General features: G+C 45.6%; 2 protein-coding genes across 2 annotated transcripts; one reads left to right on the plus strand and one right to left on the minus strand.

Annotated features, from left to right (window-relative positions):
- Window positions 1-714: 714 nt before the first annotated feature.
- LOC140482711 (nucleoside diphosphate kinase 6-like) lies at window positions 715-13,244 on the minus strand. Its single transcript, XM_072580251.1, has 6 exons — window positions 13,193-13,244; window positions 12,298-12,421; window positions 4,138-4,240; window positions 3,566-3,605; window positions 3,292-3,452; window positions 715-1,447 (listed from the first exon to the last, which is right to left on the minus strand). Exons 2-6 carry the CDS (start codon window positions 12,418-12,420, stop codon window positions 1,185-1,187), a joined length of 690 nt encoding a protein of 229 aa, XP_072436352.1. The 5' UTR covers window position 12,421; window positions 13,193-13,244; the 3' UTR covers window positions 715-1,184.
- Window positions 13,245-22,027: 8,783 nt separating this feature from the next.
- LOC140482572 (uncharacterized) lies at window positions 22,028-36,543 on the plus strand. The gene is made up of 3 exons (XM_072580101.1): window positions 22,028-22,233; window positions 27,228-27,727; window positions 35,321-36,543. The coding sequence occupies exons 2-3, from the start codon at window positions 27,244-27,246 to the stop codon at window positions 35,824-35,826; spliced, it is 990 nt and encodes a 329-aa protein (XP_072436202.1). The 5' UTR covers window positions 22,028-22,233; window positions 27,228-27,243; the 3' UTR covers window positions 35,827-36,543.
- The last annotated feature ends 35,546 nt before the right edge of the window (window positions 36,544-72,089 follow it).

The following is a 72,089-nucleotide window of genomic DNA, read 5'->3' on the forward strand; positions in this document are numbered from 1 at the left end:
ACTTAACTGGCTCTCTTGCATTTTGCAACATTCAAGTTTGAAAAGTCTCTAATTCGTATAGGGACAAGAAGCGGGACATTGCACTGAATTCACTAAACAGGATCACGCTCAGATGGTAGCACAAAGCACAGGGTTGGCCTCAAAACACGTACACTATCAACTTCCTGGGGTTGCCCACGTACAGCTCCTGCTGCAATGTTGCATATAAAGGAGCCCAGCATCCTTTCCTGGCTTGGAGTCCAGGCTCACAGCAATGTGCTTGACTCTCAATTGTCCCCTAAAAGGGCAGAGTAAGTCACTCAGCTCAAGGAGGTAAAAACAATGACTGCAGATGCTGGAAATCAGATTCTGGATTAGTGGTGCTGGAAGAGCACATCGGTTCAGGCAGCATCCAAGTAGCTTCGAAATCGACGTTTCGGGCAAAAGCCCTTCATCAGGAAACCTGCTGTGCTCTTCCAGCACCATTAATCCAATGAATACTGGCCTGGCCAACAACACATACATCCTATGAAAGAACGAAAAAAAAAAAATTCCTCAAAAGTGTTCTGGCTTCCTGTCTCCCTGCTCACGATCCATGGCATCAGCAACTGCTTATCAGCACTTGATTGACACATTTATCTCAGGAATATGTGGGAGAAACTAAGCCATGTTTACACAATGTCAGAAATATGGTGGCAGATGTCAACATTAATAACCAGAAACATGTGCTTCCAATTTATACAAATATACAAATCTTTTATTCAAAATAACCAGAACAATCACAGTGAGAGAGTCAGATTGTCACAGTAGCCAGTTTAAAGATAAAAGGTAATAGTCAAGAATGTTCAAGTTCCAAACTCCAGTTTGCCCATGAACACCAATTCTATCAGTGCTGGTTCGTCTGTTGCTATTGCATGGAGTTGCGATTGACAGTGAGAAGCTGGAACTCTATTGTGAAGTGTTCCCTGCTTCGCCTATCCAAATGCAGTCTATCAATTCTCCAACAGAGTCAGAGAGACGCAAACAGACCTCGAGCCCCAGTGAGTGGGGCTCGCTGACTGGGGAACACTGACAGTGAACGCTCAGGTTGTTTGACCACAATGAGCATCAAATGGACCTGAATCACCTGCAGTCAAATCCATGACCCAGAAACAGATGCCCTCATGCCCGGGCTGTAGTCCATGCCCGGGCTGTAGTCCATGCCCTCACAATTGGCCTGTGGTCACTACCCTCTCGATCTGTGCCCTTGAGTCCAGTGTGCAGTCAGTGCCCTCGAAGGCAGCCTGTGGTGAGCTCTCTTGAGTCTGCATTGGTTGCTGCTGGTGTCCCCTGAGCAGGTGCAGTTGTTTCTCAGAATGGTAAAAGTATAATCCTTGGCGATAAGACATCTCCTCCTTATTGATCCACTGCTGCTGCTTAAACTCCGGAAAGAAAAAGGAAATCTCCTTTGCTGCTGATTCTGGGGAGTCTGAAGTTGTAAAAACAAAGAGGTAATGACAATTCATAACAGTCAGCTCTCCAGTGGAGAGACTGAGGGACTACAGAGTGGGTACAATGTTAGAGCAGCTGATTATTCAACATCTGCATATTCACCCAATAGAGGCCATTCAGCCTATCATAGCTGAGCTGTTTCTTTCAAAGTACTATCCAATCAGACCCAAACCTCTGCTAGTTTTCTCACATGTACAATTTATTAGAACAGGCTTATTTCACCTGAATAAAGATGACATGGTCAAATGGAGATTGTTCATTTCTGGCTGTTATTAGAGACAATGCCCTGAGCCTTGGTACAGTACCATTAGCTTGAGATGAAGGAATTTGCCCCGTGTCTTCCACAAGTATAGTCCAAGTCATTTCATTAAACCAATAGAAACGATGGGGAAAGAGAGTGGATGTGGATCCCCAGGGTTTCTCCCTCACTTTCATATCAGGACATTATAGGATAAACCCAGGCACAAAGCCAGGGAGGGACTGAATGAAGCAACGATACCTGGTATGGCCAGGTGCCTGCTCCAAATTCTTGGCCAGTACTGTCCCCATTACTGAAACAGTAACGCAGGGACCATGCAAGGGACTGCAACTGGAGATAGGTGACAATACAAGCAGACAATGGGACATCAGACAGCTGAAAACTGCCTCTATTTGTACATTACTCAATCACAGAATGGGTCTCAGCACAGGAGGTGGTCACTCAGCCTGTTGGGTCAGGGCTGGCTCTCTGAGTAAGGAATTCACCCAGTGTCACTCTCCCATTTCTCACCCACCCCCACCCCCACAGGCCGTCAGCGTCACCCAGTGTCTCTCCCATTGCTCACACCCCCTACCCCCAAAGGCCGTCAGTGTCACCCAGTGTCTCTCCCATTTCTCATACGCTCCCCCACCCCACAGGGGGAGTCAGTGTCACCCAGCGTGTCTCCCATTTCTCACACCTCCCCCCCCCACCCCCATGGGGGGGTCAGTGTCACCCAGTGTCTCTTCCAGTTTCACACTCCCCACTCCCACAAGCCATCAGTGTCACCCAATGTCTTTCCCATTTCTCACCCCCCACCCCCACCCCACAGTATCTCCAGGTTGCCACACGCCTGCTAACTTGAAAATCTACCTCCAATCAGCTTCCTAGGGAACTTTCCCCAGCTCGGTTTAGACACAAAACATCTGGCTTGTACAAGTACCATCTCCACTAAAGCTGATACCTATATCCCAAGAATATAAAACTCTTCCCCCTTCTGCACCATATTTCTGGTCACAATTTTGTGTCTCTTTTCTGTTTATGTGTCGAAATAATACAGGAAGCAATCCAGAGATTATTACTTTTCAGATTACTCATAAACTTCCTGTCTAGCTCTCTAAGCTCTGACTGCAGAGTCATGTGCCTTTGCTGCCCTCCACTGGTGCCAATGTGGTACCACTGACAGATACTTTTGAGTCTCTTGTGGTCACCCACTGTCATATTCACTCTGCACACTGTTAAGCCTCAGCGACCACATCCAGAACGGTGCTAGCCACTAAGTTCTCACCTTCACAGATATGCCACAGTGTGGTGAGCTGCTCTTAACCTGTGAAACCTGCAGCTCAAGTTGCTGCAACTGACAACATTCTTTAAACACATGACTAGTCACGACACAATGCAGCCTGGGGTTCCTAAATGAAACAAGATGTACACTGTTGGATCATCACATTCCTCTGTCGATTAGATAATAAACTTCACTACTAATAAGCTTCACTGCTAGTAATAGAGGGAGTATACCAAGAGCAAGTTAAAATGAACCAATCCTTTTGCTCGAGACAGTGCCTGTGTCCAGGAATACTTACCTGAGCCATGTGTGGTGTTTCTGGTGTCTGTCAGCCCATAGGTGCCACGGATCGATTCCGGAGCAGAGTAGCGTGCTCGGAACACCTTAGTTGGGCCCATCACATAGCGCCAACGCTGGATGGCATCCTCACGAGCCAGGACGTACGCTCTCATTGGACCACTGTCAAACAGAAGAGAAGTGAAACAGCAAGGTTAGAGGAAGAGCAACTCTGTCATCACATGGGTAAAGGAAACAGCATCAAAAGCACACTCTGCTGTGCCTATAGAACCCACCTTGTCATGAACTCCACCACGCGCTGATAGAAAAATCGACCTGTAACAACACAAATCAGAAAAAAATCTGAAGAAATTTTTAAGATTTGATGAGTATTTTTTTCAAAATTGTGAGGGATCTGAACATGAATAGACAGGCAGAAGCTGTTCCCATTGATGAGAGTCAGTGGACACAGATTTAAGAAGGGCAAAGGATGCAATAGTAACATGAGGAGAGTGGTCATACCATGAGTAGTTAGGGTCTGGTAGCAAATTAACTCAAGGCTTTCATAAAGAATTGGGGAATGAGTTGCAGAGAAAATACATGCAATGGAAGAGGCCTAGCCATGCAGCTGTTAGACAGAGCTAGCACATCCACTACGAGCCAAATGGATTACTACCATTTGTATGTATGATTCTATGACAGCGTTTCCAAACCCACATTGTGTAGTCGAGAACATGAATGGCAGCAGATGCATGGGAATGTCAACAATTCCTGAGGCAATTCGCCAGTAACACCTACATAGCACAAACAAACCAAAAGGGAAGATTCCAATGTACTCATCAACATTTACAGGAGCAGGGACTCATACCTGAATGCTCTGCATAAAATGCCTGAGATTCTTCCTGGCCCCATTTTAAATACTTGTGCATCAGGATGATAAAGTTGTTGTCCAATATCTTCTGATGGATAGCCTGAAATCAACAACCAGCAAAAAGGACTTAGTACAGTGACGATTCCAACCACTCAGGGTTGCCTTGAGGGAACAGGGTGAAGGTGAGGATCACAGTCCGACAAAGGAGGGAGGGGCTGCTTCACTGCCCTGACTATTCCCCACGGGAGATGCCTCAACAAAAAGCACGAGAACAGGTCAACAACGGGATGTCTGAGGTCGGCTGACCCAGTCCACATCCAGCATTCACATATACACAGCTCACACCAGGCAGCACGCACAAACTAAGCCTGTCCTCCCCAACAGCCTGAGCCACCCATCCTGTACAAGGGCGTAACTAAACCTTGACCATAGAGCATGTTTCTCATCATCCTGCTCATGACTGGTTCCCGTTTTTATGCAACATGACAGACTCCTACAATTATTTGGAGGCAGCCAAAAGCTTCACAGCATGGGAAAAACCTGGTGATGTATATACTTTGTTATTCATACACAGAAGAAAAGCTATACTTGCAAGGTTGAAGATTACTAACTACATTTAAGATACTAAATGGTACTAACAGAGCAGACAGAGAGAAACTGTTTCTTCTGGAATCAAGAAAAAAGAAGCAACACAAGATTTGATGTTATTGCCATGTGTACAGGAGTACAGTGAAAAGGGCATAATATTACCACACAATGCACCATCTAGGTACAAGATCTTATGAACAAGATATAAAGAAAGAACAAAGTTAAAAGTTAAACATTGTAGAAATTATAGTATAGTGTAAAAATATACAAAATAAGGTTACATTACACATTGCAGACCTTCTTAGCTTTAAATGGAAAATAAAGAAATAAAGCTGAAAGTTCAAACATTACAATCTTCCTTAAGAACTTAGCCACAGTGGGACCACTCTTCAAGGAATTACCTCAAGACTGGAAGTCCATGCTGATACACAAATATCAAGAAGTAGAAGCAGAATGTTGTACCCACTGAGCATGTCCCACCATTTGAGAAGACCATGACTGATCTGATTGTGGCATCAACTTCACTTTGCTAGTCTGCCCACTCATAATCCTTAACTCCCATGTCAATCAGAAATCTAACTCACGCAGCCTCCTATATATTCAATTCATCACTTTGCACTGCTATGTAGGGAACAGGATTGATTCCTAAGACTATTGACCCTGCAAGAGAAGAAAATGCTTCCTAAAGTCAACCTGAAAAGGAAGATGCTATCATTTTAAACTGTGTCCCCACGTTCCATGCTGAACTGAGCAGAAGTCAGCACCAGCCATACCAAATACACCAGAACCACATATGATCACAACTCATTCTTCTGAATTCCAACAGGCTCACTGACAATTCTAGCTCCTTTAGAATAAACCAGAAGCTCTCCAGAATTAACTGAGAAGAGGTATTGCTCATTACACTTTGTTATTCATTCATGTGAAGGGGGGCATCGCTGGCTAGGCCAACTTTTATTGCCCATTCCTAATTGCCCAGAGGGAAGTTAAGAGTTAACCAGTCTGGAGTCACATGTAGGCCAGACCAGGTAAGGATGGCAGTTTCCTTTCCTCTAGGATGTTAGTGAACCCGGTGGGCTTTTCCAACAATCAACAATGGATTCATGGATATCATTGGAGTCTTATTTCCAGATTTTTGTTAAATTCAGATTCCACCACCTGCCTCAGCAGGATTTGTACCCAGATCCCTAGACCTGGGTCTCTGGATTAACACTGAAAATGTGTTGCTGGAAAAGCGCAGCAGGTCAGGCAGCATCCAAGGAGCAGGAGAATCAACGTTTCGGGCATCAGCCCTTCTTCAGGAATGAGGAAAGTGAGTCCAGCAGGCTAAGGTAAAAGGTAGGGAGGAGGGACTTGGGGGAGGGGTGTTGGAAATGCGATAGGTGGAGGGAGGTCAAGGTGAGGGTGATAGGCCGGAGTGGGGGTGGGGGCAGAGAGGTCAGGAAGAAGATTGCAGGTTAGGAAGGTGGTGCTGAGTTCGAGGGATTTGACTGAGACAAGGTGGGGGGAGGGGAAATGAGGAAACTGGAGAAATCTGAGTTCATCCCTTGTGGTTGGAGGGTTCCCAGGCGGAAGATGAGGCGCTCTTCCTCAAGCTGTTGTGTTGCCATGGTCTGGCGATGGAGGAGTCCAAGGACCTGCATGTCCTTGGTGGAGTGGGAGGGGGAGTTGAAATGTTGAGCCACGGGATGGTTGGGTTGGTTGGTCCGGGTGTCCCAGAGGTGTTCTCTGAAACATTCCGCAAGTAGGCACCCTGTCTCCCCAATATAGAGGAGGCTACATCGGGTGCAGCAGATGCAGTAAATGATGTGTGTGGAGGTGCAGGTGAATTTGTGGCGGATATGGAAGTGTCCCTTAGGGCCTTGGAGGGAAGTGAGGGGGGAGGTGTGGGCGCAAGTTTTGCATTTCTTGCGGTTGCAGGGGAAGGTGCCGGGAGTGGAGGTTGGGTTGGTGGGGGGTGTGGACCTGACGAGGGAGTCACGGAGGGAGTGGTCTTTTCGGAACGCTGATAGGGGAGGGGAGGGAAATATGTCCCTGGTGGTGAAAATGGGTGTTTGTGCCAAATTTCAGATTTACAAGAAGACCTTGTAAATCTGTGAATGTCTTTTGCAGCCTAATTCACCATCTGGATATCAGTCTTAAACCAGTGGGTCCGATTATCCTGCAGAAGATAAGCCCTTTAGTACAGCCATCAGTCAAGTGATGCTTCTCTGACCTTCTTCTAATATCCTTTCTCAAGGCCAAAATTATCAATAATTCACCAAATGTGGTCTTACCCAGTCCTTGTACAGCTGCATTCACAGCCCCCCACATCTTTCCTTTTGCTAGAAACATAACTTGCCTTTCTAATCACTTGCAATAGCAGCATACTTGTATCAGGACACCCAGACACTCTGTACCACTAAGCTTTGCAATCTCTCTCCATATAAATCACGTACTACTTTTCTATTCTCCCCACATCAGATAATTTCATACATTTCCATTTTATATTCCATACCCCAAATTTTAGCCCACACACTTAACCTGTCTTTATATTCTCATGACAACTCACATTCCTACACACCTTTAGCATCATCTGCAAATTTAGAAACCATACATTTGGTCCCTTCATCTAACACAGAGGAATGATTATGCCATTCAGCCCCTCAAGCCTGTTCCGCCATTCAATTAGATCATGGCTGATCTGTGGCCGATCTCCACAACTTGCCTTTGATCTATATCCTTTAATATTTTTGCTTAAATATTTAGTCATTTCAGATTTTAAATTGTAAACTGATCTAGCATCCACTGTCAATTGTGGAAGACAATTCCAAACCACACTTTGGTACCTTTTCCTATGTCATTTCAAAGAGCCAGTAGAGCTTCATCAAAGAGCCTCACCCTGCACTGTCAGTCATTCATTTATAAAACTTCAAGCACAGAACAGTTATTTCAAACTATGACAAAACATTCAGCTGCATTAAAACTTCTAATATTGCACATCAGTTCTACAGATTTGCAAAGGATTGTTTCCTTGAATGAGTTTGAACAAGATGCAGCCAGAGTAGATCAACCTTTCAAAGGGTCACCCAATCTAGTTCTATAATCAGGTGCTGCTGCTGAGTTTGGTACCAGTGCATACATCTACCAGCATAACCAGACCTTGCTCTGTGTCCTTTCACCCTAGACTTGCATTGACCTCTCTGATATCCCCCCTCCTGAACATCACATGCAGAATTACCGCCCCCAAAGCAACACAGCTGAAGAGAATTCTTCCTCTGACTTACTTTCATTTGGAGTCACTTCCTGCACTGCCTCAGTTACCTCACTTTGAGTCATTAGAAAGTCTACTTTCCTGAAGCAAGGTACTGATTTGTTGAATGACAGAATCCCAAGAGTCTTTCAACAGATGGACAGCATTCAAAAGAGAGATTCCCATTATACACTGCCCTACTGTTAACTCCGCAATACTAGCCGCCACATCCAGGGCCTTCTCTCTCTTTGCCTTGACATAATGCTGCTTCAGACAGTAGACAATCCCCTGCTCCAAGAGCTGGCTCAGAGACTGGAGGAATACAAAGTGAATGGTCTTCAGCTCAGTGATGCATGGGTGTCCTAAAGACTTATCCAGGAAGATGACAGTTTGCCAGCCCAGAAGCCTGCCATCCCATGATGCATCCATTCACAGCAAACTTACTCACCCAGTGTATAACAAGTAGGTGATGGACTCCCCTGAAGCAGTGAGGGTTCTGTTCCTTTCAAATCACAAGCAAGTCATATTTCATCCATATTGCAGTTGGCCATAACCGAAAGTAATTTCCTGACTCTCTTACAGACCAGGGGATCCTCCTATTGTGAGGCTAACATGTCACCCCCAAAGCATGTGTAGAGAACACCAGTCTTTTCACAGTTACAGACATCCTGGGGTCTCGGGTCTTCCAATATTGAAGGTACCCCCCTGCCAGGTAGACCTGGATGTATCTCCTGCTGGAGTTGAATTTGAATTGAATTGAATTTATTGTCACATGTACCAGGCACAGTGAAAAGCTTTGCCTGGCGAGCAATACAGACAGATCATGTAATTAAATAGCATAGATAGTAAATAATAGGTAAACAGCAGCAAAAACAAAAACAAAAACACAGGTACAGGCGAATGTTAAGAGTTTGTGAGCTCATTTAGTATTCTAACAACAGTAGGGTAGAAACAGTTGCGAAACCGGCTGGTGCGTGTGTTCAGGCTTCTGTACCTTCTCCCCGATGGTAGAGGTTGTAGAAAAACATTGCCAGGGTGGGATGGATCTTTGAGAATGCTGGCGGCCTTTCCTTGACAGCGGGCCTGGTAGATGGATTCCAGAGATGGGAGGCTGGCCTTTGTGATTGTCCGGGCCGAGTTCACCACTCTGTAACTGTCCCCAAATTTGAATGGTACATCCAGACAGAAAGCTCTTGATGGTGCACCTCTAAAGGTTGGCAAGGGTATTCACCGTCATGCCAAATTTCCTCAGCTGCCTGAGGATGAAGAGACATTGTTGGGCCTTTGTAACCAGTGCATCCACATGAACAGTCCAAGAAAGCTTGTTGTGGATGACCATTCCCAGGAGCTTGACACTCTACACTCGTTCCACCCCTGTGCCGTTAATGTGTAGGAGGACATGAGTAACATCCCGCTGAAAGTCAATAATGAGTTCCTTGGTTTTGCTGGCATTGAGCTGGAGTTAAGCGTCTCCTCCTTCGTACGTCAGAATAATGTGTTAGGCTGGGACTTCCATTCCCACAATCAACAAGCCAGCCCCAGAGAAAAACACAGGTGGGCAGACAAAGGAGTGGGCGAAGGTCAGCCTGGGAGAATGAATAACTGCAGATCATTAGTGGCTGACACTGATGTGGTTTCCTTTACATGAGGGAGACAAAACGCAGAGTGGGCAACCACTTTACAGAACACCTATGCTCTAACCGTAAAAATGACCCTGAGCTTCCAGTTGCTTGCCAAATTAAGATACTGTACCACCATTTTCCCTGGCCAACATCTCTGTCTCAGACTTGCTTCAGTGCTCCAACAAAACTCAGTGCAAGCTGGAAGAACAGTATCTCCTTTTCTGTTTGGGGACCCTGCAGCCTTCTGGACTCAATATCAAGTTCACTTAGATTAGGGCCTGAGCACCATCCTGTATCTTTACCCCATCCCCCCTCACCAGGCCTGTTACTACATGGGCTGCTACCATACACTACCCATCGTCAGCCACTAATTGTCCCCATTAGCAGCTACTCATTCTCCAGGCTGATGTTTACCCATTCGTTTGTCTGCCCAACTGTTTTTCTCTCTGTTTCTGGGCTCCATTTCACCAATCATTTACTCTTTCCCCTTCTCCCCACCCTTTCTCTAGCATATACAGAGGAACCTCAATGATCCGAATATTAATTATCCAAAAAATCAGATTACCCGAAGGAGACCTCAGGGCCCCAATGGAAACATTACATCAAAGACATGTTTCCAACAGTGATCGCGTCTTTTGTTTACAGTGAGGGGGTGGGGGACAGTGGTGGATGAGGTTGGGGGGGTGGTGTTGGAGTCGGGGGAGTGGTGTTGGGATCGGGGAGGGCGGTGTTGGGGTTGGTGGCGAGGAGGCGGTGTTGGATGCGTTTGGGGGGCGGGGTTTCACATACTGTGTGCTGCTGCAGTCTCCTGAACAGGGAGCAGATTTTAAAAACTCTGAGCCCCAAAGGAAAGGCATTTAATTGACTAACCGAGTAATCGATTACCCGAACGAAGTAGTACCTACCCATCACGTTTGGATAATCAAGGTTCCCCTATATACCAATCATTCCCAGCTATGGTCAGTTCTGAAGGAGAGTCACTGAATCTGCAAAGTTAATTCTGCTTTCTCTAATGCTGCCAGACTTGCTGAGGTTTCCCATCAATTTCTTATTTTTTCAGTGACTAATCTCAAATATTTTGTCAAACCTGCCTAGAAGCTCGATCTTGGCTCCCAGACTCAAGGATCGCCTCTTTCCGGACATATTAGCTGCTGCAGGTAATGGTTAGCGTCAGCTACAACCTAACACCACAAGAGGTTTAAAGGATCCGAGTGCCCATGCAATAAATTGATCGTAATGAGATACTTAGATTAGATTACTCACTTAGATTAGATCACTTACAGTGTGGAAACAGGCCCTTCGGCCCAACAAGTCCACACCGACCCGCCAAAGTGTAACCCACCCAAACCCATTCTCCTACTTTTACCCCTTCACCTAACACTACAGGCAATTTAGCATGGCCAATTCACCTAACCTGCACATTTTTGGATTGTGGGAGGAAACCAGAGCACCCGGAGGAAACCCACGCAGACACGGGGAGAATGTGCAAACTCCACACAGACAGTCGCCTGAGGCAGGAATTGAACCCGGGTCTCTTGGCATTGCGAGGCAGCAGTGCTAACCACTGAGTTCTGAGGAAGGGTCTCTGAAGCCGAAACATTAATTTTGATTTCTCTTCACAACATCTGCCAGACCTGCTGAGCTTTACCAGCAACTTCTGTCTTTGTGGTTATCTAATCTTTGTTCTGGCATTCAGTGCACTTTTATGAATTGTTGAGAACTGGCAAATTCTGGTCATCAGTAACTTTAAAACAGACTTTAATGCAAATAGCTAAACGCTACTGCTTTACAGACATTTTAAGTGACTTGCCCATTTGAGCAATGGGAGTTGAATCTTATCAGAATGTCCCAAAGTCATAGCATCAGAGTCATACGCTGAAACAGACCCATCAGTCCAACTTGCCATGCCAACCAGGTTTCCCAAACTAAAAATGTCACATAGGGTGTAATCCTTTCCGACTTCCTTGAACTGAATTATAGGCAAATTCACAGATGGATAACATGATGTTGCAGTCTCTAATGATCATTAAGACTCATGCAGTCACGGATGCCCACAGGATGAGTGTGGTTAACAGAAGTTAGAACATAGAACAATACAGCACAGAACAGGCCCTTCGGCCCACGATGTTGTGCCGAACTTCTATCCTAGATTAAGCACCCATCCATGTACCGATCCAAATGCCGCTTAAAGGTCGCCAATGATTCTGACTCTACCACTCCCACGGGCAGCGCATTCCATGCCCCCACCACTCTCTGGGTAAAGAACCCACCCCTGACATCTCCCCTATACCTTCCACCCTTCACCTTAAATTTATGTCCCCTTGTAACACTCTGTTGTACCCGGGGAAAAAGTTTCTGACTGTCTACTCTATCTATTCTCTGATCATCTTATAAACCTCTATCAAGTCACCCCTCATCCTTCGCCGTTCCAACGAGAAAAGGCCGAGAACTCTCAACCTATCCTCGTACGACCTATTCTCCATTCCAGGCAACATCCTGGTAAATCTTCTCTGCACCCTCTCCAAAGCTTCCACATCTTTCCTAAAGTGAGGCGACCAGAACTGCACACAGTACTCCAACTTTGGCCTAACCAAAGTCCTGTACAGCTGCAACATCACTTCACGACTCTTGAATTCAATCCCTCTGCTAATGAACGATAATACTCCATAGGCCTTCTTACAAACTCTATCCACCTGAGTGGATAGTTCTCCCTACCTGCAGGATTAAGGGGTGAGCTACAGCATCAGGTTTTATCAGAGCCAGTGTGAGCTGGAGTAAAGGCCGAGCGTGTCCAATAGGCGCCTGCATTTTCACAAGTCTGAGAAGGTTGAACATCATCCTGATGAATGAAGATAACATATAAGAAGATAAACACGATTGATAAACTCATGGTGATCCTGGAACAGGAGGAAGCCCTTTCTGCCTGCTCCAGTACACAGTTACACCTTTACATCTTTGTCACACATCCCTGGAGATCCAGACAAAGTGAAATCTGTTGATCTCAGTCCCAGACATTTCCAATGACTCCAAGGTTTTGAAGCTCTTTGGACAGGTGGAGTGTTCCTCTTTATCTGTGTATGTGTTGTGGGGGCGGGGGGATGCAGAAGTGGGTTGTGCGTTTGGATCTGTGGGAGGTGTGTGTATTGGGGGGGGGGGGGGGGGGGGTGTGTGGAGGGAACAGGCGTGGGGTATGTGTGGGTGAGGGAGGGGTTGTTGTGGCGGTGGGGGGGGGGGGGTGGTTGCTGATTCCAGCCGTGATTGGCCCGGCCCAACTGTGAAGGTTCTCTTCGCCTTTGGACTCATCTCAGAGACACCCCCCCCCCCCTCTCCCCATCCCCATCCCCATCCCCATCCCCATCCCCCAGACACACTCTCCACCCCCCACCTCCTCCCCCCCTCCCCCCCCCCCCCGCGGCCCAGCAGCCCCTATCTCGGGACAAGTTGGGGTTGATTTGATTTAAATTAAACGGCGCCAGACCCCCCCCCCCCAAAAATAATTCGGGGCCTGACAACACCCTCACGGGCGGCTGTGGGGTGGACAGGCCGGAGGGTTGGGGGATCGGGGCCGGGGGAGGGGGGGGGTGACGGTGATCCCCGCGGAAACACTCACCCGCTGGCGCTGCCGCCGCCATAGAAACCGCCAACCAGAAACAGTCCGTGCGAAATCAGTTCCCCATAACTTCCGGCTCCGCCCGGACTGCCCCTCCCGGGGGAGAGCGATCCCGCGGATTAGTTCCGGGGCACTTTGGGAGGCTGACAGGTTGGTGGGGACTGACTCTGTCAATGGCAGGGTCACTCTTACACCTTCTCCCTTGAGCTCTGATCACAATCTTCACAAACCCCACCATCATAGAGTCATGTAGCACCGAAACAGACGCCTAAGTCCAATCAGTCCCATGTTCCCAAACTAAACTCGCCCCTTCTGCCTCCTCCTGGCCCATATCCCTCCAAACTTTTCCTATTCATGTATTTATCCAAATGTCTTTTCAACATTGTAACTGTATCCACATCCACCACTCCTTCTGGAAGTTTATTCCACATGCAAACCACCCACTGTATTTTAAAAATAAGGTAGTTTTGAAATTCCCCACCATAAGGGGAAAAATAACTCTTGGCTATTCACCTTATCTATGCCCTCATGATTTTATAAACCTCTACAACCTCATCCTCCTATACTCCTGTGAAACAAATCCCAGCCTGTCCAGCCTCTCCTTATAACTCAAACCCTCACATCACTCCTCCCTCTATCACTCCTCCCTCCATCCGCTGATCCAATTTCCTCCCTCTCAGACTATAGCATGAATAGGAGATATACTTAAGAGAGAAATCAGAAGGATGAAAAGGGGACATGAGGTAGCCTGGGCAGATAAGTTGAAGGCATTGAGTGTAAGGATAGACAAGTTATGCTGCAGCTTTATAGAACTTTAGTTGGACCACACTTGGAAAATTGCATTCAGTTATGGTCACCATGCTACCAAGAAGAATGTGGATGCTTTGAAGAGGGTACAGAAAAGGTTTACCAGGATGTTGCCTGGTATGGGGGATTTTAGCTATGGAGAAAGATTGGCTAGACTAGATTTGTTTTCACTGGAACGCTGGAGGTTGAGGGGCATCTTGAAAGAAATTTATAATATTGTGAATGGCATGTATAGAGTGGAAAGTATGAGACTTTGTCCCAGGGTTGAGAGGTCAATCACTGGGGGACACAGGTTCAAGGTGTGAGGGGGGCATTTAAAAGAGACGTATAAGGTAATGTTTTCACATAAAGGGTGTTGAGTTCCTGGAATAAGTTGCCAAACGAGGTGGTGGAAGCGAATACAATAGCAGTATTGAAGAAGCTGGATGAATATGTAAATAGAAAGAGAATAGAGGGATATGGATCCTGTGAGAAAAGGCAGTTTTAGTTTGGAAAGGAAAAATGTGGTGGCACAGGCTTAGAGGGCTGAAGGACCTGTTCCTGTACTGTATTGTTCTTTACTCTTTAGTATTCAAAGAAATTCTATAAATACATTAAGGGCCACAGAGTAATGAGGGAAAGAATATGGCCCCTTAAAGATCAACAAGGTTATCTATATATGGAAGGCAAGAGATAGGTGAGATACTAAACAAGTATTTTCCGTCAGTATTTATTGTGGAGAAAGACATGGAAGCTAGGTGAACTTAGGGAAATAATGATGTCTTGAAAAGAGTCCACGTTGTAGAAGGAGGTGCTGGAGGTCTTAAAACACATAAGGTTGATAAAACCTCAGGACCTGATCACATGTATCTCAGGACATTGTGATAGGCTAGGGAAGAAATTGTGGGGCCCATGTAAAGATTTTTATATCATCTACAATAGTTAGTGAGGTGCTTGAAGCCTGGAAGATGGCTAATGTTGCACCTTAAGAAGAGCTGTAAGAACAAGCCGAGGAACTTTAGACCGGTGTGCCTGACATCAGTCATGGCTAAGTTGGTGGAGGGGATTCTGAGAGACAGAATTTACATGCATTTGGAAAAGTAAGGGCTAATTAGGAATAATCAACATGGCCTTGTCCATGGGAATTATGTCTCACAAACTGAGTTTTTGAAGATGTGACCAAAAAGATAGATGAAGGCAGAGCGGTAGATGTTGTCTACATGGACTTTAGCAAAGTCTTTGATAAGGTTCCTCATGTTAGACTGCTTAGTAAGGTTATATCGCATGGGATCCAGGGAGAACTAGCCAATTGCATGTAAATTTGGCTTGATGGTAGGAGACAGAGGATGGTGGTAGGTAGTTGTTGTTCAGACTGGAGGCCTGTGACCAGCAGTGTGATACAAGGATCGCTGCTTGGTATACTGTTATTCATCATTTATATAAATTATTTGGTTAAAAATATAGGAGGCATAGTTAGTAAGTTTGTAGTTGATGCCAGAATTGGTGTAGTAGAAAGTGAAGAATATTATCTAAGAGTACAATTAGCTGATCTAATGGAGTGAGGAATGGCAGATGGAGTTTAGTTTAGATAAATGTGAGGTGTTGGAGTTTGGTAAGACAAACCAGGTCAGGACTTACACAGTTAATGGTAGGGCCCAGGGGAGTGTTGTTGAACAGAGAGACCTAAGAGCGCAAGCACATAATTCCTTGAAAGTGACGTAACAGGTAGACAGGGTGGAAGAAGGCATTTGGCATGCTTGTCTTCATTGGTCAGAACATTGAGTACAGGAGTTAGGATGTCATATTGTGGTTATGCAAGACATTGGTGAGGCCACATTTGGAGTACTGCATACAATTCTGATCACCCTACTATTGGGAGGATATTACTAAACTGGAAAGGTTGCAGAAAGGATTTACAAGGATATTAACTAGACTACAGAATTTGTATTATAAGGAGAGGCTAGATAAGCTGGGAGTTTTTGATTTGATTTATTATTGTCACATCTACTGAGATCCATTTCCCTGGAACATAGGAAGCTGAGGGATAATCTTATAGAGGTTTATAAAATCATGAGGGGCATGGATAAGGTGAATAGCCAAGGTCTTTTCCGCAGGGTAGGGGAGTCCAAAATCAGAGGACATAGTTTTAAGGTGAGAGGGGAAAGATTTAAGATATGAGGGGCAACATTTTCACACAGAGGCTGGTGGAACGAGCTGCCAGAGGAAGTGGTAGAGGTGAGTACAATTACAACATTTAATAGACATGTAGATGGGCATATGAATAGGAAAAGTTTAGAGCAATATGGGCCAAATGCAGACAAATGGGACTAGTTCAGTTTAGGATTCTTGGTTGGCATGGGCAAGTGTCAAAGGATCTGTTTCCGTGCTGTGTGACTTTATGATTCTATATTCTGGTCACTGCCACCTTCACCTAAATCTCCCTCATCAAGTCTTTCTCATTGCACATCACCAAATCCAGAATTCCCTGTTCCCTAGTGGGCTCAACCATAAGCTGTTCCAAAAACCTATCTTAATCATTCCACAAATTCCTTTTCTTGAGATCTGCTACCAACCTGACTTTCCCAGTCCTCCTGCATATTGAAGTCCCCCATGTTGATTATAATAGTGCCTGTTCTAACTGCCTTTTCTATCTCCTGATTTAATTTCTTTCCCACATCCTGACGACTGCTCAGAGACCAATACACAACTCCCATCAAGGTCTTTTTCTCTTTTGTGATTCCTCAGCTCTACCCATACAGATTCCGTACATTCCAACTCGATATAACTTTGTGCAATTGATTTAATTTCTTACAAAGAGGCTGCCCGCTCTGTCCATCTACCTGCCTTTATAGCCTCTAGGACCCAATATTGAGCTGAAAAATTTCAGAGCTTGATCTCTGTCCTTCATTTTGGTTGCAACTTCTCCAGCCTCTACATGAGTTGTTTTTTTTTTCTTACTGGCTTTGTCTCAGCAAATCCATCTTCTCCCCATCACAGCTAGCATGGCACTTACCTGACATCTCTATGTCTCCTTTATCACCATGACCAGCCCTTGTCTTTTGATCTGGCCTCCTCCAGTATCTGTTCCTCTCGTTCCTCTTCTCCCTCTCTGTCAAAAATATTTAGAAACCACAATTTTCCAACCCCTTCCTGTTCTGAGGAAGAGGCGTATCAGACTCGAGACATTAACTCTATTTCTCTCTCCACAGATGCTGCCAGACCTGCTGAGTTTCTCCAGCATTTTCACTTTCTACTTTAGGTTTCCAGCTTCTGCAGTCTTTTTTATTCTGACCTGCTCTTGTAGCCCCTGTATTGGTATGGCTGGTAACCCCCACGAAGAAAGGGGTTTAAGTGATAGTGATACCATTGATTATCATGGACCACGGTTAGAGACCATTGCCTGGCACTTGAGTGATATTTGTATTTCAAGGTAGATATTTCCTAACCAACCTGATCAGAGATGTTATTACACACCTCTGGGAAAGATAGGGTTTCAACTTAGGCCTCCTGATTCAGAGATAGGGATACTACCACTGCTCCACAAGAACCTCTTAGTTTTACAGGGTATAGCTATTGCTTGAAGTGCTCTGGAATGAATGAAAATCAGACAAATACATATTTCTATTAGTTCTCATGGTCAATAGTAGAGTGAAGAACAACCCACAAGTCACTTTTTTATTAATAGTAGGAAATATTGGGGAGATAATTAAATCTCCATGGGAGAGCTCTCCTTGTGCCTAGTTGGAGTGTGGTATTCTCTGCTGCAATCAATTGCTGAAACAAAGTTTCTGATATCGGACTAACTAGGGATTAGTTTTTTTTTATTGTTGCAAAAATGAGGGATGTAAAAGGATTTGGAGAGGGAGAGGGCAGGCAGCAAAGGATCTGGAGAAATAACTGGCTCTAAATTAATAAACCTATTGGAATCAGGCTCCTCTGCAGCAGTTTAACATTTTAACATTATTCAAAGCATTTTAGTGTGAAATCCTAACCTTGCTGAAGGTGGTCAGAAATCCCTGAAGTAATGTTTTATTTCCAATAAGATAAAATGTTTAAACTAGTGTTTTTCTGTCTCTTCCTACTCACGCTGTGTGTGTCTAACCCCATCACTACCTCCAATATAAAAAAGGGAGGGAGGCCTGCAGATGGTGTAAATCAGAAACAAAATCAAAAAAAAATGCTGGGAATGATCAACAGGTCTGGCAGCATCAGGCAGAAAGAAATCAGAGTTTTGGGTTAAATGACCCTTCCTCAGAACCAGTACATGCTAGTCTCTGTCTCTCTCTCTCTCTTTGTCCCTCTCTCTCTATGTCCCTTTCTCCATCTCTCTCTTTCGGTCTGACAGTCTTCCTCTCTCTCTCTCTCTCTTTCTGCCAGTCTCTGTCTCTCTTGCTTTCTTCCTCTCTCTCTCCTCTTTTCTGTTCTGTTATTCCCAGCAGTTTATTTGTGGTTGTGTCTCTTCTTCCTTCTCACAGCCCAGTTCCTTTGGGTTGAAGAAACAGACTATCTGACTCAGATTTTGCAGCAGGAGGCTGGGACCAGGGTATATTCCCTCAAAACACCACCACCACCGGTCAGACAGACAGAGTGACCCACTCAGGACAGAGAGATCCACTCGGCACCAGGAGAGAATCCACTCGGAACAGAGAGACCCACTCGGGAAGAGGGGATGATCCACTCAGGATAGTGAGACCCATTCTGAACAAGAGAACCAACCCGGGACAGAGAGAGATCAACTCAGGAAAAGGAATACACCCGGGACATGGAGAGAATCCACCTGACACAGGGAGAGATCAACCCGGGACATGGAGAGAATCCACCTGACACAGGGAGAGATCAACCCGGGACATGGAGAGAATCCACCTGACACAGGGAGAGATCAACCCGGGACAGAGGGATCCACCCGCCACAGAGGGATCAACTCCGGACAGGCACCGGAAAAGCGGGTGAGCGAGCGGCTCCGGGATCCACGGTCCCACAGGGAAGGTTCAAGCGCAAGCAGATCACTGATCCCCGAGAGAGACAGCAGATCCCATGGGGTGTGATAGGAGCATTGCGACCACCACGGCCAGAGGCTGGGACTTAGCCTCTAGGGAGGGGCAGGAGGTGGGGGGGCATCACACCGAGTATCAGATACCCTGGTGTGGGGGGGGGGGGGTCATCACACTGAGTGTCAGATCCCTGGGGGGGGGGGGGGGGGGGGGGTGGCATCACACTGAGTGTCAGATACCCGGGGAAGGGAGCCATTACACTGAGTGTCAGGTACCCCTGGGGGAGCATCGCACTGAGTGTCAGATACCCCAGGGTGCAACACACCAAGTGTCAGATATCCCAGGGGGTGGGGGGGGGCATTACACTGAGTATCAGATACCCCGGGGGGAGCATCACACCGAGTGTCAGATACCCCGGGGTGGGGGCAGCTCACTGAGGGTCAGGTACTCCGGGGGGGCTTCACATTGAGTGTCAGATACCCCGGGGAAGGCATTACACTGAGTGTCAGATATCCTGGGGCGGGTGGGGGCAGCTCACTGAGTGTCACATACCCGGGGGGGGGGGGGGGGGGGGGGGCAACATATTGAGAATTTTCTTTTAACTCAAAGGGGTGGTGGGAGCCTAGGGGTGACTGATTCAGAAACTCTTGTAACGTCGAAGCAGTTTTGAGATAGTCACTTGCATTGCCGTAGCCTCCATGGATATGGGCCAAAAGCTGGAAAATGGGATTTGTGCAGTCCAATCTTTGTTGACTTGTGTTGTAAATGTCTGTGACTTAGATTGGTTCTTCAATATGAAACAGGAGGCCACTCAGCCCCTCGACCCTAGTGCATCATTCAATACAATCACACTTTTTATTTTTGTTCAATCTTCTTACACTGTCCCAAACTCTTTAATTCATGAAATACCTAAAAACCCATTGACCTCTGTCTTGAACATACTAAATGACAGAGCAGGCGCAGCTCTCTGGGTCTGAGGATTCCAATGGTTCCGAGCAATTTAAGTGAAGAAAATCCTCAGGGGCTGACCCTTTACCTACCGTGAGATGATGACCACCCTCAGTTCTGTACTCCCCACCCAGGGAAACACATTCCCAACTCTATCCTGTCAGGTTATGGACAGGTTAAGCAAGTGGATAAAAACTTGGCAGATGGATTATAATGTGGGAAATAATGTGGGGGTGGCACGGTGGCTCAGTGGCTAGCACTGTTGCCTCACAGTGCTAGGGACCCGGGTTCAATTCCAGCCTTGTCAGACTGTCCGCGTGGAGTTTGCACATTCTCCCCGTGTCTGCGTGGGTTTCCTCCGGGTGCTCCAGTTTCCTCCCACAATCCAAAGTCGTGCAGTTTAGATGAATTAGCCATGTTCGAGTGCCCATCATGTTCAGGGGATGAGTAGATTAGGTGCATTTGTCAGCAGCAAAGGAGGAGAGGGGAATGGTTCTGGGTGAGTTACTCTTTGGAGGGTGAGTGTGGACTTGTTGGGCCAAATGGCCTGTTTCCACACTGTAGGGATTCTATGATTTTCTATGAAAATGAGAGGTTGTGTACTTTGGCAGGAGGAATGGAGTTGCTGGATGTTATTTAAATGGAGAAAAGCTGCAGATAGCAACAACAAGGAAGGGTTCAGGGTCCTCGTACATGAATCTTGAAAAGCTAGCATCCAAGTTCAGCAGGTAATAGGAAGGCAAGTAGAACGTTGGCCTTTATTTCAAAGGGGATAGGGTGTGAAAAGAGGGAGGTTTTACTAAAACTGTACAAGTCACTAGTCAGACCACAGCTGGAATATTGGGAACAATTTTGAGCCCCTTATCTAAAGAAAGATATACTGCCATTGGAGGTAGTTCAGAGAAGATTCACTAGACTGATACATAACGTGTGTTATGAGGAGAGGTTACGTCAATTTGGACCTGTATTCATTGGCATGTAGAAGAATGAGAGCTGTCCTTATTGAAACATAACAAGATTCTTAAGGGACTTGACAGAGTAGACGTGGAGAGGTTGTTTCCCCTTGTGGGGAAATAATTTTAGACTAAGGGGTCACACATTTAAGTCAGAGATAAGGAGGAATTTCTTTACTCAGAGGGTGGTGAATCTGTGGGATCCTTTACCACAGAGACCTGTCAAGACTGGGTCATTAAGCACATGAGGTAGACTTGAGATAGATTTTTATGGAAGAGGCAAGGAAGTGAAGTTGAATGTTATCGGATCTTCCATGATCTTGTTGAATGGTGGAAGACTTGAGGGGATCAGCAGCCTATTCTGCTCCAATGTTTTATTGTTATTGACTCTTTACTGATGGGAAAACAATCCTTCCAAATCACCCTGTCTTTGTCCCAATAATCCTACACATCTCAGGTCCCCGCTCAACCTTTACTGCTCTAAGGAAAACAACTCCAGCCCAGACAGCATCCTGGTGAATCTCCTCGGCACCCTCTCTAGTCTAATCATATCTTTACAATGTGGTGACTCGATCTGTACACAGTACTCCAGTTGTTGCCCAACCTTCATTTTATACAGTTCCAGCATAACCTCTCCGTTCTTGTATCCTGTCCCCCAGTTAATGCAGGCAAGTTTCCCATGTGCCATTTTGAACATAAATGTGATATTTATTGTTTCTGCCATTGCTTTCTGTTTTGGATGGTTTGGTGCTTGCATCTTGTCTGATCTTCACAGTGAATGCATTTATCATTTGAACCATTTCCTCTCAGAGTTGAGCATTATTTAAAACTTCCTGCCACCGTGAATGGGTTTGGGGAGGTCAGTGTTAATTGTGATTTGGACTCTGGAGAGACAGTGACATTTTTAGATATGAAAGTATTAATGTTCACTTGCAACAAACAAGCAACAGTCTCTTTCCTGTCTAACAAAGCATCTTTCATTCAGATGCTTGCAAGAGATGAAAAGCAGTCTGGTACATAAAGACTGCTTTATGTGGTGACTGAGTCAGAAGCCAAGAAGAATCTTTGTGACAACAGATTTCATGGTACAACACTTAAAGTTCCAGTGATGTGTCACGCAGAGTGCATTTAGACAGAGTTAGTGATGAGGATTACTGGCACACATTTGCGTTCACCACTTCACCTAAGTATTGGCTCCTTTTGGAAAATCCCTTCCGTGTATCAGATGTTGTCTGTGGACATTACTGCTGGCTCAGACTCAGATGCTGGAGTTTCAAACACCGTTCCAGGAATCTAATTCAGATTGAGACCCACTGTCTGTAACTGAGAGAGGGAGTGCTTTGTCGAACGTGCTACCTTTCAGGTGAGATGTTAAACTGAGGGCAGTCTGCCTCCACAGCGATACCTTTATTCATGTTTCCAGGGAGTGATGCATCAGATTGAATCTTTCAGGATAAATTGGCTGGGCTTGTTTCTAATCTCCCGGATTGGGCTATTTACAGCTACCTATAATCAAATCCAGCCAGGAATTGACTGACTGTCATTGTCTTTAAGATTCTGTTTACAGAGGTTACCATGGTGATTCTTCCTTCAACCATTCTAGAACCTGGATGTACAGATTGCCATAGAAACCTGTCTCTTCTGGACATCGACTGTGAAGACTTACTGAGCACTTTCAGCGCAGGGTCAGGTTATAGTTCTTCCACAAAAATAATCCTTATTAAATGTCCTGTTATAAATGTCTTTTCCTTAATGTGATGGACACTCACTCTGGCCCTCTCAGCAACCAGGGCAGTGAATTCACGAAGGTGTGTAAAAATACTTATTAGGGTATTTCAACTACCCCAACATTATTTGGGACAGGCAAAAGTGAGGACTGCAGATGGTGGAAACCAGAGTCTAGATTAGAGTGGTGCTGGAAACGCACAGCAGGTCAGGCAGCATCCAAAGAGCAAGAGAATCGATGCTTCGGGCAAAAGCCCTTCATCAGGAATGGAGGCAGGGAGCCTCCAGGGTGGAGAGATAAATGGGAGGGAGGGGGGGATGGGGCTGGGGAGAAGGTAGCAAAGAGTACAATAGGTGAATGGGGTTGGGATGAAGATGATAGGTCAGAGTGGAGGGTGGAGCAGAAAGGTGGGATGGAGATTGGCAGGTAGGACAGATCATGAGGACGGTGCTGAGCTGGAAGTTAGGAACTGGGGTAAGGTAGGGGGAGGAGAAATGAGGAAACTGGTAAAGTCTACATTGATGCCTTGGGGTTGAAGTGTTTTGAGGCAAAAGATGAGGCGTTCTTCCTCCAGGCGTCGGGTGGTGAGGGAGAGGCGGTGAAGGAGGACCAGGACCTGCATGTTCAGTAGAATGGGAGGGGGAGTTGAAATGTTGGGCCACGGGGCGGTGGGGTTGGTTGGTGTGGTGTCCCGGAGATGTTCCCTAAAGCGCTCTGCAAGGAGGCGCCCAGTCTCCCCAATGTAGAGTAGACCGCATCGGGAACAACGGATACAATAAATGATATTGTTGGATGTGCAATTATTTGGGATAGTCATAGTATAAAGGGGTTAAAGGAGGCAAATTTCCTGAAATACATTGAGGAGAACTTTTAATATCAATGTGTAGAAGTCAGAAGTCACATGGCACCAGGTTATAGTCCAATAGATTTATTTGAAATCACAAGTTTCAGAGTATGAAAAGTCCAATAGGGGAAGGTGCAAGGCAGGACTTAATTTTGGGGAATGAAGCCAGGCAAGATGTTTGAGATTACAGTGAGGAGCATTGGAGGAATAGCAACCGCAACACCATATGTTTTCAGTATGTTATGGAAAAAGATAAAGATGATCTGTGAGAAAAGGTTTTGGATTGGATTTTATTAAAATATGGCAGTATTTGGCAAAAGTAGACTGGGCACCGCTACTTGAGGGTAAATCTACAGCAGAACAGTGGGAGGCAGTCAGAAAGATACTGAGGAGAATACATGCCCAACATGTTCCCTTTAGAGTGAAGTGTAAGAACAAGCCCAGAGAACCCGGATGTGTAGGAATATTCAGGACTGGATAAAAAGGAAAAGAGACAGGTACAGAGGGAGAAAAACAACAGAGGCCCAAGAATATAGGAAGTGCAGGGGGGTTGGGAGAGCTCAGTGGAGCAATTAGGAGAGTAAAAAGGAATGAGGAAATGCTGGGAGGTAAAATGAGGGAGAATCCCAATTAATCTGCATAGGGGAAGAGAATAACCAGGGAAAGAGTAGGATCCATTAGGGATCAAGGGAACAATCTGTTTGCGATGTTGAAGAACATTGATAGAGTGTTAAGTGAGCATTTCACGCCTCTCTTTACCCAGGAGAGGATGGATGCTAGTACAACATTGAGAAGATGGACTGTCAGGATTTTGAGCAGATTAATACAGAAGTGTGGAGGTATTGCTTACTTTGGCAGATTTAAAAGTGGACAAAATCCCCTGATTCAGATGAATTGTATCCAGGCTGCTGCAGGAGACGAGGCAGGAAATTACAAGGGCTTTGATCCTTTTTTTTTAAAGACTCTCCCTGGCCACAGGGGAGGTTCTGGAGAACTAGAGGACAGCTAATGCGATTCCACTTTACAAGAAGGGTAGTAAAGTTGACCAGGAACTATACACCAGTGAGTCCCACATCAGTGGTAGGGAATCTGTTGGAGAAAATAGTGAAGGAGAAAGTTAATCCCCATTTAGAGAGGTAAGGTTTTCAGGGATAGTCAGGCTTTCTTTGTCTAAGGAGGTCATGCCGAACAAATCTGGAATTTTTCCAGTAGGTAACCATGTATGTGAATGAGGGAAGGGCAGTTGATGTAGTTTATTAGGATTTCAGCAATGCCTTTGACAAGGTTACACATGGAGATTGATAAAGAAGGTAAAAGATAACTTGGCAACTTGGATCTAAAATCAGCTTAAAGACAGGTGACAGAGGGTAGTTGTAGAAGGCCATTTGTGTGACTGGAGCACAGTGTGCAGTGGTGTACCACAGGGATCAGCGTGAGGTCCTTATTGTCTGTGATATTCATCAATGACGGAGATGAGAGTGTGCAGGGAGGATATTAAGTTAGTTTGCAGCTAACACAAAGATTGGCCGGGTGGTTGACAGTGAGGAGGAAAGTGTTTGGTTACAGGAGGATATAAGTGGATTGGTCAGACAGATCAATGGCAGATGGAATTTCACCCTGATAAATGTGAGGGGATGCACTTTGGATGAAAGAACAAGACAAGAGGAGTATGTAATGAATGGCAGGACACAATGAAGTTCAGAGGGATCATGGGGAGATTATTCACAGATCCCTGAAGGGGGCAGAACAGGGTAAAAGGGTCATTACAAAGGCAGACAGGATACATTCCTTTATCAGTCGAGGCATAGACTGTCAGAGCAGGGGAGGTGAGGTTGCAGCTGCACAAGACTTTGATCAGGCCACAGCTGGAGGACTGTACGCAGTTCTGCTCCCCACACTATAGGAATGATGGGGGGGTGGGGGGGTGGGGAGAAGAGATTCACTAGGAAGGTGCCTGGGATGGAACATTTCATCGATGAAGCGAAGCTGGGTAAACTCAGGTTGTTTTCTTTGGAGTAGTGAAGGTTGAAGGGGGGCCTGACTGAGGTGTATAAGGTTATGAGGGGCATGGACAGGTGGAGAGAAAGCAGCTGTTCCCCTTAGTTGAAGGGTGAATAGCAAAGGGGCATAATGTTAACTTTAAAGGCAGGAGGTTTAGAGGGAATGTGAGGAAACATTTTCACCCAGACGGTGCTTTGGAAGGAAGTTGAAAAATACTTTAAAAAGTACTTGGGTGAGTTCTTGAAATGTCGTAATATTCAAAGCTATGGGTCTAGTGCAGGAAAGTGGGGCTAATGTAGGTTGATGTGTATTTTTGGTGATACAGACTGTAGAGATTGTAACAAGGTCAGCTAGGTGACCTCACAGAATATGAGTTCCCTGATTGTTAACCTGGTCCAGTCAGGGAGTCCTCACACAGGAGTGTCAGAGGTTCTGTTCACACTGTGAGCTGGCTCTGAGGAAGCCAGACCAGTGTCAAGTGCTAAACACCTGTAAATAAAAGGCAACTTGCTGATAGGATACTGGCCTGACTGGAGTTAATTCACAGACGTGATGGGTTCTGTACTCTATGATTCTAGGATTCACCCAAAGCAATTTATTTTTGTCCAGTCCATCCCACTGCTTTGTTATGATAAACAAGGCACCCTAAAGGCTCCTTAATTCCTGCAAAGCCAGCCCCAACATTTCAAATCTTTCTCTCATTTAGCTGGTTCCTCACATTAAGCATCATCCTATTGACTCTATGCAGCTGCGTGTCTAAAGCTTAGATTTCCTTTCTTTAGCATGAAACCCAGTGCATTGAGACATTACTGAAGTGTAACTTCCCCATCGATGGATCCTCAGAATTGATTGAGTGTAAAATGTAAATCTCACACTGCATTAATTTGCACATTCTCAGATTCCACCACAATGAATCCAGTTTATCTGGGGCAGTGGTAATGATTTTGTGAAAGCCATGAGACAGAGTTGGACATAGCTGAAAGGTTCAACCCCCCCCCCCCCCCCCCCCCCCCCCCCCTAAATCTCAACACTAATCCTACATCAGGAGTCCAGATTGAACATTCTCGTTGGGTCAGGCAGTTAACTCTTGATGTTATTTCGGAGAACACATGAGAACATCGGACATAGGAGTTGCAGGAGGTCAGACAGCTCCTTGACTCTGCTGCAGCATCATTCAAATGATCCTGGCTGGTCTTCAAGGTCTACTCCACTGCCATGTCCCCACATCCCCTGAGTCTCTTAATGTTCATAGATCTTACCTATCTCTGCCTTCAATATCCTCAACATCTCAGCATTCACAGCTTCCTAGGGCAGGGAAATCCAGATTCACAACTGTCTGAGTGAAGACATTTCTCTTCCTCTAAGATTGGAGAGTGGCGATGGCTTGTGCCCAGGACTGTGCCAATGCTACCAGCTCCTGAAAGGTAGACCAGCAGCTGAGGGTTTCCCTAGCTCTGAGTGACACTTATTCATTTCCAAGATCAAGTGCTCATTCTGTGACAAACTACTTACATCAATTTCCTACCTCCTTACATCTACCTCTACTTCCTTCTGATCTCTTTCTACTGTCTCCACCTGCTTTGTATTTAATATCCTATCTTCTTCCCCTGACTAATGTCCTCTTACTGCTGCCATCTTGTATTTCCACCTCCTTCTCTAACATTCTGCCTTCTCCCCTATCTCAGAGACCAAATCCTGCTGCTGCAGCCCTGTCCAATTCCCTCAGCTATGGATCTGAAATGAATCTGTGCTTCATCCAAACTGTTCATTTCCTCTGTTTCCGCAGGTTAACCTTGAACACAATGGAGGATTGTGAGGTGTATGAAAGGGACTGTAAAGAAGCCGTCTCCCCATCTTTTCTCAGAGGGATCTCTTCCATCCTGACCCTCCTTGAACTTGCAGTCAGTGCGGGAACAGGGGATCTCAGCGAGGCCAGCAGCAAACAATTCAAGATTGAGATTGAATCTGCACTACGAGAGATCCTGTCAGCGGAGGAGGCTGCGAGTAGGATTGTTGATGACGTCGACGCAAGTTGTGAGAAGCTGATGGTTCAGCACGGCAAATTGAGCAAGGAGCAGAAGGAACTGCAGAAATGCCTCAAGTGCACGCAGGATCAGTTGGTGGAAGTAGAGGACCAGAGGAAACAGACTGAGGGGCAGCTCCAGGCAGCTGCTGTGTCTCTGAAGCAAATGGAACAGACCCTGAGGGGAGCCAGAGCCAAAAAGGGAGAAAAACAAACGGGGAGAGACATAGGAATTGGCCTGAGTTTTGTTATCCCCTGCATCGGTAAGATGTTTATAAGGAGAATTAAATATTATTTTTACAACGACTCAACATAACACATATAACATAGAGTCATAGAGATGTACAGCATGGAAGCAGACCCTTCAGACCCTTTACTCAGAGAGCCGTGAGTTCATGGAATGCCCTGCCAGTAGCAGTGGTGGACTCTCCCTCTTTGTGGGCATTTGAACAGGCATTGGATAGGCATATGGAGGATAGTGGGCTAGTGTAGGTTAGGTGGGCTTGGATCGGCGCAACATCGAGGGCCAAAAGGCCTGTACTGCGCTGTATTTTTCTATGTTCTATGTTCTGTGTAACCCGTCCATGCCGACCAGATATCCCAACCAAATCTAGTCCCACCTGTCAGCACCCAGCCCATATCCCTCCAAACCCTTCCTATTCATATACCCATCCAAATGCCTGTTAAATGTTGCAATTGTACCAGCCTCCACCAGTTCCTCTGGCAGCTCATTCCATACATGTACCACCCTCTGCATGAAAAAGTTGCCCCTTAGGTCTCTTTCATATCTTTCCCTTCTCACCCTAAACCTATGCCCTCTAGTTCTGGATTCCCCGACCCCAGGGAAAAGACTTTGCCTATTTATCCTATCTATGCCCCTCATATTTTTGTAAACCTCTATAAGGTCCCCAGCCCCAGCCTGTTCAGCCTTTCCCTGTAGCTCAGATCCTCCAACCCTGGCAACATCCTTGTAAATCTTTTCTGAACCCTTTCAAGTTTCACATCTTTCCGCCACCCAGTTCCTGTTCGCTCCTTGGACAATGAAATCCCTTGAGATGTCAGACCTTAATTATTCCAACAGATTCCTCACCACCTTTCACCTTCAATTCTCGAGGGGTTTGAACTCGTATAGAATTCTGCTGCTGTTATCCTAATGCAAACCAAACTCCTCTGATAATTCATCCCCTTACTCACTGGACTACATTAGCTCCCAGTGAAACAACACCTCAATTGTAAAATTCTCAGTCTTCCATTTAAACCCCTCTCTGGGCTCTCACCTCTTATTTCCTGTAACATTGCCCAGTCCCACGACCCTCCATGATCTCTCCATCTGTCAAAGTCTAGCCTCGTGCATTCCCCACTTCAGTCACTCCATCATTCCTGACCATACCTTCAGCTGTCTGGGCCCCATGCTTTGAAATTTCCAGAAGACCATATGCTGTGTGAGGAGTAGGCCATTCATCCCATCAAGTCTACATCACCATTCAATGAGATTATGTCTGCTCTGATAATCCTCAACTCCATTTTTCTGCCTTTTCCCCTTAAACCTCAACACCCTTACTGATTACATATCTTATACTTAGCAACCCAACCTCATTAACCCTCTCTGGTGAAGAGTTCTACACATTCAGTACTCTCTGCCTTAAATGTGCAACCCCTTATTCTGAGGTGATGCCCTCTGATCCTAGACTCTCCCACAAGAAGAACCAAACTTTTCACATCTATCCTGTCAAGCCCCCTCTTGGAATCTTGCATGTTTCAATAAGATTGTCTCTCATTGTTCTAAACTTCAGTGAGTGCAGACACAATCTACTCAACCTCTCCTCATTAGAGAGCCCCTCCACACCGGTATCAACCTGGTGAACCTTCTCTGGACTGTCTCCAATGCCAATATTCTTTCCTTGGATAAGTGGGTCAAAACTGCCCACAATATTCAAGGTGTGGTCAAGTTAGTGCCTTGTATATATTTAGCAAGACTCCCTATTTTTAAAGGCAGAAGTAGGTACTGCAGATGCTGGAGATTAGAGTCAAGATTAGAGTGGTGCTGGAAAAGCACAGCAGGTCAGGCAGCATCCGAGGAGCAGGAAAATCGATGTTTTGGGCAAAAGACCATTCCTAGTGAAGGACTTTTGCCCGAAACGTCAATTTTCCTGCTCCTCAGATGCTGCCTTGACCTGCTGTGCTTTTCCAGCACCACTCTAATCTTGACTCTAATCTCCAGCATCTGCAGTACCTACTTCTGCCTTTAAAAATAGGGAGGTCTTGCTAAATATAGACAAGGCACTAACTTTTCCAGCACCATTCTAATCTTGACTCCCTATTTTTATATTCCATTCTGTTTGAAATACAGGCCAACTCTTTATTTGAGATTAGATTAGATTCCCTACAGTATGGAAACTTGCTCTTCGGCCCAACAAGTCCACACCGACCTTCCGAAGAGTAACCCACCCAGACCCGTTTCCCTCTGACTAATGCACCTAAAACTACGGGCAATTTAGCATGGCCAGTTCACCTGATCTGCACATCTTTGGACTGTGGGAGGAAACAGGAGCATCTGGAGGAAACCCACACAGACACGGGGAGAATGTGCAAACTCCACACAGACAGTCACCCAAGGCTGGAATCGAACCTGGAATCCTGGTGCTGTGAGGCAGCAGTGCTAACCACTGAGCCACTGTGCCTTCCCTATTACCCACAGACCTTGGATGCCAGATTTTTGTGATTCAGGCATGAGGTCCCTCAAATCCCTCTGCTCTGAAACTTTTTTTTTAATAGATTAGATTTCTTACAGTGTGGAAACAGGCCCTTCGGCCCAACAAGTCCACACCGCCCCGCCGAAGCGTAACCCACCTACCCCTACATCTCCATCTACCCCTTACCTAACACTACGGGCAATTTAGCATGGCCAATTCACCTGGCCTACACATCTTTGGACTGTGGGAGGAAACCGGAGCACCCGGAGGAAACCCACGCAGACACGGGGAGAACGTGCAAACTCCATACAGTCAGTCGCCTGAGGCGGGAATTGAACCCAGGTCTCTGGTGCTGTGAGGCAGCAGTGCTAACCACTGTGCCACCGTGCCGCCCTAAACTTTCTGTAGTCTTTCTCCATTTAAGTAATATTCTGCTTCTCTATTCGTCCTGCCAAAGTGCATTGACTCACATTTTCCCATGTTATATTCGATCTTCCAAGTCCTTACCATTTAACCTCAATATCCCTCTGCAGATGCAATGTGTCACCCTCACCAGCATTTCCTCGAGTCTTTCTTATCGCTGTGTAGGTCTCTCTGAGGTCTGAGTGTCACAGTGACCTCTGGAACTGCCAGTCAATCTCACAGTCGGTCTCCTGATGCTGAGGGCTGTGAGTGGGTTATCAGAGCTTCAAGGGGATGTTAGTCTTTGCTGTCCCACCTGTTTTTGTGTCATTTACAAACTTGGCTGCAGTATGTTCACTTTCCTCATCCAAATCATTCATTTGTATTGTAAGTAATTGTAGCCCAGCACTGATCCCAGTGGAACTCCACTAGTTCCAAGTTGTTGTCCTGAAAATATCTTTTTTATCCTATCTCTTTGTCTTCTATTCATTAGCCAATCTTTTATCCAATATATTATCCCCAATACCATGGCATTTATCTTATCATGTAGCTTAATGTGTGGCAACTTGACAACTTATGTTTGGAAATCCAAAGATAATACACCTACTGGTTCACCTTTATCTATACAGTTTGCTACTTTCTCAAAATCCTCCATAAACCTCTCTGCCTCACGATCTCTCACCAGATTGAAGATACTCCTTAAAACCTATAACTAAAAACAGAGCGGAGAGTAACAGGGGACTTTAACTTCCCTAATATTGACTGGGAATACTACAATTCAAGTAGCTTAGATGGGACAGTTCTTGTTCAATGTGTGCAGGGTGGTTTTCTGACACAGTATGTAGACAGGCCAACAAGGGGTGATGCCATATTGGATTTGGTACTGGGGAATAAACCCGATGGGGTGACTGATTTGGAGGTAGGTGAGCACTTTGGCGATAGTGACTATAATTTGGTAATGTTTACAATAGAGCTGAAAATGTGTTGCTGGAAAAGCGCAGCAGATCAGGCAGCATCCAAGGAGCAGGAGAATCGACGTTTCGGGCATGAGCCCTTCTTCAGGAATGAGGAAAGTGTGTCCAGCAGGCTCAGATAAAAGGTAGGGAGGAGGGACTTGGGGGAGGGATGTTGGGAATGCGATAGGTGGAAGGAGGTCAAGGTGAGGGTGATAGGCCGGAGTGGGGGTGGGGGCGGAGAGGTCAGGAAGAAGATTGCAGGTTAGGAAGGTGGTGCTGAGTTCGAGGGATTTGACTGAGACAAGGTGGGGGGAGGGGAAACGAGGAAACTGGAGAAATCTGAGTTCATCCCTTGTGGTTGGAGTGTTCCTAGGCGGAAGATGAGGTGCTCTCCCTCCAGCCGTCGTGTTGCATGGATGGCTGGAGGAAGAACACCTCATCTTCCGCCTAGGAACCCTCCAACCACAAGGGATGAACTCAGATTTCTCCAGTTTCCTCATTTCCCCTCCCCCCACCTTGTCTCAGTCAAATCCCTCGAACTCAGCACCACCTTCCTAACCTGCAATCTTCTTCCTGACCTCTCTGCCCCCACCCCCACTCCAGCCTATCACCCTCACCTTAACCTCCTTCCACCTATCGCATTCCCAACGCCCCTCCCCCAAGTCCCTCCTCCCTACCTTTTATCTTAGCCTGCTTGGCACACTTTCCTCATTGAGGTAAAAACAATGGCTTGCAGATGCTGGAAACCAGATTCTGGATTAGTGGTGCTGGAAGAGCACAGCAGTTCAGGCAGCATTCAAGGAGCTTAGAAATCGATGTTTCGGGCAAAAGCCTTTCATCACTTTCCTCATTCCTGAAGAAGGGCTCATGCCCAAAACGTCAATTCTCCTTCTCCGTGGATGCTGCCTGACCTGCTGCGCTTTTCCAGCAACACATTTTAGGCTCTGATTTCCAGCATCTGCAGTCCTCACTTTCTCCTAATGTTTACAATAGCAGTGGGCAAGGCTAGGTATATACTGTGGGGAAAGAGGTATAACTGGGGGAAAGGCGATTATGATGTGATTAGGCAAGATTTAGGATGCATAGGATGGGGAAGGAAACTGCAGGGGACACACTTGAAATGTGAAGCTTATTCAAGGTCCAGCTACAGCGGGTCCTTGATAAGTATATACCTATCAGGCAGGGAGGTGGTTGTCGAGAGAGGGAGGCATGTTTTACTAAAGAAATTGAAGCTCTTGTCAAGAGGAAGAAGAAGGCTTACATTAGGATGAGATGTGAAGGCTCAGTTAGGGGGCTTGAGCGTGAGCCAGAAAAGATCTAAAGAGAGGGCTAAGAAGAGCCCGGAGGGGGCATGAGAAGTTGTTGGCAGTTAGAATCAAGGAATCCCTAAGGCCTTCTATAGGTATATCAGGAATAAAAGAATGACTAGAGCAAGATTAAGGACAATCAAAGATAGTAGTGGAAAGTTGTGTGAAGAATCTAAGGACATAGGGGAATCGCTTATCAGTATTCACATTGAAAAAAGGCAATGTTAGTGAGAGTATGGAGATACAGGCTACATGATTAGATGGGTTTGTGGTTGACAAAGAGGAAGTTTTAGCAATTTTAGAAGATCTGAAAATAGGTAAGACCCCTGGGCCAGATGGGATTTATCCTCAGATTCTGTGGGAAGCCAGGGAGGAGATAACTGAGCCTTTGGCTTCGATCTTTATGTCATCATTGTCGACAGGAGTAATGTCAGAAGACTGGAGGATAGTAAATGTTGTTCCCTTGTTTAGGAAGGGGAATCAGGACAGTGCTGGTAATTAAAGGCCAGTGAGCTTTACTTCGGTTGTGGGTAAGGTGTCGGAAAAGGTTATAAGAGATAGGATTTATTATCATCTGGAAAGAAATAATTTGATTAGGGATAGTCAACACTGTTTTTTGAAGGGTAGGTCATGCCTCACTAACCTTATTGAGTTCTTTGAGAAGGTGACAAAACAGATGGCTGAAGGTAAAGCGATTGATGTGGTCTATATGTACTTCAGTAAGGCGTTTGATAAGGTTCCACACGGTAGGCTAGTGCACAAAATATGGAGGTTCAGGATTGTAGGTGATTTAGCGGTTTGGATCAGAAATTGGCTAGCTGAAAGAAGATAGAGAGTGGTGGTTAATGGGAAATGTTTATCCTGGAGCTCAGTTACCAGTGGTGAGCTGCAAGGATCTGCTTTGGGGCCACTGCTGTTAGTCATTTTTATAAATGATCTGGATGTAGGCGTAGAAGGATAGGTTAGTAAATTTACGGATGACACTAAGGTAGGCAAAGTTGTGGATAGTGCCGAAGGATGGTGTGGGTTACAGAGGGACATAGATAAGATGCAGAGCTGGGCTGAGAAGTGGCAAATGGAGTTTAATGCAGAAAGGTGTGAGGTAGTTCACTTTGGAAGAAGTAATAGGAATGCAGAGTACTAGGCTATTGGTAAAATTTTTGGCAGTGTTGATGAACAGAGAGATCACAGTGTCCAGGTACATAAATTCCTGAAAGTTGCCACCCAGGTTGATAGGGTTGTTAATAAGGCATATGGTGTGTTGGTGTTTAGTGGTAGGGGAATTGAGTTTCAGAGCCACAAGGTCATGTTTCAGCTGTATAAGACACTAGTAAGGCCACACCTGGAGTATTACATACAGTTCTGGTCATCCCACTATAGGAAGGATGTGGAAGCTTTGGAAAGGGTTCACAGGAAATTTACGAGGATGTTGCCTGGTATGGAGGGAAGGACTTACAAGGAAAGGCTGAGGGAACTAAGGTTGTTTTCGTTGGAGACAAGAAAGTTGAGAGGTGACTTAATCGAGATGTATAAGATAATCAGAGGGTTAGATAGTGTGGACAGTGAGAGTCTTTTTCCTTAGTTGGTGAAGGCTAACATAAGGGAATATAGCTTTAAATTGAGGATGATAGATTTAGGACAGACTCAGAGAGTAGTGGGCGTGTGGAATGGCCTGCCAGCAACAGTAGTAGACTTGCTGATGTTAAGGGCATTTAAATGGGCATTGGACATACAAATGGATACTAATGGAACAGTGTAGGTTAGATGGGCATCAGATTAATTTCACAGGTTGGCACAATATCGAGGGCCAAAGGGCCTGAACTGTGCTGTAACATTCTATGTTCGATGTAAAAGGTGCTCAGAATCCCAGTAGGTTTGGCAGTATCTATGTTGAGAGAAAAAGACTTATTCATGTTGAGCTGATTGATGCTTCTAAAAATGACAGAACCTTTGATCGTATTCCTCCTAATGTTATTTGGTGTCAGGCGTTTCCTGTGAAGCTCTCTCAAATATTTTACAATGTAAAGGGATATACTGTACATAGAGGAAGCCCTGTGGCTCTTGTTCGCAAACTGGTCAGGGTGATCTTCCTGGTGTACTGACTAACATTTAGTCTACAATTGACATCTCAAAAATAGATGTTTTTGGTCATTACCACATGCAATCTCACAATCCATATGGGTTTGAAACACAGGGAAAAGATTACAAACCAGGACAAGATTCTTAAATTTCATGTTGTGTGAGTTTCTTGTGGAATTGTGGAATGATAGGCTTTTGGTGAGACTGATCACCAATGAACAGCTTTGGGGGAATTTCTGAGTTTGGAATGTGTGATACTTCAGAATGTAATACTAGTTTTGAGTAGAAATTTGTTGATTGATTCTCACTGGGGTTAGAAGATGCTGGTTGTGATCAGTAAGAGGAACAGTATTGGGCATTTTACAACAGAGGATTGTCTGTCACTTTAGCCTGAGAGCTGTTTTCGGTTTTCCCTCCAGGGATCCCCATGGCTGTTGCCTTTGAGAAGGAGCGACTGTACAGGAAGTCTGAAGTGGACATAGCTGTGGAGGATCTCTCCCAGGTGAAAGCGAGCATCATAAAGGATGAGGAGGAATTGGAGAAACTCACCCGTCAGTTCCCTGAGCTGGAGAAGAAAAGGGATGAGACAGCAGAGAGTCTGAGTGTGGTGAGGGCAGAGTTACTGAAGTTCAAAAGATCCCGGGCTGCATTGGCCAATGTACAGTGTAAACTCAGGAACTGTTACCAACACCTCTCAGCTCTACACGGGCGAGTGAGTGCGTTGAAAGCTCAGGCACAGCACATGTACAGCATGGCTCCCCTGATCCCATTTGTGAGGGAAACCTGTGCACAAGCTCAGCTAGAAGGTCCAGGCACTGAGCTCGTGCTGACTGGCTCACAGATCCACAAGGTCATCGAGAGTGTAAGAGTCATGCTGCCCAAACTGAAGGAGCCTAACCTTTCAGACATTGCCAGTTATATGTAACCTTCTTTCAAAATGTTTCTTAATCAGAATGAAAAGACATGTGATTATGGAGTAATAACCAGGTAGATCAGCTGCAAATGAGCATAGGAACTGAAGTAGGTCATTGAGTCGCAGAGTACAGCAGGCCATGATGCTTATGCTGACACTTCCAATTGACTGTCCTTCTCACCTTGCTGTTTCTCTCTTTATTTTAAATAAATGTATATAAAACCCATTTCATTGGTTGACCTATACCTTAATTTCCATCGAGCCACCTCCACTCTGGATTGTTTGAGACAACTCATCCCACCAGCCCCCCCAAAAAACACACTGTCTCTCTCTCTCTCTCACACACACTCACACATACACACACACACACACACACATTCGACTCTCTCTCACACACACAGTTCTCTCACACACACAGTTCTCTCACACACAATCCCGCTCTCTCACACACATGCTCACTCTCTCACACACTTGTCGTTAAACACACACCCTCTCACATGCACACTTACACACATACTCTGTCTCTCTCAGACACACACACACAGAGCCAATTTGCAATGGAGAGCAGATTTCTAGTGCTGTATGATGTGGGAATATTTCTGGCTTTTTTTGTTAAAACCATGTTGAATGTGTGTCTGGGGGGGAGTGAGGGAGGAGGGTGTTGGAGATTTGGGATCTCATGAACCAACCTGTTCAAGTCACTGGTTACAGTGATGGATGGATCTGCGATTTGAGGGGCCGGGGATGGGGTGGGGGTGGGGGGTGGAATCAGGAGGAAGGGGTGAGATGGACAATCTGCAGCAGGTTTTGGTGAGGGTGTGGTGATGTTAAAAAGATTGGTCAGGAACACCTCCCAGCTCCACCTTCAGTGAGGTACATTTTTTAAAGTTTGCCTTCAAAGGGACAGGAGGCAAGTGGTCAATAACTGCCCTTCAAGGGCTCTTTTCCCACTTCTCCTCACAACTGCCAGGACTGGCTTCCTCAGGACATCCCAGTCTGACAATGAAGCACTAGACTGGCCACCTCACCCATGCAAAGATCCTGAGGACTGTTCCAGATCTCAGGAATCTCTGTGTTTGTCCAGACAGGCATGATAGAGAGATTGTGTTCAGCACATGTTTCTTCTTCATCATATTGCAGCACTGAAACAGAGATATATAGAAACATATACGCTGGGAATCATAGACACATAGACAGATAGAAGCATACATGTATAGATACATGGATACATAGATACATGGATAAATAGATACATAGAAACATTGAATCATAAACATTGATACATAGAAATATATACAGAGAGAAACTTAGCATCATGGAAAATAAATAACTGGAAACATTGAAACGTAGAAGATAGGGGCAGGAGTAGGCCACTCGATCCCCTCGGGCCTACTCCACCATTCAGTATGATCATGGCTGACCATCAAGATCAATACCCTAAATTGCCATCCTCTCCCCCCCCATCTCTTGACCCCTTTAGCCACAAGAACTATATCTACCTCCTTCTTGAAAACACATATTGTTTTGGCCTCAACCACTTTCTGTGGCAATATATTCCACTGGCTCACCAGGTGAAGAAATTTCTCCTCATTTCAGTCTTAAAAGGGTTTCCCCTAAACCTTTAAACTATGACTCCTAGTTCTGGAGTCCCCCACCATCCTTCCTGCATCTAACCCGATTAATCCTGTTTGCATCTTCCAGGTTTCTGTGAGATCCCCGCGTACTCCTAAACTCCAGTGTATCCAATCCTGATTGACTCAATCTCTCCTCATACATCAGCCCTACCATTCCATGAACCAGTCTGGTAAACCTTTGCTGCACTCCCTCTGTAGCAAGCAAATCCTTCCTCTGGTAAGGAGACCAAAATTGCTCAAAACGTTCCAGATGTGGTCTCACCACCACCCTGCGTAATTGCAGAAAGACATTGCTGCTCTTGCACTTGAATCCTCTCACTATCAAGGCCAAAATACAGTTTGCCTTCTTCACTGCCTGCTGCCCCTACATGCTTACTGTCAGCAAGTGGTGCATGAGGACACCCAGGTCTCAATGAACATTCCCCTCTCTCAATTTATTGCCACTAAAACAATAATCTTCCTTCCAATCTTTGCTACCAAAGTGGATAACTTCACATTTTTCCACAACTTGCTACAAACAAAGAGACCTTCGGATACAGGTGCATAATCCCTTGAAAGTTGACTCATAGGTAGTCAGGATAGTGAGGAAGGCACTTGGTATGCTTTCCTTTATTGGTCAGTGCATTGAGTACAGGAGTTGGGAGGTCATGTTGCAGCTGTACAGGACATTGATTAGGGCACTTTTGAAATACTGTGTACAATTCTAGTCTCCTTGCTATTAGAAAGATGTTGTTAACCTTGAAAGGGTCAGAAAAGATTTACAAAGCTATTACCAGGGTTGGAGCTACAGAAAGAGGTTGAATAGACTGGGACTTTCTTCCCTGGAGCATGACCTAATAGATGTTTATAAAATCATAAAGAGCTTAGATAGGGTGAATAGCTAATGTCTTTACCCCAGTGTGAGTGAGACCAAAACCAGAGGGCAATGGTTTAAGGTGAGGGAGGGGAAAGATTTAAAAGGGACCTAAGGGGCAATGTTTTCATACAGAGGATGGTGTGTGTATGGAACGAGCTGCCAAAGATGGAGGCTGGTACAATTACAGCATTTAAAAGGCTTTTGGATGAGTATATGAATAGGAAAGTTTTAGAAGGATATCGGCCAAATGCTGGCAAATAGGATGAGATTGGAAGACTTTGATTCTACTGTCTGTTTCTGTGCTGTGTAACAAATAACTCTATATACTATGCATTTACCCACTCACTCAGCCCTTTCAAATCACACTGCAATATCTTTACACAGCTCACCCTCCCACCCAGCTTTGTGTCATTTTGAGATATTACATTTAGTTTCCTTCATCTAAATCATTAACATGACTAGCTGGGTCCCAGGACTGATCCCCTCTCGTCATTGCCTGCCATGCTCTTTTCCACTTGGGAAACATGTCCAGTTCTAGGCCTATTCCCTTTGTGTTGTGTGAAGTGTTGGACAGGATATGAAAAAGATTCATGGGAATGCTTCCAAGGTTGAGGAACCTCAGTGACATGGATAACTTGGAAACTGTTTCCCATCTAGTAGAGAAAGTGCAAGGACTTTTGAACGAAGTCTTCAAAATCATGAGGGGTCTGGGCTGAGTAGATCAGGAGAACCTGTTCCAACTGAAGGAAGGATAAAGAATGAGACAGATATAGATTTGTGGTGCTTTGCAACAGCAAAATGAGGAGAAACGTTCCCACAGAGAGTGGTTTGGGGTGTGGGTGGGTGTGTGAGAGTGAGTGACTGAGTGAGTGTGTGGGTGGGTGTGAGTGAATATGTGTGGTGTGTACATGTACGTGAGTGTGTGTGTGTGTGTGAGAGAGAGAGAGTGTGTGTGTGTAGGAGTGTGTTGTCAGAACAAGTATCTGTCAACGAGAATGTGTGTGTGTGAGAGAGATAGAGTGTGAGACTGTATGAATGTGTATAAGAGAGAGTGTGTGAGAGAGAGGGTGTCTGAGTGTCTGTGAGAGAAAAAGAATATGTGTGCATGAAAATGAGAGAGATAGAATGGGAGTCTGTGTATGTGAGAAAGTGTGTTTGTGAGTGTGTGAGACAGAGAGAGATTGTGAGTGTGTGTGAGAGAGAGGTGTGTAAGTGTGCGTGTATGAGTGTGCATGTCTGAGAGACAGTGTGTGTGTTTGTGTGTGACTGTGTGTGTGTGCATCTTTGTGTGCTTGTGTGTGAGAGACAGAGTGTGAGACCATGGTATGAGTATGTGTATAGGGGGATGGGGGGGGGGGGGGGGGGGGCACAATGTGAGGGTACAAATTGAATCGAAGCGTTCCCGAGAGAACGGAATTATTACCCGAAGCAGGAAGAAGGTGCAGTGTTGTGGGGAGAAGGAGAGGGAGTGGCCTGGGGTGGATTGCTCATTCAGAGGGCTGGGGCACAGATAATGGCCCGAATGGCCTCTTTCTGAGCTGTCACAATTGTGTGATTCGGAATGTTCTCTGTAAAACTCGCCTCTGTGACACTGAATGAAGATCAGTCCTGGGAAACTCCTACATTCGACCTCAGCAAATTCCAGTGCCATTGGCTTGCTAAACACACACTGAGGATCTTTCTTCCTCTTCAACCACTGTTGCCCTCAGTGTTGGCTGAGCTGTTTGTTGGTATTCACTGACAGACAGCAACATTCTCGTTTCTCTGCCACGTTGCCAGGCAGCAGTACAATTGGAGTCACCGAGTTAGCACAGATTTCCGTTGTGACTGGTCTGAGCCAGTGGATCTGTACAGTACAGAGTGAGTGAGGAACAAAGGCAGCTCAAATAATTGCAAAGTTCCTACTTCTGAAGGTGCCATGGGAACACAACCAAGAGAGTTCACTCAAAACGCTGCTGCTGTTTTCAGAGGGGGTTCGTGGAGGGGTGCTTATCTGGGTGAAGTGTCAGGAAGGGAAGGGGATATATGGGTGCGGGTTTCAGGGAGGGACGGGGTATATGGGTGAAGGTGTCAGGGAGGGCGGAGTTAACTGGGTGAGGGTGTCAGGGAGGGGGGGTATCTGGGTGAAGGTGTCACAGAGGGAGGAGGTATCTGGGTGAAGTATCGGGGATGGAAGGGGATATGTCGGTGAGGGTGTCAGGGAGGGAAGGGGATATGTCGGTGAGGGTGTCAGGGAGGGAAGGGGATATGTAGGTGCAAGTTTCAGGGAGGGATGGGGTATCTGGGTGAGGTGTCAGGGAGAGAAGAGGTATCTGGGTAAAGGTGTCACAAAGGGAGGAGGTATCTGGGTGAAGTATCAGGGAGGGAAGGGGATATGTGGATGCAGGTTTCAGGGATGGAGGAGGTATCTGGGTGAAGTATCAGGGAGGGAAGGGGATAACTGGGTGAGGCAGTCAGGGAGGGAGGGGGTTTCTGGGTGAGGGAGTCAGGGAGCGAATGGTGTTACTGGGTGAGGTAACAGTGGAGGGGTAACTAGATGAGGGTGTCAAAGAGGGAGGGGGGAATCTGTGGGAGGTGTCAGGGTTGGGTCAGGGTCAGAGTCATAGAAATATACAGCATGGAAACAGACCCTTCGGTCCAACCCGTCTATGCCGACCAGATATCCCAACCCAATCTAGTCCGACCTGCCAGTACCCGGCCCATATCCCTCCAAACCCTTCCTGTTCATATACCCATCCAAATGCCTCTTAAATGTTGTAATTGTACCAGCCCCCACCACATCCTCGGGCAGCTCATTCCATACACGTACCACCCTTTGCGTGAAAAAGTTGCCCCTTTGGTCTCTTTCATATCTTTCCCCTCTCACCATAAAGCTATGCCCTCTAGTTCTGGATTCCCCGACCCCAGGGAAAAGACTTTGTCTATTTATCCTATCTATGCCCCTCATAATTTTGTAAACCTCTATAAGGTTACCCCTCAGCCTCCAATGCTCCAGGGAAAACAGCCCCAGCCTGTTCAGCCTCTCCCTGCAGCTCAGATCCTCCAACCTTGGCAACATCCTTGTAAATCTTTTCTGAACCCTTTCAAGTTTCACAACATCTTTCCGATGGGAAGGAGACCAGAATTGCACACAATATTCCAAACATGGCTAAACCAATGTCCTGTATAGCCGCAACATGACCTCCCAACTCCTGTACTCAATACTCTGATCAATAAAGGAAAGCATACCAAATGCCTTCTTCGCTATCCTATCTACCTGCAACTCCACTTTCAAGGAGTTATAAGCCTGCACTCCAAGGTCTCTTTGTTCAGCAACACTCCCTAGGACCTTTCCATTAAGTGTATAAATCCTGCTAAGATTTGCTTTCCCAAAATGCAGCACCTCGCATTTATCTGAATTAAACTCCATCTGCCACTTCTCAGCCCATTGGCCCATCTGGTCCAAATCCTGTTGTAATCTGAGGTAACCTTCTTTGCTGTCCACTACACCTCCAATTTTGGTGTCATCTGCAAACTTACTAACTGTACCTCTTATGCTTGCATCCAAATCATTTATGTAAATGACAAAAGGTAGAGGGCCCTGCACCGATCCTTGTGGCACTTCATTGGTCACAGGCCTCCAGTCTGAAAAACAACCCTCCACCACCATCCTCTGTCTTCTACCTTCGAGGCAGTTCTGTATTCAAATGGCTAGTTCTCCCTGTATTTCCATGAGATCTAACCTTGCTAATCAGTCTCCCATGGGGAACCTTGCCGAATGCCTTACTGAAGACCATATAGATCACATCTTCTGCTCTGCCCTCATCAATGTTCTTTGTTACTTCTTCAAAAAACTCAATCATGTTTGTGAGACATGATTTCCCATGCACAAAGCCATGTTGACTATCCCGAATCAGTCCTTGCCTTTCCAAATACATGTACATCCTGTCCCTCAGGATTCCCTCCAACAACTTGCCCACCACCAAGGTCAGGCTCACCAGTCTATAGTTCCCTGGCTTGTCCTTACCACCCTTCTTAAACAGTGGCACCACGTTTACCAACCTCCAGTCTTCCAGAACCTCACCTGTGACTATCGATGATACAAATATCTCAGCAAGAGGCCCAGCAATCACTCCTCTAACTTCCCACAGAGTTCTCAGGTACACCTGATCAGGTCCTGGGGATTTATCCACTTTTAACCATTTCAAGACATCCAGCACTTCCTCCTCTGTAATCTGGACGTTTTGCAAGATGTCACCATCAATTTCCCTACAGTCTATATCTTCCAGATCCTTTTCCACAGTAAATACTGCTGCAAAATATTCATTTAGTCTCTCCCCCATTTTCTGTGGCTCCACACAAAGGATGCTTTGCTGATCTTTGAGGGCCCCTATTCTCTCCCTAGTTACCCTTTTGTCCTTAATATATTTGTAAAAACCCTTTGAATTCTCCTTAATTCTATTTGCCAAAGCTATCTCATGTCCCCGTTTTGCCCTCCTGATTTCCCACTTAAGTATACGTGTCTGGGGAAGATGGTCTGGAGTTGAGATGATAGGTGGATTGTGTCTCAAATGGGTAATTATAATTTTTCATCCATTGTAAAATGAAATAATCTCCCGGGTGGTAAATGTGGAATCGTGGCTCCCTGAAGTTCCATGATTGTCTTTGTTGATGGATCACAGACTGAAACACAGACCGGCTGATGTAACATCTCAGAGACTACCCGATGGGCTTTTCTACAAATGTGAGCATTCGCAGCTTCTAAGACAACAGCAACCTGGAAGCAAATACCAGGAAAGTCAAGCAATAAGTGACTCTGTTTTGTAGAACACTGATCTGCCAAAGGTAGTATCATAGCCACCATGTTTTGGATATGATAAGACGGGCTGTGAGACACCATCTTACAGAACTTTCTGGAATGCTCCTGGGAGTCCATCTGCAGAGAAAGAGAGAGAGAGAGTTCTCAGAAGCTACAGAAATCAACCCCACTTCTGCCAGAACAGTCAAGGCAATCTTCAAGTGCTGTAACCACAAGAACAAGGGAGCTCTTTAAGTCTCTTTCTCTCTCTCTCTCTCTCTCTCTCTCTCTCTCTCTCTCTGTGTCTCTCTGTCTCTCTCTCTCAAAGCCCACTTCACTGAGACCTCCTGTACCAACAACCTGCTGCTTATTCAACATCAGAAGCCACCAAAGGAGCTGATTTCTGAGTTCAGGATTTCAATGCCTTGACTTTGAGAATAGAATCTGCATGCAAGGAATAAGTTGCAAGGGTAACATATTGGCCCTACTTTCATCATCTTTATTTTCAGTCTATACGTATTAAATATTTGTATCAATGTTTTGCTGTTAACAGCATCACACTTGGTAAATTTTTGATACTTTCAATAAAATAACCATTTGAACAAAAGCAATGTCACTTGTTAGTTTGAAAATTAAGCATTTCAAAGCTAAAAGGGAGTTAAATGAATGAGTCACATTCATGCACCCTCCAAGGACAGATGAGTAGGGGGTATGGTGACTGGTAAGGTGGGGAGGTGATGGCCGATTGGTATTATCACTAGACATTAATCTAGAGACCCAGATAACATTCTGTGGACCCCAATTCAAAACCTGCCGTCCTCACCTGGTCTGGCCTATATGTGACTCCAGACCCATGGCAATGTGATTGACTCTCAATTGTCCTCTGAAATGGCCTAGCAAGTCACTCAATTGTACCAATTACTAAACAGTCACAAAGAAATGAAACCAGAGGAATCACCTGGCACTGACCTAGGCACCAGAAGAGACAATGGCAGAAACTGCCCTGTCAACACTGCAAAGTCCTCTTCACTAACACCCGGGGGCTAATGCCAACACTGGGAGAGCTGTCTCACAGACAAGCCAAGCTCACAGAATCATACCTTCGAGATAATGTCCCAGACCCCACCATCACCATCCCTAGATATGTTCTGTCCCACTGGCGGGAGAGACCCAGCAGAGGGGGCAGCACAGTGAGATACACTCAGGAGGCATTTGCTCTGGGAGTCCTCAACTCCAGACCTCATGAAGTCTCGTGACTTCAGGTTAGACATGATCAAGGAAACCTCCTGCTGATTACCACGTACATCCCCCTTTGGCTGACGAATCGGTACCCCTCCATGTTGATCAACACTTAGAGGAAGCACTGAGGATGGCAAAGGCAGAAAATGTACTCTGGGTGGGAGATTTCAATGTCCACTATCAAGTGTGGCTCAGCAGCAGCTGAGTGACCTCATTCTTCCCAATCTGTCAGCTGCAAATACATCTGGCCATGGCAGTATGGGTAAGAGTGACCACTGCACAGTTCTTGTGGAGACAATGTCCCAACTTCACTTTGAGAATCCCCTCCGTCGTGCTGTGTGGCACTATCCCCGTGCTAAATGGGACAGACTTCAAACAGAACTAGCAGCTCAAGACTGGACATCCATGAGGTGATGCTGACCATCAATATCAGCAAAATTGTACTCCAGCACAATCTGTAACCTCATGGCCCGGCATATCCCCCATTAAACCATTACCATCAAGCCAGGGGATCAACCCTGGTTCAATGGAGAGTGCAGGAGGACATGCCAGGAGCAGCATCAGGTATACCTGAAGGTGAGATGTCAACCTGGTGAAGCCACCAAGCAGGACTACCTGCCTGCCAAATGGCATAAGCAGCAAGTCATAGACAGAGCTAAGCGATCCAACGTATCAGATCTAAACTCTGCAGTCCTCCCACATCCAGGCGTGAATGGTGGTGGATAATTAAACACCTCACTGGAGGAGGAGGCTCCACAAGTATCCCTATCCTCAATGATGGAAGAGCCCAGCACATCAGCGCAAAAGGTAAGACTGAAGCCTTCGCAGCAATCTTCAGCCAGAGGTGCCAAGTGGATGATCCATCTCAGCCTCCTCCAGTGACTCCCTGCATCACAGTCACCAGTCTTCAGACAATTTGATTCACTCCACGTGATGTCAAGAAATGGTTTGAGACACTGGATACTGCAAAGGCTATGGGCCCTGACAATACTCCAGCAAATGTACTGAAGACATGTGCTCCAGAACTTGCCGCTCCCTTAGCCAAGCTCTTCCAGAACAGGTACAAAACTGCATCTACCCAACAATGTGGAAAATTGTCCAATTATGTCCTGTACCTAAAAAGCAGGACAAATACAACCCAGCCAACAACTGCCCCATCAGTCTACTCTCTATTATCAGTAAAGTGATGGAAGGTGTCATCAATAGGGCTATCAAGCAGCACCTACTCAGCAATAACCTGCTCAATGACACAGTTTGAGTTCTGCCAGGGTCACTTAGCTCCTGACCCCTTTACAGCCTTGGTTCAAACATGGACAAAAGAGCTGAATTCCAGAGGGGAGGTGAGAGTGACAGCCCTTGACATCAAGGCTGTATTTGACAGAGTATGGCATCAAGGAGCATGAACTAAACTGGAATCAATAGGTATCAGGGGGGCAAACACTCCGCTAGATTGGAGTCATACTTGGCACAAAGGAAGATGGTTGTGGTTGTGGAGGGTCAAGCATCTCAGCTCCAGGACATCTCTGCAGGAGTCCCTCAGGGTAGTGCCCTAGGCTCAATAATCTTCAGCTGCCTCATCAATGATCTTCCCTCGGTCATGAGGTCAGGAGTGGGGATGCTCACTGATGATTGCACAGTGCTCAGCACCACTCGTGATTCCTCAGATGCTGAAGCATCCCATGTTCAAATGCAACAAGATCTGGACAATATCCAGGCACGGGCTGACAAGTGACAAATAACATTCACACCACACAAATGCCAGTGAATGACCATCACCAATAAGAGACAACCTAACCATCCCCGCTTTGATATTCAATGGTGTTACCAAAACTGAACCCCAGCATCAGCATTCTGGGAATTATCATCGCCCAGAAACTCAACTGTACTCACCACATATACACAGTGACTACAAGCGCAGGTCAGAGGCTAGGAGTCCTGCAGTGATTAACTCACTCCCTGACTCCCCAAAGCCTATCCACCATCTACAAGGCACAAGTCAGGAGTGGGATGGAATACTCCCTAGTTCCTTGGATGGTGCCACTCCAACAACACTCAAGAAACTTGACACCATCCAGGACAAAGCAGCCCACTTGATTTTGGCATCACATCCACAAGCATCCACTCCCTCCACCAGCGATGCTCAGTAACAGCAGTGTGTACTATCTACACTGCAGAAATTCACCAAAGATCCTCAGACAGCACCTTCAAAACCCACGACCACTTCCATCTGGAATGACAAGAGCAGCAGATACCTGGGAACACCACCCCCTGCAAATTCCCCTCCGAGCCCCTCATCATCCTGACTTGGAAATATATCACTGTTCCTTCACTGTTGCTGGGTCAAAATCCTGGAGTCAACCCATAGCAAGTGGGTTCAAGAAGGATGTTCACTACCACTTTCTCAAGGGGCAACTAGGGAAGGGCAATAAATGCTAGACCCAGCCAGAGACACCCACATCCCACAAAAGGAAAGAAAGGCCTTGGTGGCAGGTGGGTGGGGGAGAGGGTGGCAGGTGGGCGGGGAGGGTGGCAGTGGGTGGGGGAGGGTGATGTTTGGGCGGGGGAGGGTAGCAGAAGGCTGGGGAAGGCTGTCAGGTGGGCGGGGAGGGTGATGTTTGGGCAGGGGAGGGTGGCAGGTGGGCGGGGAGGGTGATGTTTGGGCGGGGGAGGGTGGCAGGTGGGTGGGGTAGGTGATGTTTGGGCGGGGGAGGGTGGCAGGTGGGTGGTGGAGGGTGGCAGATGGGCGGGAAGGGTGATGTGTGGGTGGGGAAGGGTGGCAGGTGGGCAGGGAAGGGTGATGTGAGAGCGGGGAGAGTGGCAGGTGGGTGGGAGAGGGTAATGTGTGAGCAGGGAGATTGGCAGGTGGGCAGGGAGGGTGACGTGTGAGCGGGAAGAGTGGCAGGTGGGCGGGGAGGGTGAAGTGTGGGTGGGGGAGGGTGGCAGGTGGGCGGGCGAGGGTGGCAGATGGGCAGGGGAGGGTGGCAGGTGGGCGGGGAGGGTGATGTGTGGGTGGGGGAGGGTGGCAGTGGGCAGCGGGAGAGTGGAAGGTGGGCGGGGAGGGTGGCAGTGGGCAGGGCAGGATGATGTGTGGGCAGGGGAGGGTGGCAGGTGGGCAGGGGAGGGTGATGTGTGGGCAGGGGAGGGTGGCAGATGGGTGGGAGAGGATGACAGTGGGTGGGGGAAGGGTGGCAGATGGGCATGGAGAGGGTGGCAGTGGGCAGGGAGGGTGGCAGATGGGTGGGGGAGGGTGGCAGGTGGGTGGAAGAGGGTGTTGTGTGGGCAGGGGAGGGTGGCAGATGGGTAGGGGAGGGTGGCAGTGGGCGGGGCAGGGTGATGTGTGGGTAGGGGACTGTGGCAGTGGGCAGGGGAATGTGGCAGGTGGGCACGGGAGGGTAGCAGTCGGCAGGGTGATAGGGTGGTAGGTGGGCAGGTGGGTCAAATATGAAGTGGAGAAGGAGGACTTTGGGAGGGGTAACAGGCGAATGGAGTCGGGTGGATTTAGGTGGTTGAGATTTAAGAGAGGAGTGCTGTTAGTTTGTGTGGGTGGGGGGTGGGGGGGGGTGGGCAAAATTGGGCAGGTGTAGGCAGGGTGAGGAATTCTAGTTATTGTGCAATCAGGAGGTTACCAAGCCATCGAGGGATCCGTGGCAGTGATTGTGGACTTCAACTGTGTTCTTATCCAGGAGTTATACCAAGTTTTCTTCTGTTGGATGTTTACTGGACAACTATCCAGCCAAGTAATTCCACACTGTCTGTAGTCCCCAGCTCTAACTGTCAGTCATTGACTTGTTCTGAGAGCTCTCTGGAGCAGTAGAACTGCCCATTGCCAGCTGAAACCAGCTGCACCCCCAGAGTCTTTGTATTGGAATCTCTGACGGGTTCCCATGGCACATTCAGCCTCTGCTTACACAGACCAGAGCGTCTCAGCAGTAAAACCCCATCTGTCTGCTTTTGTGGTTCACAATTTCCCACTGAATACAGGGTTCCAGACAATAGAGGGAAGCAGAGACCAGGTGAACGTGACAGTCAAAGTGGCCATAAGGGTTGATTTAATGAAATACTGCAGGTTACTGACAATGTCACTGCTGTTGATGAAACATGTAAGACTGAAGCTGGTAACAGCCTTCAGGATGTGGGCCTCACACTGTGACCAGAACCATGCCCCAAACTGATCACAACCACAGTCTCACAGAGAGAGCAGCTTATTGAATCCTCAGTTGCCGAGGCTCCTCTGAATATTGTTAAAACTTAAAACAACACATAGGTTTGCTCAACATCTGCCACGGGGAAGATGTGAGAAGCCATTATTAAAAATGTGATGGTCACGCACAGAAAAATTCAAAGCGATCAGGCAGAGTCAAGGTTCCGTAGAAGGGAGATCATGTTTAACCCAACATAAAAATCCGAAGAACTGCAGATGCTGGAAATCAGAAACAAAAACAAAACTTGCTGGAGAAACTCAGCAGGTCTAGCAACAGCTCTGGGGGAGAGAGAGGCAGAGTAAACATGTCAGACCCAGTGACCCTCGTTCAGAACTGTTTAACCCATCCATTGGCGTTTGGTGAAAGTAACATGTTCTGTGGATGAAGGGGAAGGTAAAGTGAATGGAGAGTATTTACATTTCCAGAATGTACTTAATAATATGCCACATCAAAGGTAATTGTGGAAGATATTGGATTATGTTATAGAGTGTAACACATGGATAGATTAAGGCAGGGAGGTGATTTGACTAATGGGCTTGGTTTTGGAAGTGCCAGAGAGGGCAAAAGAGAGAGGATGGGAAATGGGGAAAAGGATGTGAGGGAAGACAGGAGTGTTGATAGTGAACAAAGAAATGATTGTCTTCCAATGGTCAAGAAAGAGAGAAGCAGGGTTAATAATAGAGAAAAGTTTTCTTTCTCGTCAGCAGCCTCTCACTTATCCACATTAAACATCACCTGCCAAATGCTGGCCCTTTCACCCAAACCTAACTACATCCATTTGAAAATTTCTTAACCCTTCATTGCAATTTACTGTCCAACCTATTTCAGTGCCATCTATAAATTTGGGTCTCAGTCCCAACTCTCAAACTCAGCACCACCTTCCTAACCTGCAATCTTCTTCCTGACCTCTCTGCCCCCACCCCCACTCCGGCCTATCACCCTCACCTTGACCTCGCTCCACCTATCGCATTTCCAACGCCCCTCCCCCAAGTCCCTCCTCCCTACCTTTTATCTTAGCCTGCTGGGCACACTTTCCTCATTCCTGAAGAAGGGCTCATGCCCGAAACATCGATTCTCCTGTTCCTTGGATGCTGCCTGACCTGCTGCGCTTTTCCAGCAACACATTTTCAGCTCTGATCTCCAGCATCTGCAGTCCTCACTTTCTCCGAGAAACTTAACATCCCTGGTTATACAGGGTGGGCAAAAGCTGAGGAGGTGTAGTGGGCTCGGTCAAATAGAGTATCATGACCCTTGAGTGAGATACAGCTTCTGAATTAGAATCTACATGGTAGGAGGTGAGAAACAGGAAAGGAGCAGTGACCTTGTTAAGTCTTTATTATAGAGTTCCAAATAATGGGGAGGAAGTAGAAAGCATTGGTTGGCAGATCATGGAAACCCGCAGGACAGGTAGGATTGTGATAGCTGGTGATGTCAATTACCCTCAGACAGACTGGGGGTAAGGGTAGAGTGTGGGGGTACAAAATGGGGAGAAATCTCTGCAATTGTGCAGGAGAACATTCCGGTCCTACCAGGGAGGGTTCTGAGCTGGGTCTGGTCTGAGGAAATGAGGCAGGCCGAGTGGAGGAAGTCTGAGGGGGGGAGGGAGCATTTGGGAAATAGCAGTCGTGATATAAGAAGGTTCAATATCAAGTTGGAAAAGGATAAAAATCAGTCAAAGATTAAGATGCCAAACTGGGAAAGGGCAGATTTCAAGGGTCTGAAAATGGAACTGGAGCATGTTGGTTGGAAACACGTTTTGGTGGATAAAATAATGGATGAAAAATCAAATATCAAAAGGGTTGCAAGCCAGGTACATACCCATGAGAAATGAATGTGGGGAATCCAAAGGTAATGACTAAGGATATTGATGGGAAAATAAGGAAGAAAATGTGGACAAAATGGAATAATATTAGTGACAGAAATCAAGAAGAGTATCTCAAATGCAGACGAGAGGTTGCAGCTGGAATAAGGAATGCTAAGAGAAAGCGTGAGGAAAGGAGAGCAGGCTGTGCTCAAACAGATAGTTAAATGTCCTTCAAGATTTGTGAAGGACTGAGTGGGACCTACAAGGAACAATGAGGGTAAGCTGCCCACTGAAGCAAAGGATTGGACAGAGGCACTTAATGAATAAAAAATTCGAAAGAACTGTGGTTGCTGGTAATCAAAAACAAAAATAAATTGCTGGAAAAGCTCAGCAGGTCTGACAGCCTCTGTGGAGAGAAATCAGAGTTAATGTTTCAGATCCAGTAACCCCTTTAGCAGCCACCCAGGCTGACCGTTATCCACTCCTTTGTCCAACTGTCCTTCTCTCTCTTTGGGCTCTATCTCCACCTATCATTTACTCCTCACCCCCTCCCCTTACTCTAGCTTCTGAATAGAAACCATCTTTTCCCAAGCTACCATCAGTTCTGAGGAAGGGTCACTGGACCTGAAACGTTATCTCCGACTTCTGTCCACACATGCTGCCAGACCTGCTGAGCTTTTCCAGTAATTTTCACTCAGGTTCTAAATGAATATTTTGCTCCTGTCTTTACCAAATTAGAAGCTGTTGATAATGGCCCAGTTAAAAATGTGGGTGTTGAGCAACTGAGTACTATTGTGATAGATGAAGAAGAGGTGATAGCACTCCAGGTACAGAAGTTGGTGGAACGGGCTCAGATGGGACACATCCTAGATTGCGGAGATAGGCAAGGAGTAAACTGCAGAGGTATTGATGGAAATTTTCCATGCCTCCTTGAACACAGGATTAGTCCCAGAGGACTGGAAGATTGCAAATGTGACACTGTTGTTTCGAAAGCAAAAGTTAATCCAGGAAACTACAGACCTGTCAGCTTGACATCAATAGCAGGAAAACTGATGGCGGTTGTAATATACACTTAGAGAAAAATATGTTAATACTGGACAGTCAACATGGATTTGTCAAGGGCAGGTCATGTCTGACAGATTTCATTGCGTTCTTTGATGGGGTGATACAGTGGGCAAGGGTACTGTTATCAATGTTGCATATTTGAATTTTCAGAAAGCTTTTGATACGATGTTATATGGCAGGTTGTTTAGCAGATTAGACATGTTTGGAATTGATGGGTCCTTGGCAGCATGGAATAGAAGTTGGCTAATAGGTAGGAAACAGAGGGTCAATATTGATGTGCATTTTTCACATTGGAGACAAGTTTGTTGAGAACAAAGCCTCACAATTTGCAGCTGATCCTGAGCGAAGGAGGAGAGTGAATTGTGAGGATGTTGCCCAGTGACTTCACAGAGATATTGACAATTTGGCCCAATGGGTGGGCACCTGGCAGATCAACTTCAATGCAGAGAAATGGATGGGAATGCATTTTGGCTGGAGAGACAATTCAGGCATAATGGGGGGAGGGGGGGGGGGGGGGTGGCGCGGTACAGGAGCAGATTCATGTGCATGATTCTCTGAAGGTGACAAGGCAAGTTGAAACAATTGTTAAGAAGGTTTGTAGGATCCTTGGGTTTATAATTAGAGGCAAAGATTATAAAAGCAAGCAAGTAATGCTACACCTCGCCAAATCATTGGTCACACCTTGTGTAAGGAAGGATGTCAAAGCCCTGGAGAGAGTTCAAAAGAAATTTACTACAATGATACCTGGAATGAGGGATTTTAGATACAATGAAAGATTAGAGCAATTAAGCTTCTCCTCCTTGAAACAGAGAAAATTAAGAGGTGATCTGTCAGTGTTTCAGCTTGTCCCTATGGGCTTCCACTGACCTCACTCTCAAACCCTCCCAATGCTTCTCATCCTCTGCATTAGCAAGAGGGAGCCTGGCTGGATTCTGACTGTATAAGACCTCTTTCACAGGATGTGGGCATCTCCTGCCGAACCAGGATTTATTTCTGTGAGAAACGAAGCTCACGCACTTCAATAATTTCAGTCCGAGACAAGATCTGAATCAGTATTGTCATTTATTTCGCTCTTGCAAGAGGGTGTGATGTCTACTGTGTACAAAGGCAGTCACACACACACACACTGAATTCAACTAGTACACAATATTTATGTAATTTGTTTCTCTTCTCTCCTCCCATTGCTCCTCCCCTGTTTACATCTCCCATTTCTCTAAGACCGGTGCCCATTACTCCTGTTTATCTCTTGCCTTATCCGGCCTTGTCTGTGACAAAATGCTTATTTCTGGCCTCACAAGGCCGTTTGACCTCATCCTGCTGGGGTCCATTGTTAGGTATATCCTCCTTCACTACCATCTGATTCCCTCACTTGTTATGATCTTATGACCTCATGCCTTCTTGATTGTGGTTTGTTCTTGTTTGTGCAGAAGCGGGAAATAGATCCTTATAATTACTCCCCACCTTATCTATTTATCTGTAACATCTACCATTGTTTGCAGGCACATTTCATTCTTGTATGCACATTTTAGCTAATGCAAAAACAATTATGTATTTCCTTCACATAGTTTTCATTCTTGTTGACTCAGCTCTTGGCTGAAACAATTACACACTGGTGTGAGTTCATTTACCTTGCATAAGTAATTATGATTGCAGAAGTAACACTGCTTTACCTATATCCCACATTTCCCCTCCCTACTGGCCCCTTAAACCCAGGGAGTCAATGACGAAAGCTTTGCCAATCCACTGAGTACAATGATTAAACACACAGCTGTGATTCACGATAAACAATAGATATTTATTCTGTTAAAGTGTAATATTCTCTCGATTACAATCAGTCATTGCTGCTGGTTTCTTGTTTGGGAGGTCCAGGGTGAGACTACCTGAATCTCTCTGACTGGTCACACCATGTTCTGGAATGTTCTCGAATTTCCTTCGTTTCTACGCCTCCTCACTCAGCTGGTGAATAGGCAGTGTGAGCTACAAACAACAGAACTAATGGTTACCCTGAGCAACACGCAAACTACAGCAGTACATTGACTTGGGACGTTAGCTGTTTCCTAACTCGATTACACTCTCTATCTCCCTCATTCCTATTTGCTCACTCACACCATCTTTCTCCAGTGTCTCTTACAATTGCTCCCAATTACTATCCACCTATCTATTTATCTGTTGTCAGTTCGTTGGTCTATCCATCTGTTTATCTATCTTTCCATCCATCTACCTGTCTGATTTCCTATCTGTGTATTAATCTATCTGTCCGTCTGTCTGTCCATCCCATCCTTCTTACTTTCTTTTCATTATTTTAAGTAAGGTAGACCGCAGTAAGTCTGGTAGTGTCTGTGGTGAGAGAAATAGAGTTAACATTTTTGGTCAAAGACTTTTCATCAGAATACTGTACAGTCTCTCTCTCTCTCTCATACTAACTCTTTGTCTCGCTTGCTAGCATTCTCACAATTCTCTTTTTCTCAGGGGCTGTCCATGTTTCTTTCTCTCTGCCCTTTGTAGTTCCAGCATTTCTTCCCGAGCTGTCCCCCACTCAGCACCAGGATCTCCACCATCGATGGTGGAAGGAGAAAGATCCATGCCCCCATCCAGTACGCCATTGAAGCTCATGCTGTTAGTGCCAATCTGATCCATAGAGCCAGCCATCCAACCAACTGGGCAAGCCCTGTCCCTCCCAGGTTGCTGTGGCACTGTTACAGGGTGTTGTAGCCTGAGCAGTGGGAGAGGGCCCAGCAAATGGCTGAGCAGGAATCTCTCCTGCTCTCAGCCCCTGCCCTTGGAGTGTGTCAGAAGGGTTTACAAGCTGCTCCTCAGCCTGTTTGACCACACTATGACACATCTTCTTTCATCAGCAAACCTGGAATGGGACTTGAACTTGTAGCTTCCAGTTCAGAGGCAGGGACACTACCCACTGTATAACAACTTCGAGGATTTGTAACACCTCAATAACATTGACTACCAAGACTAATGCATGTGTATGTGTGTGTATGTCTGAGTGTGGAAGGTTGTGTGCAAATGTGTGTGTGTGAGAAAGAGAGACTGTGAGAGTGCATGTGTTGCTTGTGTGCGTGTGTAAGAGATTCTATGTGCAAGTGTGTGTGAGAGTGAGCCTGTAAAAGAGTGTGTGTGAGAGTATGTATGAGTGTATGTGTGAGAAAGTGAGTGAGTGAGAATGTCAGTGACTGTGCGAGATTGTGTGGGTGTGTAAGTAAGAGTCAGTGTGAGTGTATGAGAGTGAGTGTGCATCAGCGTGTGTGAGCGTGCGCGTGTGTCTGTCTGTATGTGAGAAAGAGTGTGTGTGTGTGTGGGATGAGCTGACACAGTTGACTATACCTTTCCTGTCCTTCTTTATCTGCCTGATGAAGGTCTTTGCTTTGATCACCGCTGCCACGACCAGGACGGCAGTGGAAACAATGGCACCAGCTGCGTACCAGTGTGACCGGATCTCTTTATACCGGGACGCTGGAAAAGAAACAAGATTCCAGAAAAGAGATTCCGCCCACGAAGAAAATTCACTCACCCTAAGAGACCAAGAGCAGACTCGTCGAAGGAATAGATAGATTCCTGGGGATATTCAGTATCCGGGATAGGCCTGGGACACACACACACACACAGTGAGGAGTCCAGGCTCACACTGAGACTCCAAGCTGGGTAACACCGTCAGTCCCAGACTGGCCTCACACCAGGGGTCTCCTTGGGCACCTTTAGGCGTGGAGAGAGTTGATTTCGGAAAGGTTAGGGCCTGTTGAGGCCACATACAGGAAGCAATTGTAAATGGCCTAGTGAAAACTATTCTGCACTGAGCAGTTACTAGGCTCCAGTTAGAACTCAAGAACACACAAAGTCATTGCTGTCTGCAACCAAACAGAGAGATTTGATTCTGTATCTACACATTCAACACACACTCAAACCAGTCTGAGCAAGCTCACAGACCTGGTTAAAGATTGACCACAGGAGATTTACATGACTCACCTCTTAAAGGGATTCTGTCCCAACTTTAACATGCACCAACTATAATACATGCCAAATTTAACACGCACCAACGAGAACACATGCCAAATTTAACATGCACCAACTATAACATGCACCAACTATAACACGTACCAACTATAACACGTACCATCTATAACATGCACCAACTATAACACGTACCAACTATAACATGCACCAAATATAACACGCACCAACTATAACACGCACCAACTATAACACGTACCAACTATAACACGCACCAACTATAACACGTACCAATTATATCACATCCCACCTATAACACGCACCAACTATAACACGCACCAACTATAACACGTACCAACTATAACACGCACCAACTATAACATGCACCAATGATACCATTGACCAACTATAACACATACCAACTATAACACGTACCAACTATAACACGCACCAACTATAACACGTACCAACTATAACACGCGTCAACTATAACACGTACCAACTATATCACATACCAACTATAACATGCACCAACTATAACACGTACCAACTATAACACGTACCAACTATAACACGTACCAACTATAACATGCACCAACGATAACATGCACCAACTATAACACGTATCAACTATAACACGTACCAACTATAACACGCACCAACTATAACACGTACCAACTATAACACGTACCAAGTATAACACGCACCAACTATAACACGCACCAACTATAACACGTAACAACTATAACATGCACCAACTATAACACGTACCAACTATAACACGCACCAACTATAACACGCACTAACTATAACACGTACCAGCTATAACACGCACCAACTATAACACGCACCAACTATAACACGTACCAACAATAACACGCACCAACTATAACACGCACCAACTATAACACGTACCAACTATAACACGCACCAACTATAACACGCACTAACTATAACACGCACTAACTATAACACGTACCAGCTATAACACGCACCAACTATAACACGTACCAACTATAACACGCACCAACTATAACATGTACCATCTATAACATGCACCAACTATAACACGTACCAACTATAACATGCACCAAATATAACACGCACCAACTATAACACGCACCAACTATAACACGTACCAACTATAACACGCACCAACTATAACACGTACCAATTATATCACATCCCACCTATAATACGCACCAACTATAACACGCACTAACTATAACACATACCAGCTATAACACGCACCAACTATAACACGTAACAACTATAACACGCACCAACTATAACACGCACCAACTATAACACGCACCAACTATAACACATACCAGCTATAACACGCACCAACTATAACATGCACCAACTATAACATGCACCAACTATAACACGTACCAACTATAACACGTACCATCTATAACATGCACCAACTATAACACGTACCAACTATAACATGCACCAAATATAACACGCACCAACTATAACACGCACCAACTATAACACGTACCAACTATAACACGCACCAACTATAACACGTACCAATTATATCACATCCCACCTATAACACGCACCAACTATAACACGCACCAACTATAACACGTACCAACTATAACACGCACCAACTATAACATGCACCAATGATACCATTGACCAACTATAACACATACCAACTATAACACGTACCAACTATAACACGCACCAACTATAACACGTACCAACTATAACACGCGTCAACTATAACACGTACCAACTATATCACATACCAACTATAACATGCACCAACTATAACACGTACCAACTATAACACGTACCAACTATAACACGTACCAACTATAACATGCACCAACGATAACACGCACCAACTATAACACGTATCAACTATAACACGTACCAACTATAACACGCACCAACTATAACACGTACCAACTATAACACGTACCAAGTATAACACGCACCAACTATAACACGCACCAACTATAACACGTAACAACTATAACACGCACCAACTATAACACGCACCAACTATAACACGTACCAACTATAACACGCACCAACTATAACATGCACCAATGATACCATTGACCAACTATAACACATACCAACTATAACACGTACCAACTATAACACGTACCAACTATAACACGTACCAAGTATAACACGCACCAACTATAACACGCACCAACTATAACACGTAACAACTATAACACGCACCAACTATAACACGTACCAACTATAACACGCACCAACTATAACACGTACCAATTATATCACATCCCACCTATAACACGCACCAACTATAACACGCACCAACTATAACACGTACCAACTATAACACGCACCAACTATAACATGCACCAATGATACCATTGACCAACTATAACACATACCAACTATAACACGTACCAACTATAACACGCACCAACTATAACACGTACCAACTATAACACGCGTCAACTATAACACGTACCAACTATATCACATACCAACTATAACATGCACCAACTATAACACGTACCAACTATAACACGTACCAACTATAACACGTACCAACTATAACATGCACCAACGATAACACGCACCAACTATAACACGTATCAACTATAACACGTACCAACTATAACACGCACCAACTATAACACGTACCAACTATAACACGTACCAAGTATAACACGCACCAACTATAACACGCACCAACTATAACACGTAACAACTATAACACGCACCAACTATAACACGTACCAACTATAACACGCACCAACTATAACACGCACTAACTATAACACGTACCAGCTATAACACGCACCAACTATAACACGCACCAACTATAACACGTACCAACAATAACACGCACCAACTATAACACGCACCAACTATAACACGTACCAACTATAACACGCACCAACTATAACACGCACTAACTATAACACGCACTAACTATAACACGTACCAGCTATAACACGCACCAACTATAACACGTACCAGCTATAACACGCACCAACTATAACACGTACCAACTATAACACGCACCAACTATAACACGTACCATCTATAACATGCACCAACTATAACACGTACCAACTATAACATGCACCAAATATAACACGCACCAACTATAACACGCACCAACTATAACACGTACCAACTATAACACGCACCAACTATAACACGTACCAATTATATCACATCCCACCTATAACACGCACCAACTATAACACGCACTAACTATAACACGTACCAGCTATAACACGCACCAACTATAACACGTAACAACTATAACACGCACCAACTATAACACGCACCAACTATAACACGTACCAACTATAACACGCACCAACTATAACACGCACTAACTATAACACGTACCAGCTATAACACGCACCAACTATAACACGTACCAGCTATAATATGCACCAACTATAACAAGCACCAACTATCACACGTAGCAACTATAAACACGCACCAACTATAACACGCACCAACTATAACACGCTCCAAGTATAACACGTACCAATTATAACATGCACCAACTATAACACGTACCAACTATAACACGCACCAACTATAACATGCACCAATGATACCATTCACCAACTATAACATGCACCAACGATAACACGCACCAACTATAACACGTACCAACTATAACACGTACCAACTATAACATGCACCAATGATAACACGCACCAACTATAACACACACTGAAAGCCTGTGGGTGTACTCACTCAGGACAGTGAAACGGTGAAACAGTCCTTGTTCCAACACTGGGTTCCAGATGGTGCAGGTGTAGTTCCCACTCAGCCCAGCCTTCAGTTTGAGTGAGCTCTTCACAGACACACTCCCATCAGTGCTGTTGGTCAGCTCAGTGAGCAGGAACCGTGTCATGGTGTCACCCAGGTCATTGTGCCAGCTGACCTCCGGAGTGGGGTACCAGCCTGAGGACTGGCAGGTCAGCACCGAGCGCCCACCTCCTGTTACCCGCGATTGGATGTATGGACCATAACCTATAGCTGACGGGAGAGAAACACAGGATATCTTTAGAGACACCGCTTTGAGGCTGCCCTTTGCTGAAATGGGACAGGGTCACATCCTGGAGAATAGGACAGCAACCTCCCACCCAAACACCCTGGGCACTACACCTGCTCTCCTGACACTGGGCTGCAGCCCCACACAGATGGTCAACCTTTTAGGAGAGAAGATGGCCTCAAGATATTATCGCTGGACTGTGAATCCAAAGACCCAAGTAACGTTCCAGGGATCCAAGTTCAAATCCCACCACAGCAGATGGTAGAATTTGAATTAAATACAAATCTGGAATGAAGAGTCTAATGATGACCATGAACCCATTGTTGAAAAAGACTCATCTGGTTCACTAATGCCGTTTGGGGAAGGAAACTGCCATCCTTACCTGGTCTGGCCTATACATGACTCCAGCCCCACAGCAACGTGGATGACGCTTAGCTGTCCTCTGGGATGGACAACAAATGCTGGCTTCATCTGTAACACCCTCATCCAATTAATAAATAAACACACCTTGGGGTGGGTTTAATTCTGGTCCTTTCTTGTCTCCCAGTCATCAGCACGTTCCTTCCTTTGCCCCCACCCCGATCCTCTTCCCTTTTCTCTCTACCCAGGATGCACTGCAAAGTGCCAGTTCCTCATTCCAATTGGGTCTCAATGGCCTTAGAGTCAAGATCAAGGTCAACTACAATTGTGTAGAAGCTCAAGTCAGTTTTAATAATACAAAAGTATCTTGTTGATTGTTGAGGGGAGGGGGAATGGAATATGTTAAGGGATTTTAACAGCAGATTGCTGGGACCATGTCTGCAGGGTCCTAAATTGCACAAGACACAGCTCACAGGAAGGTCACGAGAGTGCTTCCTGGGACAGCAGAGGTTATGTTGTAAAAAATGGTGGACCTGTATCCAGTGGAGTGGTGAAGAATGAGAGGTGGCCTTATTGAAACATGTAAGTTCCTGAAGGGATTGGAGAAGGTGCATACTGAGTAAATGTTTTCCCAGTGTGGGTGAGTCAAGACCTAGGGACGTCGTTTGGAAAGAAAGGGTCTTGCTGCCTAAATAACAGAGAGATGGTGAGTGAGGGAGATGGGGCGTGGACCTCCATCTTGGATATCTTCCTCCCAATGCCTTCAACTTTTCCATTCAAAGGTGTATTCAGCAGCCACTATAAAGGTGGGAATGGCCAAGGGAAGGCAGCATTATTGGCCGTCCTGTCTTACCAATGAGATGTTAAATCCAAGTCAACACCCTGCAACCCTCCCCTCCACCAAGGGGCTGTTAAGATACATTTGAAGATGTGATTGGGGGCTGTTACATTGCCGACACACTTCAGACTGGTTTCACTTGGGCACATCCAGAGGGGGAGGTGAAGGTTTCTACAGTAATGCAGTTCCTGTTGTGTTGTACGGTACTCACCAGGCAGTGTATAAGTGGAAGAGATGCCCTGGTGCAGTAGTGGGTTCCAGATGGTGCAGGTGGAACTGCCTTTGGAGCCACTGGGGAAGGTCATGGCACTACGTACCCAGACTGTGCCATCTCTGCTGTCTGTCTCATGGGTCTGGGAAGATTTGGTGATGTTCCGCCACGCGGGGTTTTGCCAGGTCACATTCGGTACAGGATACCAGCCTGTGGACTCGCAAACCAACACTGAGTCGTTCTTCTTTGTGACAAATGAGTAAAATCTGGGAGAACGGCCAATGGCTCCAGGAGGTAGAAAAGTAAATTCATTCTGTTAACAATCAATCCTTCAAGATTAAACAAAGAAACAGTGTCTGAACTATTAAAAATATACTGTGTCTATTTCTTTTCACTAAGACTAAACTAGGATAATTCATTTTACAAAGGGAGAATCAATCATTGCTCCTTAAACTCTCAGGACAAGGACAGCATGGGGTTAGATACAGAGGAAAGCTCCCTCTACTGTCCCCATCAAACACTCCAGGACAAGGACAGCATGGGGTTAGATACAAAGTAAAGCTCCCTCTACTGTCCCCATCAAACACTCCAGGACAAGGACAGCATGAGGTTAGATATAGAGTAAAGCCCCCTCTACACTGTCCCCATCAAACACTCCAGGATAGGGATAACACGGGGTTAGATACAGAGGAAAGCTCCCTCTACTGTCCCCATCAAACACTTCAGGATAGGGATAACACGGGGTTAGATACAGAGTAAAGCTACGTCTACACTGTCCGCTCATCAAACTCTCCAAGGCAGGGCTTGGATGGAGAGGAACGTGTTAAGTGTGCACAACAACATTTTCTGATTCAGTATGTGAAAGTGCAAAACTTGACCTATGCTTGGGAAATAAGGCAGGGGCAGGTGACTGAGGTGTCTGTGGGGAATCATTATAGGGCTTGTGACCAGAATTCTATTAGTCTGAAAATAGTGATGACAAAGGATAGACAGGATCTAAAAGTTAAAGTTCTAAATTAGAGGAAGGCCAACTTTGATGGTATTAGGCAAGAAATTTCAAAAGTCGATCGTGGGTGAACGTTCCCAGGTAAAGAGATGGCTGAAAAATGGGAAGCCTTCAAAAATGAGATTACAAGAGTCCAGAGACTGTATGTTCCTGTTAGGATGAAAGGCAAGGCTAGTAGGTGTAGGGAATGCTGGATGACTAGAGAAACTGAGGGTTTGGTCAAGAAAAAGAAGGAAACATATGCCAGGTGGCAGAGATCGAGTGCATCCTCAGAAGTGTATAAAGGCAGTAGAGGTATACTTAAGAGGGAAATCAGGAGAGCAAAAAAGGAGACATGAGGTAGCTTTGGCAAATAGAATTAAGGAGAATCCAAAAGGATTCTCTAAATACATTAAAGACAAAAGAGTAACTCTGGAGAGAATAGGGCCCCTTAAAGAGCAACAAGGCAGTCTATGTGTGGAACCGAAGGAATTGGAGGAGATATTAAGTGAGTACTTTGCATCAATATTTACCGTGGTGAAGGATATGGAAGATAGAGAACGTGGGGAAATAAATAGCATATTTGAGTAAAGCCCATATTACCAACGAGGAGATGCTGGAAGTCTTAAAACGCATAAAGGTGAATAAATCCTCGGAACCTGATCAGGTATACCCTAGAACTCTGTGGGAAGCTAGGAAAGTGATTGTTCAGCCCCTTGCTGAGATATTTGGATCATCAATAGCCACACATGAGGTGTTGGAAGACTGGAGGTTGGCTAACATGGTGCCAACTGTTTAAGAAAGGTGGTAAGGAAAAGGTGGGAACTATAGACTGGTGAGCCTGACATCGGTGATGGACAAGTTGTTGGAAGGAATCCTGAGGGACAGGATGTACATGTATTTGGATAGGCAAGGACTGATTAGGGATAGTCAACATGGCTTTGTGCGTGGGAAATCATGTCTCACAAACTTGATTGAGTTTTTTGAAGCAGTATTGAAGAGGATTGAAGAGGGCAGAGCGATGGATGTGATCTGTATGGACTTCAGTAAGACGTTTAATAAGGTTCCTCATGTCAGACTGGTTAGCAAGTCCACATGGAATACAGGGAGAACTAGCCATTTGGATAAAGAACTGGCTTGAGGCTAGAAGACAAGATGGTGGTGGAGGCTTGTTTTCAGACTGGGGCTGAATAGGATGGGGCTGTTTTCACTGGAGCATCGGAGGCTGAGGGCTGACCTTATAGACGTTTATAAAATCATGAGGGGCATAGGTAGGGTAAATTGACAAGGTCTTTGCCCCAGGGTTGGGGAGTTCAAAACAGGCATATGAATAGAAAGAGTTGAGAGGGATATGGGCCAAATGCTGGCAAATGGGACTAGATTTACATAGATTGGAGACAGTAAGGACTGTAGATGCTGGAAGCAGAGTCCATAAATGTGAAGCTGGAAAAGCTCAGCAGGTCAGACAGCATCTGAGGAGCAGGAAGGTCAATATTTTGGGCCAAAACCCTTCATCAGGTTTTATATAGGATATCTGGTCAGCATGGATGAGTTGGACTGAAGGGTCTATTTCCATGCTGTATATCTCTATGGCTCTATGACAGGGACAGCACGGAGTTTGATACAGAGTAAAGCTCCTTCTACACTATCCCCATCAAACACTCCCAGGGCAGGGAAAGTGTGGGGTTAGATACAGAGTAAAGGTCCTTCTACACTATCCCCATCAAACACTCCCAGGGCAGGGACAGTGTGGGGTTAGATACAGAGTAAAGGTCCTTCTACACTGTCCCCAACAAACACTGTCATTATTCTGACCATGAATGAATAATATGAGTAAAAATTTAACAATCTGGCCCTAGGATTCTCTGTCAATGATCTGTTAATCTGCATTGTTCCCAGTCACATCAATGAGATTGAAATGATATTCTGGACATTGCCATTCTGGCGGTCTGTGGGACTGGGTTTTAGTTGAAGGCCTTGCTCTTACCTCCCACCTGGATAGTGATATCCTTGTGACCAGCTCCTGAGGTAGCATTGACATTGAGTCGGTATGTCCCTGTATCAGATAGACGCACATTATCTAACCTCAGGGAGACATTGCCTTCTGCAATCTCTTTCTCAAACATCTGTGCTCGGTTTCGATAGTCTGGATCCAGTTGGTCAAAGAGAGTCTTGTTGATCTGGTAACGTTGAACCAATCTGCCAGCTCCCAGTTTCTCCCATTGGACGGTGATGAGTTGGGGCTCGTTTTGTGAGTAAAAGTAACAGGGAATGATAAGATCATCGCCAGCCTGGAGTATAAATCTGTCACTGTCACATCCGACAAGGAACAATCCTGGAACTGCAAACAGGCCTAACTGTCAGATCAGGAGACAGGAGAGAGTGAACAGGCAAACAGCAGCTACACGATGTCCTGACTGGGAGAGCAGCAACATTCAACAATACATACAAGCTAGGCCAAAGCCTAATATAACACTGACCTCACACTGTTCCTGTCAAATACCGGCCCCAGTCCGTCTCTAACACAGCCCCCACTCGTTCCTGTCAAATGCAGACCCCACTTTCTCTCTCTCTAACATGGACCCCACACACACACTCTCTCTCTATCTCTCTGACACAGTCCCCACCCTCTCTGTATGACACAGGTGCTACCCTCTCTCTACTAACAGAGACTGGCTGTCTCTCCCATTCACTCTCCATCCTCTCTCTCTCTCTAAAACAGTCCCCTTTCTCTCTAACACAGTCCCATCTCTCTCTCTTTAATGTGACACTATTCTCTCTTTAACATGGTTCCCTCTCTCTAAAATCAGCTGTAAACTGAATGAATGACAGAGCAGTCTTGATGGACCTCTCCTGCAGCTATTCCTTACTGTCTCACGGTCCTGCAATGGTGGTCCTTACCACCACGGCCAGTGTTCCTGAGCAAAGTGCCCATTCAGGTGAACTGTTCCAATGACCAGGAAGACCCTCCCACACACCCTTCCAGCTCCCCAGCATCACGCCCTCATGTGGTCATTTATCAGCCTCAGCTGACCCACGCAGAGGACTGACCTCGAAAAATCCCAGCCACATGCACAGTCACACACACACAAACACACATGCACACCCACACACTCTGGCACACCTTTACACACTGTGGCATAATCACAATATCACACACCCCCACTCCACACCCCCACAATGTCACACCCTTACACACTGTCAAACACTGACAGTCACACCCACACACTATCACACAGTCACACCCTTACAATCATGTACACACTTGCTCACATCTACAGGTGTGCATGTGTTTCTCACAGACATGGTGACACATAAAGGGTGACCCAACCTTACACAGTGACACAAACCCTCACACAAACACACATACAGTGGCACACATGTTAACACAAACCCTAACATACACACAGTGATACACCCACACACAGACAGTGACACACCTGCATACACATGCATACTAACACACAGTGACACAGACTCTCACACACACAAACACACAGTGACAGAAACCCTCATACACACATATAGAGTGACACACATGGTAACACAGACCCTCATACACAGTGACACAGACACTCTCACACACAGCGACAAACCCTCACACACACACTGTGACTCACACAGTGACACAAACTCTCACACAGTTGCACACCCACACACATGGTGATGCACCCTCACACACACCCTCACACTGACATTTTCTCACCAGTATTCGACCCAACAGTATGATGTGACAGGGTGATCAGACTGATAAATAGGAAGATGAGATGATTCATTTCCCTGTCCAGGTGGTGCCAGGAGCGTGCTGCATCGGAAACACGTCAGTTTGTGTAAACCTGAGCAGCCTGTGGAAAGCACATGAACCCAATGTGGGACTGTTACTTGGAAATCCATGTTAGCATCCAAGGGGATTGTGTGTTTACACAGTGTAAGCACTGGCTGCACCAGCATAATAATGTGCTGATGTCATGGGGCAATTGTTTATACTGTGTGATGTCAGAAAATATGGCTCAATACAACTGGCATCCTCAGTGCAGCAGAGTGGGCACAGGGGTGGGGGAATACAAGGTGGGCACAGTATGTGCAGAAGAAGAAGCAGAGTGTGCCTGACCAGTCAAAATCCCATTGTCACAACATCCAAGCTGCTAATTGCTGGAATATATAATACTAGCTAAACAGAGTCTGACTCATACCCAACCATCTTCAGCTGCTTCATCAATGACCTTCCCTCCATCGTAAGGTCAGAAGAGGGGATTCTTTGGGGATTTTTAAAAACATCATTCACAAGATGTTGGCATCGCTGGCCAGGCCAGCATTTATGCCCATCCTTAATTGTTAACAGTCAACCACATTGCTATGGGTCTGGAGTCACATATAGGCCGAACCAGGTAAGGGTGGCATTTTACCGTCTTTAAAAATGGGCATGAGTGAACCAGATGGGTTTTTTCCCAACAATTAGCAACAGTCTTATGGCCCATCAAGTTCACACTAACCTTCTGAATATGATCCCAACATTTCCGATAGTTAACCAATCTAACTTAGACATCCCTAGACACTATGGGCAAATTAGCATGGCCAGTCCACGTAACCTAGACATCTTTGGACTGTGGGAGGAAACCAGAGCACCCAGAGGAAACCCAAGCAGACACTGGGACAATATGTAAACTCCACCCAGACAGTTGCCTGAGGGTGGAAATGAATCCATGTCCCTGGTGGCGTGAGGCAGCAGTGCTAACCACTGAGCCACCATCCTGTCCATATTCCTCAGAGCTGGACTGGGTTGAAGTCTACAGTTGCTTAGAAGAAAACTCCAAAAGCAGAGGGCTGTGGGGCATCAGAGAGGAAAAGGCTGACAATGTAAGCGGAAGGAACCCATGCCCTGAATAATAGTGAGCTGAGTTAGTAGCTTTTTTTAAACATTGTGGGGAAAAATGTTAATCTGAGAAAAATAGCAACAGATGAGGAACAGAAATTTCCAAAAAGGGAACAGATCACAGCTGTGCCAATTGAACAAAGACCTCTAGGATGAAGATAGGGGTCATCCTTCCCTGGGGTTTGAGTGTCTGCAACGCTATTGCTCAGGTAGAAGTATTGGATCGTCCTTCCTTGCAACCAGATTGTTCCATTCATTCTCATTCAGCATAAGATTATTCCTGGTATTCTTTTATGTAAGAGATTTTTGTGCTCTTGTGTTAAATGTACACTAGCAGCCTCTTGTGAATAGGTTGCAAATGACCTCTACAGTAAAGGAGAAAGGAAACTTATGGTCTATCAAGTTGGTTTCACTGTGGGATCTTACATACCCAGTATTCCAATCAGCTGTGATCAGAAGGTGTATAACAGAGGTCAGTGCGGGAAGCAACCCTCTACCCACCTGAGGCCATAATAAGACTAATCAGACCGAGCCTCTCTCACCCATCTTCATCCACCCACGGGCCAGAACCAGGGTCACTAAGGATATAGGTTGGGCCATTTAGGGCTGAGGTTAGGAGAAATGGCTTTATCCAGAGAGGGTGAAAGGAATTCACTACCACAAAAAGCTGTTGACGGCAAAACATTGAATGTTTTCAAGGAGTTATACATAGTTCTTAACGTTAATGGTATCAAAAGGTATGAGGGAAAAAGTGGGAACAGGAAACTGAGTTGGATGATCCGTGGTGATCATATTGAATGATGTAGCAGGCTTGGAGGGCTGAATGGCTTACCTCTGTTCCTAGTTTCTATGTTCCTTTGGGCAATTTGCTTGGAAAACCATCTCCAGTAATTTCATCCCACTGGAGAGCCATTAGTTGTAGGTCAATAAGTTTCTCTTTCACTCTGACTCATTTACAGAGTGATCCGGTAAAGGTGATTGAAGAGAACAGAAAGCAGCTGTTGGTTTGTTGTGTTTGAACTTTAATATTGGTTCAACCTTACACCACATTACCACATTACACTCTTAACAGAAGAAGCAGGAGGGTTATTGCAAAAGCTGGAAAAGCAGGAGCTCTGGTACAACTTAACATTGTGCACGAGGATGTGAATATATATGGGTCTGTATGGAGGATTATAGAGACTGACCATGCAGCAGTAAACCAGGCAGTCCATCAAATACATGTATTCTGCATGGACAGACTGTGAGGAAACTAGTGCTCATGTCTTTTATGCATAAAACATATCTTAATAATTGATACCAGAAAAGGATGCACCGTTGAAGAATATAAAAGCCATTAAAATATTTCCTGCTAAATTAACTATCCACAGTAGCTTCCCCTCTGTTTGAATTCCACAGATACTGGGGTGGAGTTTGAGAACCTCATGCTGTATTGGCTTTCTATTTTAAATGGACCACAGCCATTTAAAGTACAGTCAATTCTGTTACAATGTGGTAGTTCTATTCATATGATCCTGTTATAAGAAAATTGTATAATAGCAGCACCATTTAAACTAATGGGGCCAGAATTGCATTATAACCACTACACGCTTTAAAAGTTTGCACTTTAGAAACAGTGATCCCAATTCATCAATCATGTTAGAGCGAATCCATGTTAGTGAAACATGCATTGTAGCACAACAACCTGTAGTTAGCACATCGATACAGAATTAATACATCAGTCTGTAATATCAAGACATCAATGACAGTACATGACAGAGGCTAAGAGCAAGGAATAACAAAGACCCAGAACAGTGAGTACCAATTTAATACAATGATTCGTTTCATGTTCACTCATGAGACATGGGTGTCACTAGCTGGATCCAGCATTTATTGCCTGTCCCTAGCTGCCACTTGAGAAGATGGTGGTGAAATGCTGCAGTCCAGCCACTATAGGGAGACCCCCAATGTCATTAGGGAGGGAATTGCAAGATCTTGACCCAGCGAAAGAGAAAGAAGGGTGATATATTTCCAATTAATGACGGTGAGTGGGTTGGAGGGGAACTTGCAGGGGGGTGGTGTTCCTATGTATCTGCTGCCCTTAACCTTCTAGATGGAAGTGATTGTGTGTTTGGAAGGTGCTGTCTAAAAGATCAAGACTAATTTCTTTGGTGTATCTTGTAGATAGTACACACTCCTGCTACTGACCCCATTGGATGGAGGGGGGACGTTTGTGGATTTGGTGCCAATCAAGTGGCTGCTTTGTCCTGGATGGTGTCAAGTTTCTTCAGTGCCGTTGGAGCTGCCCCATCCAGGGCAAGTGGGGGGTATTCCATCACACTCCTGACTTGTGCCTTGTAGATAGTGGACCGACTTCGGGGAGTCAGGACGGGGGTTACTTGCCACAGTATTCCCAGTCTCTGACCTGCTCTTGGAACCACTGTGTTTATTTGACAAAACAGTTCCATTTCTGGTCAATGCTAGCCTGCAAGACATTGATAGTGGGCGATGCAGTAATGATAATGTCATTGAATGTCAAGAGATGCTGGTTAGATTGTTTCATTGCTTGGCTTGTGTGAAGCAAACGTCACCTGCCATCTGGTGCCATAACCAAAATATCGATAACATTAAACAAATCTTCAGTACTACAGATGAAATGTTGTCAGGGTCCATAATCTTTGCAGTATTCTGTGTCTCCATTTCTGAGGAGAAAGCACTTGGGGTGATGAGGAACAGGGACTGAGCACAAAGATTAGCTGCGATATATTTGCAACAAGCTGTAGCCTCGTGTATTCTTGTTTTCCCTCATCAGGTGCTGATGATTTAAGTAAGGTCATAGGCATTCTTTAGGACTGTTTTTGCAGCGTTCACCATGTCTTCCAGTGCCGGAGTCAGGACAGTGTAGGTTACATAAACAGATGAGGTTACCCCAAAGATTGCGCCAAAGACTGGGACAAAGTCCAGGACTGGTTCGGCTGCCGTTAGAAGCAACATGGTGGCATTCCGCATGAGCAACATCTGCACCAGGTTTGGATTAATCTCTTCAAAAATCCATGTGTCATTGGTGTTAGCTCGCAGCTCACTCACAGATTTTCCCAAGGACTTAGCCAGCTTTTCAATCGCGGAGGTATTCAGACCCAGAACGTTATGCACGAACAGCAGTGCTGAGGTAATCAGGGCTAGGTCACAGGCTAGGGATAGCCCTGGAATTGGAATGGCACCACACCCTCAGAGGCTGCAGCAAACCCATGGATGAATATCTTCAGGCCTTCTTGTTTCTTTTTGATAACATCTATGGATCTGTTTGGTAGAGAGAACGAAAACACATTCTTCTTTGTTTCTGGTAGGATAGCATCCACTGCACTGCACAATTCAGGGAATTCATACTTATCCAGATCTTCACGTGATATGAGAAAGACGCGTTCATCTTTCATACCCATTTGGGCCAATGAGCTGGAACAATAATCCCTGATTTTCTGAAATACTTGCTCTTCACGGGTTTCTTTCTCTCAGACCAGAGAGACTGGCCGATCTTCGAGCACACAAAGAAGAGCAGTTTACCTGCCTCCTTCATCGCTTTGACCAGGATTTCATCTCCTTCTCTGAAGCAGTGATCACTAACAAGCAAACCAAAGTCAAAATCTGAAAACCTGATATCTTTGAGGAACTTGTTAACTTTAACCGACTCCAGGGGTGTCCCAGTATATCACATTGGGTACAGTGGGATGTGTGTAGCATTTGCTCTCCATTGTGCTTTCTACAATATCAATGGGAGCTGCATATTCATCATTGTTATCCACGCCTCTCAGTGCATTGACTAAAGTGGATTTCCCTACACCCGATGCACCCATCACTGCAAATTAATCTTCACATTTTTAAATGTGTTGGATATTTTCTCTATCTCTGATTGAAGACCCAACAATCCACCATGATGATATATGTTTATCAGATGTTTATCATCTGTTGAATTATACCATGCAAAGGATCCAATATCAGCCATCGATACCTGAAAGTAAAAGCAATGTTGTGTCCACATTATAAATTATTGATACCATCTAATACTGAGAAGAAAAGCAGGTCATTTAGCCCATCAGATATCTGTCATTTTACAGCATCGACTAAAGGATAGAGAAGCTGCTAAAAATAAAACAAAATGTTTGATAATGAAGTCTAAGACAAGTCTAAGGTGGGTCAAAAGCATTGGGTTCAGTTGGACTTGTGACTATGCTGCTCCTTTAACAAGCTTATTTATGGTGTCCTTGGCTTTTTTTTTCAGGAGGTCATAAAAGAAACAGATGCAGGGATTGGATGGGTTTTCGGGCCAGTTCGATGACAGCTAACAGATACTTTTGCCCCTCAGGCAAAAGACTTTCATGTTAAAAAAAACACTTGTACAATGAAAGGGGAATCTGGATTAGTGGTGCTGGAAGAGCACAGCAGTTCAGGCAAAGGGGAGTGGCCAGTTCTCCCAGCTCTGCTTCACACTAGTTTGGTTTGGTTTTAGCAGAGTAGAGTTGAAAAAAGCTGCTGGACCCCAAAGAAGTAGGCCCATTCTGACCCTCTCTCTCTGACTTCTCTCCTGTAAAGACCCTGTGTTTGATTTTACCTTTTGAGCCAAGAGGTGTTTATGGGGATTCTTGCAAGTATTGGAAACAGCATCATTAAGTTGGGATAATCTGTTTGGTTTTCAGATAGATTAAGTTATTCCATATTCTGTTCACTTTTGTTTGTGTTTCATTCAGTAATCTTGTAACTAAATTCTGTTTTGTTTAAAATTATGTGGTTTGACCAACTGCAACCCTCCTGGAATATCCGCATTACACCTGATTAAAACAATGATCAAAGTTAGGGTCTGGGCTGCTTACTTGAAATGTTCTGAGGGGGTATCACTTGGTCCATGACAGACTGCACACAATTACTCAAATAAATCCGGACCAGAACTAGCTATGGGAACTGTACTGTCTGTTTGGAATCATTATGATTGAGCTGTAAAATGATAGACATTTAATGGGCTGAAAGGCCTTCATTGGACTGCATCATTTTATTTCATGTACCATTTACCAGTGCAATGGAAGGGATGACCCAGTGTGCCCCTGAACAAGCAGCTCATTCCAAGTTTCAATCCCACCCTCCTCCCCAACAATCTCATTGCCTCCTTCTCCCACATTCAGATCCCTGAAGTCAATTTTACCTTGTTGCTCCACCGTCTCTGCTCTGCTTCTAAATCCTGGAAAAAGGTGCTAGAACAATTCAGAAAAATCTTGTTTAAGAGGTCTCTTCCACAAATGCACCATGACACTTTCCTACTAATGTCAATGCTCCTGAATGCATCTTTAATCTTTCTTTCAAGACATTTCTACTCCACAGCAAAGGCTAAGCTCAATCCACTGGAGTTTCTCTGAAGTCCTTTTGAAAAGATTGATGTTACCTCAGCCAAGTTCCTAAACTTCAGACTCTAATCTCAATCC

This window comes from Chiloscyllium punctatum, chromosome 11 (assembly GCF_047496795.1).
Source record: "Chiloscyllium punctatum isolate Juve2018m chromosome 11, sChiPun1.3, whole genome shotgun sequence".
Classification (NCBI taxonomy): Eukaryota; Metazoa; Chordata; class Chondrichthyes; order Orectolobiformes; family Hemiscylliidae; genus Chiloscyllium; species Chiloscyllium punctatum.

Bases quoted from the DNA above. Each gene is read 5' to 3' on its own strand.
- LOC140482711 (XM_072580251.1), bottom strand. From the start codon at position 12,420: ATGATGTTCAACCTTCTCAGACTTGTGAAAATGCAGGCGCCTATTGGA. The intron at 3,606-4,137 runs GTATGAGTCCCT...GTGTTGTTACAG, and splicing joins ATTTTATGCAGAGCATTCAG to GTCGATTTTTCTATCAGCGC. The intron at 1,448-3,291 runs GTAAGTATTCCT...TTACAACTTCAG, and splicing joins AAACACCACACATGGCTCAG to ACTCCCCAGAATCAGCAGCA.
- LOC140482572 (XM_072580101.1), top strand. From the start codon at position 27,244: ATGGAGGATTGTGAGGTGTATGAAAGGGACTGTAAAGAAGCCGTCTCC. The intron at 27,728-35,320 runs GTAAGATGTTTA...TTTTCCCTCCAG, and splicing joins TTTTGTTATCCCCTGCATCG to GGATCCCCATGGCTGTTGCC.